The sequence below is a fragment of the Triticum urartu genome, chromosome 5 (assembly GCF_003073215.2).
Source record: "Triticum urartu cultivar G1812 chromosome 5, Tu2.1, whole genome shotgun sequence".
NCBI lineage: Eukaryota > Viridiplantae > Streptophyta > Magnoliopsida > Poales > Poaceae > Triticum > Triticum urartu.
In genome coordinates this window covers 423,765,387-423,837,475 of record NC_053026.1, presented here as the reverse complement: position 1 = coordinate 423,837,475, position 72,089 = coordinate 423,765,387, and the positions used below count along the sequence as shown (strand labels likewise).

At 42.2% G+C, this 72,089-nt stretch overlaps 1 protein-coding gene and 1 long non-coding RNA gene across 2 annotated transcripts; both read left to right on the top strand.

Annotated features, from left to right (window-relative positions):
• The first annotated feature begins 47,773 nt into the window (after positions 1–47,773).
• Positions 47,774–49,460, top strand: LOC125509496 (myb-related protein 306-like). The gene is made up of 3 exons (XM_048674477.1): positions 47,774–48,042; positions 48,159–48,288; positions 48,406–49,460. Exons 1-3 carry the CDS (start codon positions 47,910–47,912, stop codon positions 49,097–49,099), a joined length of 957 nt encoding a protein of 318 aa, XP_048530434.1. The 5' UTR covers positions 47,774–47,909; the 3' UTR covers positions 49,100–49,460.
• A 14,322-nt stretch (positions 49,461–63,782) lies between these two features.
• On the top strand, positions 63,783–69,351 carry LOC125509495. The gene is made up of 3 exons (XR_007284119.1): positions 63,783–68,129; positions 68,192–68,239; positions 68,455–69,351. It is a non-coding gene; the product is annotated as an uncharacterized LOC125509495 (long non-coding RNA).
• The last annotated feature ends 2,738 nt before the right edge of the window (positions 69,352–72,089 follow it).

The following is a 72,089-nucleotide window of genomic DNA, read 5'->3' as shown; positions in this document are numbered from 1 at the left end:
GTGGCAGCTTACGTTGAAGTAGACAATGAAAAAGCACGTTAGGAAGCACTTGACCTGTTGGATGAGGAGCGTGACATCGCAGCGGCTCATTCGGCGATTTACCAGCAAGATCTGCGCCGTTACCACAGGGCTGGGTTAAAACCAGAACTTTCCAAGAAGGCGATCTAGTGCTCCGGCTTATCCAGGATCAAACTGATATGCACAAGTTATCCCCACCTTCGGAAGGACCTTTTGTGGTCAGTAAGAATCTCAACAATGGGTCCTACTACCTTATCGATGTTCAAGAGCACAAAGACTCACGTAAGTCAGAGGAGGAGACCCACCGGCCATGGAATATTGCTCATCTTCGGCCCTACTACACCTGAGCCTCTGGCTCTGATGTACATATTTTGACAATGTATATATTATGATCAATATAATAAACCGGCATCCCTGCTAAAGCAGGGCCTCTGTTGTTTTTTCTTTTAAATACTGAGTTTTTGGTCACTTGGGGGCTTTTGCTTTATAGAGCGAAGTTATGATTACCCTTTGATCCGGCTTATTGGCCACACACAAAAAACTTGGGGGCTTTTACCTAAGTTAAAGGGACCAAAGAGAGTCTGTTGCAAAAGCACAGCTCAAACATACGTGCCCCTTGAGCACAGCTCAAAATATTGCTTGGGGGCTCTTTTGTTCTAAAGAACAAAGAGTTTTTATAACCCTTGTAATAGGCTTAAAAGCCAGGCTTGGAAGCCAGGTGTATTCACCTAAAACCCCGGGTTATCCTGCCTTTTTAAGTAAGCCACTCCGCCCAGGTAATCCTGGAATGACCCGCCGAACGTTTGACAAGTCATTCTTATACAGACACTGAACTTGTCAAAGTTAAAATGACGATTGGTTAATGTGAGGTCCATCTTATAAGGTTTGTATATAGGATTAACTCAGTGGTTGTGCGGCCCGTTAAAGCACTCGATTTTTGGCCTGGCAGCCCATGAAAAGCCTCGTTTTTCGTATGTTTTTATTCGAACAATTTTTTGAGGTTTCTTTGATGAGGCTTATAAAGCTTTATGATTATAATTCATCGGTGTTTATTAACCCGGCCTGGCTTTTGACTATAAGTCGCCAGTATGAGATAAGATACTATCCGGTGTTTATTAACCCGGTCTGGCTTTTGACTATAAGTCGCTAGTTTGAGATATGATAATATCCGGTGTTTATTAACCCGGCTCGGATTTGTTTATAAACCGGCAATCTCTGATAAATACCAGTGCTCAACTTTTGGGCTATCACCCTTACTGCATTGGCTTGGTAAACCAACAGTGTGATCAAATATCACGGGTATGACATATTTTCAATCATATATAGTTATCATTCAGTCCAGCCTTGGTTAAAAACTGTGATAGTTTCCTATGGTGTATATTGGGCATTATTACCCGTACAGCGGTAAACCGCCAGGACACTTTTCACCTGTTGTATGCAGGAACAGATTCAAAATTGCTAATATCATAAAGCATACATGGTATATCTTAACATGGCGGATGAACAGTATCATGCACAGCAAATATGCACGATGGCATAGCAGAATAAGAGTTTAAAGTTAGCCTATTACAAGGCGCTTGGTGCCCAAAAGAATAATTGTTTTTCAGGAAAGCAGATGATAAACCGGCCCCGGTTCATGAATCTTGGCCTGGCTGGCTTCAAGGTTGTGATTCATCCCTTGCAGGTTCGTTCCTCCTCCATCGTCTGGAAGTTGGGTTTGGACCAGTCAAAGCCACGTAAGGCGACAAATTCAGCTTCATCGTCAATCAGATCAGACGGGTCAATATCAGGGGCGAAAGTGTGCTTACGAATCGGCAGAATTAAATCCATCACTTCATACGAAGGAGTCTGCATCTTCTGATTATCTGCATTGTAAGTCGGCTGGTACTTGGTCAGATTGGTCTCTTCAGCGATGATTGTTGCATGCAGACGAATCTCCTTGACACAGGCGACAAAGTCTTGCTGGTCAAAAGAGGTTCCATCTTCCTTCAGACTAGGATACCCACTAGCTACATCTGTCGGGTCTAGTTCGGGTACCCATGCTTTGGCACGGCTCAAGGCTGTTACAGCTCCGGCTCTACCACAAGATCGTTTGATTCCTTGAAACTTGGTGGGCAAATGGACAGTTTCTTCAAAACATCACTTAACAAGTTTGGCCCTTGATTCCTTGGGGAGATAGTGGCGAGAGTCCGCTGAGCTCCAGTGTATAATTGCTCAACAAGCGTATAAACCGCCTTGAGCTTCACCAGTGTGTCTTGACTCAGATTGCTGCTCCTAGGACCTGAAAAGGTTCAAACAATTGGTTAAGTGGCGGCTTACATTATGATAACAAATACTTACTTTGGATAAACAACAAGGGGATTTACCAAAGATAGCAGAAACCATCTGAGAGATAGGGTGTTTTAAACCGGTGAGTTCAATGGTAGCTTCCTTAAGAGCCGCCTCTGCCTTCTCAGCACGCTGTATCAAGGCAGTTTTTTCTTCATCCCAAGCCTTTTTATCCTCAGCAAAACTGGTCTTTAATTTTTCCAACTCAGACACACTGAACTGGAATTTTAATTCATCTTTTCGGGTCTCATTTTCTTGAGTCGCCAGTTGAGTCTTGGCATTGTTCAGTTGAGCCTCTAGTTCAGCAGTAGGAGCCTGCATACATCACAAGTTTATCAAGTTTCATGGCGGATTACAACAATATAAGTCCCAAATGCTTTCCAAGCAACAACAGTTGGCACTTGGGGGCTAATGTCTGTCAACACAATTTTTCAACGGAAATGAATTTTCTAAAGTCCCAAGTGTTTTGCAAGCAACAACACTTGGCACTTAGGGGCTAATGCATATTGCTTGACTCTTCCTAAAGAAGAGCCGAGTGAGCTGTCAAAAGTCTCAGCCGACTCATGGGGGCTATACAGTTCAGTTTTGTTCTTTTACAGTGATTAATAGGACCGGCTCATTCCTACTGATTAAACCGGCCCTTGGGGACTATACATGCAAAATTGTGATACTATTGGCATCCGGTTTAGTTGTAAACCGGACTTGGAGGGAGTCTAAGACAGAGGCTTGTAAGTTTTTTAAATCTACAGATTATTCAATCTTATCATACTCAGAAGACTTGGGGGCTGGCAGGATATATAACTTATATAAGCCGAGAACGTACCTCATACTTCGGGTGCATCTGTTTGACCATCTCAATTTCTAAGTCACGACTGGAGTGAACTTGACTAAGATAACCAGATAATACTTCACTATTACTCAATTGAGCATAGTGGGAGACATCGAACCTCACTTTCCATCTTTCCATGACTTCTTGTTTGGTAGAATGTCTCGCTAGTACAGTTGGATTCCCCGGTTCAGTAAATCCGGTGCTAGTGATTAAAACATCATCACCATGAGTCTCTGGTGGGTTAACTGAGCTTGACGGTTCAGTAGTTGACGGATCAATAGTGGTTTCATCAACATATGGCTCAGGTATCTCAGGTTGAGCATTGGGAGCAGGATCTTCTGATTGTTCAGGGTGTTCTGGTACAAAGGTTGGCTGGTCCGGTTCAGCGGCTTTCGGATCCTCGGCCGGCTTTGTCACCTTCGCTTTCTTGTTGGGCTTTGCTTGACCGCTAAAAAGAATTTGGACAAGTCAGCACAATGATAAAAAGATATAAAGGTACAGAAGAAAGATATTTATTCTTACCCAGGGGCAGTCTTGAAAGCCGGCAGTTGAGTCTGCGATGAGTCGCTAGATGAAGAACGGGAAATCTCCTGCAAGAATGGAATCAAAGGAATTGAGTGGTTAACGAAATAAACCCGCCGGTAAATAAGAGAGTTAAGGTTAAAAAGAACCTCATTTTGGCGCTTCTGAGGAGTATTTGGTAAACTGGAGGCTAAATCTTCACCTCCACTGGCCCGGTTCTGGCGGCGGCTCTCATGTTTCGGTCATTTTAAGAGAAAATGAGGATCTAAATAAGCCAAGGGGTGTGAAAACCTTACTTTCTGGGTTACCCGCCGAAGTTTCTGCCTAGGTAAAGGTTCTGGGTCGGAGGAAATAATAATTACCTCTTCTTCGACTGCTTGGCTGGCTCCCGTGTCATCTTGGCAATAGTCAGTGTCAATAAGGTAGTTAAAAAACAAGCCAAGAGAGTCAAGGGCTACCTCCGACTCAAAGGTTTCATCCAGCTTAAGCAGATCAGAGGCGCTTGGCTTCTTCTTAGACCTCCTGATGGTATTTTTGGCGGCTTTCGCGGCAGCCCTAGCCTTTTTGGCAGCCTCATGGTCATATTTGGCTTTCCATAAGTAAGATTTAGCCTGCAGAAGAATAACATAGTTGAGTTCACGCAATGTTTGGGTGATGAAGTAAAGTAAAAGAAATCAAGAGACTTACCTCTGGCAGCGGGTTAAGCTTGCAGAAAGGATTCAAGCCTACTTTGCTGCAGTCTTCAAATTTTCTATTTACAAGTGCCGTTGCCATTTCAATGATGCCCTCTTCAGTCAAACGCAGAGAGCTATGGCGTAAGAGATCATCCGTTCCTCCAGTATAAGTACACATTAAGCCGGGTCGGCGGCTTAAGGGTATGATCCGCCATGAGACCCAGCAGCGGATTAAATCGACTCCGGTTAAACCATTTCCCAGCAAGGCTTGGACTTTTCTGATTGTAGGAACAAGTTTCTTGCGTTCAGCGGTGGTAAGTTTATCAGGGAGTTGATAACTTGAGTCGAGACGTTCAGCACGATAACCCGACAATGGATTTTCATCAGACGGCGAGATATCTTGGCAGTAGAACCATGTTTGATTCCAGTCCTTGGGGTGACTCGGCAGAGCTGCTTGAGGGAAGATGGCATCTCTTCTGCGCTGAATTGAAATCCCACCAAGTTCCAAGCTGGGCCCGTTGGTGAACTCATTTTGCCGATTCAAATAGAAGTATTCCCTGAAAAGATCAACGCTAGGCGCTTCTTGAAGATATACCTCACAGAAAACTTGAAAGTTACACATGTTTGATATGGAGTTGGGTCCAATGTCTTATGGATGGAGTTTGAATAAGTGCAGGACATCCCTAAAGAATTTATAGCCGAGCGGCGAGAAGCCCCAGTTCATATGATCAGTAAAGGCAATAACTTCACCGTCCTTTGGCTGAGGTCTCTCTTTGCCTGGGACAGGAGAACGGTAATTCATGACACTTTTCTCTCACAAATATCCAACGGTGACAAAATCCTTCAAAGTGCTCTCAGTGACGATGGATGAAACCCAGTTACAGGTCGTAATTGTCTTTGGCGGCATGGTGAAAGGACAACCTAAAGAAAGGAAATAATGTGCCGGCTCAAGTTAGTTGGTGGGATTAGAAGTTAACAATTGCAGTGCATGTTCAGAATGGCGGCTTAAGTGAGGGCTAATGATATATGAAGTAGCGATAAGCCGGCAGAATAAGCCGCCGTGACTAAGATATTCAAGAGCTACCAAGAGTAAAATTTGCTAAGTGTTGGACAAACAGTTTCCACAGGTTGGAGCTATAAATTTGGATCTACCGCTATTCAGAAAAGGGAATAAATTCGAAACCTACAGAGGTGACAGTGGAAAAGCAGAGATGCCCTAGAGGAGATATATCGCGATGAGGATATATTCTAGTATCAAAAACAGGTGCTAAAACTACTACCGCGCAAGATTTATGTGGTTTTTGGATCTAATCCATCGATCTAAGCAAGGAGAAAGAAGGGGCACAACGAACACCGAGAACACCGATGAAACCTAATGACAGATCTATGACGAAAGAAAGAGGGCTTACTGATGCTGATAGGACAGCGGAGTGGCGCCGCGGTTTTCTGGTCTGTTCAGGGTGATGCAGCGGCCGGAGTTGAGGTCGAAGACGAAGGTCGGCGGCGGCGGGGTTCGTGCAGGTCGGTGCATCGCGAGGAGGAAGAAAGCAAGAAGGAAAAGGAGAAGAATGAAAGGTGACTCTGTGGCCCTATTTATAGGCTTGGAAGTACAAACGGCAGGCGCGGGGAATCGAGGAACAGTAAAATGGATATGTGTCATCACGGGCGCCTCGATTTCCAGAGGGTCAGTAAAGAAAGAGATTTATTAAAATTTGGATTTTGTGTAAGCATTAATCGTTGGTGATGTCATGGTGGGTTATCACATTTTTTGGAGACGACGTCATGGCGGGTGACAATATTTCACAGTAAGAGGAGGAAGGATTTTTATAAGTATTGAAGATTGACATGAACAAGTTCAAATCAACCTGGGGCCTAATGTTGGGGATATGATTATCAGGTATGACCCGCCCAGGAGGGGCCGGGTCATCCCTATGGAGGTTCCTCTCAATGAAGCCCAAGAGCATGGTAACAATGGCGGTTCATAGATAGGCTCAGTAGAGGGCCCAAACCTGAAGGTGGCTTAAGGCCCACGGATATAAACCGCCATGTATATAGACTTGTATTGTGAGCCATGTAAGAAAAGTCACCGAGCCGGATACGTTGTATAAGCCGGCCGGGACTCTGTAGGCCGCAGGGCGTCAACCCGTGTATATAAGGGGACGACCCAGTGGCGGCTTAGGACAAGAAAGAACAGATCGAGAGTCAGGTTAAGCGTATTCTCTCCCTACTCATCGAAACCCTAGCAATACCACCTCCAACTGGATTAGGCTTTTACCTTCACCGCAAGGGGCCGAACCAGTATAAACTCCTCGTGTCCTTTATCTTGATTAACCCCTTTAAGCTAATCTCATTGCGATGGCTCCACGACTAAGTCCTCACACTAGGACATCTGCTGTGACAATTCCACGACATGGAGTCCAAATGGAACGAAACTTTTTGATCATTTTTCTTGGGCCACAAGACACCATGAAAGCTTCGGGAGGAGGCCAGAAGAGCCACGAGGTGGCCACAAGCTCAGGGGGCGCCCTAGGGGGTGCCCTCCGGGCTTATGGGTCCCCCATGGCACTTCCAACTCTAATTCTTCTTCTATAAATACCCAAATATTCCTCGTAGACCAGAGGGCGCACCCAAAATACTTTTCCATCGCCGCAAGTTCCTATCTTTGTGAGATCCCATCTGGGGACCTTTTCCAGTACTCTGCTGGAGGGGGATTCGATAATGGAGGGCTTCTACATCAACCTTGTTGCCATTTCGATTATGTGTGAGTATTTTACCACAGACCTACGGGTCCATAGCTAGTAGCTAGATGGCTTCTTGTCTCTCTTTGATATTCAATACAATGTTCTCCTCGATGTTCTTGGAGATCTATTCGATGTAATTGATACATCTCCAACATATCTATAATTTATGAAGTATTCATGCTGTTATTTTATCATTCTTGGATGTTTTCCAATCATTTTATAGCAACTTTATATCATTTTTGGGACTAAGCTATTGAACCAGTGCCCAGTGCCACTTGCTGTTTTTTATAGTGTTTTTTACATCGCAAGAAATCAATATCAAACGGAATCCAAACATCGCGAAACTTTTTGGAGATTTTTTATGGACCAGAACACCCAGGATGGGCCAGAGCAGCACCTGGGGGGTGCCCCGACGGGGGGCAGAACCCACCAGGGCGCCCAGGTGGGTTGTGCCCACCTCGGTGGCCTCTGGCACCCCTATTTACCCTATAAATTCCAAAAGCCCTCGAGGTTAACCTAGATCAGAAGTTCCACCGCCGCAAGGCTCTGTAGCCACCGAAAACCAATCTAGACCCTTTCCGGCACCCTGCCGGAGGGGGAAATCATCACCGGTGGCCATCTTCATCATCCCGGCGGCCACCACGATGAGGAGGGAGTAGTCCACCCTCGGGGCTGAGGGTTTGTACCAGTAGCTATGTGTTTAATCTCTCTCTCTCTCGTGTTCTTGAGATGTCACGATCTTATGTATCACGAGCTTTGTTAATATAGCCGAATCATATGGTGTTTTCCCCTCTCTATCTTGTTGTGATGAATTGAGTTTTTCCCTTTGAGATTTCATTGTTATCGGATTGAATACTTTTATGGATTTGAGAACACTTGATATATGTCTTGCAATTGAATACTCATGGTGACAATGGGGTATCGCATTGATTCACTTGATATATGTTTTTCCACTCAACTCGTGGATTCCTGAGGTGACATTGGCATAATCTATGCATAGGGGTTGATGCACGTTCTTGTCTTTGTTTCTCTGGTAGAAATATTGGGGCACTCTTTGAAGTTCTTTGTGTTGGATTGAATATTATGAATCTGAATTTGCTTTGTTGTTATTTTAGTATGAACTCTTGGTTAGATCGATCGGAAAGAATAGCTTCGTGTTATTTTAGTATGAACTCTAGGATAGATTGATCAGGAAGAATAGCTTTGAGGTGGTTTTGTACCCTACAAATAATTCTATATTATGTTCTCCGCTAGATAGGAACTTTGGAGTGATTCTTCATTGCACGTTGAGGGACGGTTATATGATCCAATTATATTAGCATTGTTGAGAGATTGCATTAGTGAAAGTACGAACCCTAGGCCTTGTTTTTAAGCATTGCAATACTGATTTTGTGCCCGTTTACTATTTGCTACCTTACTGTTTTTATTTATTCAGATTATAAAAATATATTTCTACCATCAATATTACACTTTTATCACCATCTCTTTGCCAAACTAGTGCATCTATACAATTTTCCATTGTATTGGGTGTGTTGGGGACACAAGAGATTTCTTGTATTTGGTTGCAGGGTCGCTTGAGAGAGACCATCTTCATCCTACGCCTCCCACAAATTGATAAACCTTAGGTCATCCACTTGAGGGAAAATTGCTACTATCCAACAAAACTCTGCGCTTGGAGGCCCAACACGTGTCTACAAGAATAAAGTTGCGTAGTAGACATCAGTAATCTTCTTTTGCAATGTGTTTGTTGAGATTCGGCGAATTGTGAAGGAAATATGCCCTAGAGGCAATAATAAAGTTGTTATTTATATTTCCTTATATCATGATAAATGTTTATTATTCATGCTAGAATTGTATTAACCGGAAACTTAGTACATGTGTGAATACATAGACAAAACAAAGTGTCCCTAGTATGCCTCTACTTGACTAGCTCGTTAATCAGAGATGGTTAAGTTTTCTGACCATAGACGTGTGTTGTCATTTGATGAATGGGAACAAGACCCATCCGTTAGCTTAGCATAAATGATCGCTTAGTTTTATTGCTATTGCTTTCATCATGACTTATACATGTTCCTCTGACTATGAGATTATGCAACTCCTGCATACCGGAGGAACACCTTGTGTGCTATCAAATGTCACAACGTAACTGGGAGATTACAAAGATGCTCTACAGGTGTCTCCGATGGTGTTTGTTGAGTTGGCATAGATCGAGATTAGGATTTGTCACTCCGATTGTCGGAGAGGTATCTCTGGGCTCTCTCGATAATGCACATTACTATAAGCCTTGCAAGCAATGTGACTAATGAGTTAGTTGCGGGATGTTGCATTACGGAACGAGTAAAGGGACTTACCGGTAACAAGATTGAACTAGGTATTGAGATACCGACGATCGAATCTCAGGCAAGTAACATACCGATGACAAAGGGAACAACGTGTGTTGTTGTGCGGTTTGACCGATGAAGATCTTCATAGAATATGTAGGAACCAATATGAGCATCCAGGTTCCGCTATTGGTTATTGACTGGAGATGAGTCTCGGTCATGTCTACATAGTTCTCGAACCCGTAGGGTCTGCATGCTTAACGTTCGGTGACGATCGGTATTATGAGTTTATGTGTTTTGATGTACCGAAGGTAGTTCAGAGTCCCGGATATGATCACGGACATAATGAGGAGTCTCGAAATGGTCGAGACATAAAGATTGATATATTGGACGGCTATATTCGGACATCGGAAGTGTTCCGGGTGATTTCGGAGAAAACCGGAGTGCCGGAGGGTTACCGGAACCCCCCCTCCCCGGGGGGGGGGAACTAATGGGCCACATGGGCCTTAGTGGAGAGAGAGAAGGGCCGGCAAGGGCAGGCCGCACGCCCCTCCCCCTCTAGTCCGAATTGGACTAGGGAAGGGGGGCGGCGCCCCCTTTCCTTCTCCCTCTCCTCCTTCCTTTCCCCTCCTAGTAGGACTAGGAAAAGGGGAGTCCTACTCCTACTAGGAGGAGGACTCCTCCTCTCCTGGAGCGCCCCAAGGGTCGGCCGGCCTCCCCCTTGATCCTTTATATACGGGGGCAAGGGGGCACCCTAGAACACACAAGTTGATCATTGATCTCTTAGCCGTGTGTGGTGCCCCCCCCACCATAATCCACCTCGGTCATAGCATCGTAGTGCTTAGGCGAAGCCCTACGCCGGTAGCTTCATCATCACCGTCATCACGCCGTCGTGCTGACGAAACTCTCCTTCGACACTCAACTGGATCAAGAGTTTGTGGGACGTCACCGAGCTGAACATGTGCTGATCGTGGAGGTGCCGTACTTTCGGTACTAGGATTGGTCGGATCGTGAAGACGTACGACTACATCAACCGCGTTGTCATAACGCTTCCACTTACGGTCTACGAGGGTACGTGGACAACATCCCTCTCTTTGCTATGCATCACCATGATAGATCTTGTGTGTGCGTAGGATTTTTTTTAAATTACTGCATTCCCCAACAGTGGTATCAGATCCAGGTTTATGCGTAGATATTATATGCACGAGTAGAACACAAAGGAGTTGTGGGCATGGGTATATACATATTGCTTGTCGTCACTAGTTGATTCTTGATTCAGCGGTATTGTTGGATGAAGCGGCTCAGACCGACATTACACGTACGCTTACGCGAGACTGGTTCTACCGACGTACTTCGCACACTAGTGGCTGGTGAGTGTCAGTTTCTCCAACTTTAGTTGAATCGGATTCAAAGAACAGGTTTCTTTCTGAAGATCAAAAAGCAATCACTATACCATGTTGTGGTTTTTGATGCGTAGGTAAGAACGGTTCTTGCTCAACCCATAGCAGCCACGTAAAACTTGCAACAACAAAATAGAGGACGTCTAACTTGTTTTTCCAGGGCATGTTGTGATGTGATATGGTCAAGACGTGATGAGATATAAATTGTTGTATGAGATGATCATGTTTTGTTAAAGTTACCGGCAACTGGCAGGATCCTTATGGTTGTCTCTTTATTGCATAAGATGCAAGCGCCATATAATTGCTTTACTTTATCACTATGCGATAGCAATAGTTGCAAAAGCAATAGATGGCGAGATGACCATGTGACGACATGTTGATAAAGAACAAGATGATGGAGATCATGGTGTCAAGCCGGTGACGATGGAGATCATGACGGTGCTTTGGAGAAGGAGATCAAAGGCACAAGATGATGATGGCCATATCATATCACTTATATTTGAGTGCATGTGTTGTTTATCCTTTATGCATCTTATTTTGCTTAGTTCGGCGGTAACATTATAAGATGATATCTCACTAAATTTCAAGGTACAAGTGTTCTCCCTGAGTATGCACCGTTGCGAAAGTTCTTCGTGTTGAGACACCACATGATGATCGGGTGTAATAAGCTCTACGTTCACATATAACGGGTGCAAGCCAGTTTTGCACATGCAGAATACTCGGGTTAAACTTGACGAGCCTCGCATATGCAGATATGGCCTCGGAACACTAAGACCGAAAGGTTGAGCATGAATCATATAGTAGATATGATCAACATAGTGATGTTCACCATTGAAAACTACTCCATCTCAGGTGATGATCGGACATGGTTTAGTTGATATGGATCACGTGATCACTTAGATGATTAGAGGGATGTCTATATAAGTGGGAGTTCTTAAGTAATATGATTAATTGAACTTAAATTTATCATGAACTTAGTCCTGATAGTATTTGCATATCTATATTGTAGATCAATTTCTCATGTATAGCTTCCCCATTTTTTATGATATGTTCCTAGAGAAAACTATGTTGAAATATGATAGTAGCAATGATGCGGATTGGATCCGAGATCTGAGGATTATCCTCGTTGTCACACAGAAGAATTATGTCCTTGATGCACCGCTAGGTGACACAATTATTGCAGGAGCAAATGCAGACGTTATGAACGTTTGACAAAGCTCGGTATGATGACTACTTAATAGTTTAGTGCACCATGCTTTACGGCTTAGAACCGGGACTTCAAAAATGTTTTTGAACGCCACAAAGCATATAAGATGTTCTAAGAGTTGAAATTGGTATTTCATACTCATGTCCATGTCGAGAGGTAGGAGACCTCTGATAGTACTTTCCCTACAAGATGGAGGAGAATAGCTCAACCAGTAAGCATGTGCTAAGATTGTCTGGGTACTACAATTGCTTGAATCAAGTGGGAGTTAATCTTCCAGATAAGATAGTAATTGACAAAGTTCTCTAGTCAATATCACCAAGTTACTAGAACTTAATGATGAACTATAATATGCAAGGGATGGCGAAAGTAATTCCCAAGCTCTTCGCGATGCTGAAATCGGCGAAGGTAGAAATCAAGAAATAGCATCAAGTGTTGATGGTTAACAAGACCACTAGTTTCAAGAAAATGGCAAAGGGAAATAAATAGGAACTTCAAAGAAGAATAGCAAGAAAATTGCTGCTCCCATGAAGAAGCCCAAAGCTAGACCCAAGTCTGGAACTGAGTGCTTCTACTACAAAGGAAATGGTCACTAGAAGTGGAAATGCCCTAGATACTTGGCGGATAAGAAGGATGGCAAAGTGAACAAAAGTATATTTGATATACATGTTATTGATGTGTAGTTTACTAGTGTTTATAGCAACCCCTCAGTATTTGATACCGGTTCAGTTGCTAAGAGTAGTAACTCGAAACGAGAGTTGCAAAGTAAATAGAGACTAGTTAAGGGCGAGGTGATGATGTGAGTTGGAAGTGATTCCAAGGTTGATAAGATCACCATCGCACACTCCCTTTACTTTCGGGATTAGTGTTGAACCTAAAATAAATGTTATTTGGTGTTTGCGTTTAGCATAATATGATTGGAACATGTTTATTGCAATACGCTTATTCATTTAAGTCAAATAATAATTGTTATTCTGTTTACATGAATAAAACCTTCTGAGGTCATACACCCAAGGTGAATGGTTTATTGAATCTCGATCGTAGTGATACACATATTCATAATATTGAAGCCAAAAGATGAAAAGTTAATAATGACAGTGCAACTTATATGTGGCACTGCCATTTAGGTCATATTGGTGTAAAGCGCATGAAGAAACTCCATGCTGATGGGCTTTTGGAATCACTTAATTATGAATCATTTGATGTTTGCGAACCATACCTCGTGGGCAAGATGACTAAAACTCCGTTCTCCGGAACAACGGAGCAAGCAACTGACTTATTGGAAATAATACATATTGATGTATGCAATCCAATGAGTGTTGAGGCTCGCGATGGGTATCGTTATTTTCTGACCTTCACGGATGATTTGAGCAGATATGGGTATATCTACTTAATGAAACATAAGTCTGAAACATTTGAAAAGTTTGAAGAATTTCAGAGTGAAGTGGAAAATCATCGTAACAAGAAAATAAAATTTCTGTGATATGATCGTGGAGGAGAATATTTGAGTTACGAGTTTGGTCTTCATTTGAAACAATGCGGAATAGTTTCGCAACTCACGCCACCTGGAACACCACAACGTAATGGTGTGTCTGAACGTCATAACCGTACTTTATTAGATATGGTGCAATCTATGATGTCTCTTACCGATTTATCACTATCGTTTTGGGGTTATGCATTAGAGACAGCTGGATTCACGTTAAAAAGGGCACCATCTAAATCCGTTGAGACGACACCGTATGAACTATGGTTTGGCAAGAAACCCAAGTTGCCGTTTCTTAAAGTTTGGGGTTGTGATGCTTACGTGAAAAAGTTTCAGCCTGATAAAGCTCAAACCCAAATCGGAGAAGTGCGTCTTCATAGGATACCCAAAAGAAACTGATGGGTACACCTTCTATCACAGATCCGAGAGGCAAGATCTTTGTTGCTAAGAAGTGGATCCTTTCTAGAGAAGGAGTTTCTCTCGAAAGAAGTGAGTCGGAGGAATGTAGAACTTGATGAGGTAATTGTACCTTCTCCCGAATTGGAAAGTAGTTCATCACATAAATCAGTTCTAGTGATTCCTATGCCAATTAGTGAGCAAGCTAATGATGATGATCATGAAACTTCAGATCAAGTTACTACCGAACCTCCTAGGTCAAGCAGAGTATAGTCCGCACCAGAGTGGTATGGTAATCCTTTCTGGAACTCATGTTACTAGACCATGACGAACCTACAAACTCTGAGGAAGCGATGATGAGCCCAGATTCCGCAAAATGGCTTGAGGCCATGAAATCTGAGATGGGATCCATGTATGAGAACAAAGTGTGGACTTTGGTTGACTTGCCCAATGATCAGCAAGCCATTGAGAATAAATGGATCTTCAAGAGGAAGATAGACGCTGATAGTAGTATTACTATCTACAAAGCTCGAATTGTCGCAAAAGGTTCTCGACAAGTTCAAGGTGTTGACTACGATGAGATTTTCTCACTCGTATCGATGCTTAAAAGTCTATCTGAATCATGTTAGCAGTTGTCGCATTTTATGAAATCTGGCAAATGGATATCAAAACTACATTCCTTAATGGATTTATTAAAGAAGAGTTGTATATGATGCAACCAGAAGGTTTTGTCAATCCTAAAGGTGCTAGCAAAGTGTGCAAACTCCAGCGATCCATCTATGGACTGGTGCAAGCATCTCTAAGTTGGAATATACGCTTTGATGAGTTGATCAAATAATATAGTTTTATACAGACTTTTGGAGAAGCCTGTATTTACAAGAAAGTGAGTGGGAGCTTTGTAGCATTTCTGATATTATATGTGGATGACATATTGTTGATCAGAAATGATACTGAATTTCTGGATAGCATAAAAGGATACTTGAATAAGAATTTTTCAAAGAAAGACCTCAGTAACGCTGCTTACATATTGGGCATCAAGATCTATAGAGATAGATCAAGACGCTTGACAAATTTTTCAATGAGTACATACCTTGACAAGTTTTTGAAGTAGTTCAAAATGGAACAGTCAAAGAAGGAGTTCTTGACTGTGTTGCAAGGTGTGAAGTTGAGTAAAGACTCAAAACTCGACCACGGAGGAAAATAGAAAGAGAATGAAAAAGTCATTCCCTATGTCTCAGTCATAGCCTCATAGGTTCCATAAAGTATGCTATGCTGTGTATCAGACCTATTGTATACCTTAGCATGATTTTGGCAAGGGAATATAATAGTGATCTAGGAGTAGATCACAGGACAGCGGTCAAAATTATCCTTAGAGGACTAAGGAAATATTTCTCGGTTATGGAGGTGATAAAAGAGTTCGTCGTAAAGAGTTATGTCGATGCAAGCTTTTGACACCGATCTAGATGACTCTAAGTCTCGATCTAGATACATATTGAAAGTGGGAGCAATTAGCTAGAGTAGCTCCGTGTAGAGTATTGTAGACATAGAAATTTACAAAATAAATACGGATCTGAATGTTGCAGACCCATAGACTAAACTTCTCTCACAAGAAAAACATGATCACTCTTTGGGTGTTAATCACATAGCGATCTGAACTAGATTATTGACTCTAGTAAACCCTTTGGGTATTTGTCACATGGAGATGTGAACTAATCACATGAAGATGTGAACTATTGGTGTTAAATCACATGGCGATGTGAACTAGATTATTGACTCTAGTGCAAGTGGGAGAGTGAAGGAAATATGCCCTAGAGGAAATAATAAAGTTGTTATTTATATTTCCTTATATCATGATAAATGTTTATTATTCATGCTAGAATTGTATTAACCGAAAACTTAGTACATGTGTGAATACATAGACAAAACAGAGTGTCCCTAGTATGCCTCTACTTGACTAGCTCATTAATTAAAGATGGTTAAGTTTCCTGACCATAGACATGTGTGGCCATTTGATGAATGGGATCACATCATTAGAGAATGATGAGATGGACAAGACTCGTTCGTTAGCTTAGCATAAATGATCGTTTAGTTTTATTGCTATTGCTTTCATCAAGACTTATACATGTTCCTATGACTATGAGATTATGCAACTCCCGAATATCGGAGGAACAGCTTGTGTGCTATCAAACGTCACAATGTAACTAGGTGATTATAAAGATGATCTACAGGTGTCTCCGATGGTGTTTGTTGAGTTGGCATAGATCGAGATTAGGATTTGTCACTCCGATTGTCGAAGAGGTATCTCTGGGCCCTCTCGGTAATGCACATCACTATAAGCCTTGCAAGCAATGTGACTAATGAGTTAGTTGCGGGATGTTGCATTACGGAACGAGTAAAGAGACTTGCCGGTAACGAGATTGAACTAGGTATTGAGATACCGACGATCGAATCTTGGGCAAGTAACATACCGATGACAAAGGGAACAACGTATGTTGTTGTGCGGTTTGACCGATGAAGATCTTCGTAGAATATGTAGGAACCAATATGAGCATCCAGGTTCCGCTATTGGTTATTGAACGGAGATGAGTCTCGGTCATGTCTACATAGTTCTCGAACCCATAGGGTCCGCACGCTTAACGTTCGGTGATGATCGGTATTATGAGTTTATGTGTTTTGATGTATCGAAGGTAGTTCAGAATCCCGGATATGATCACGGACATAACGAGGAGTCTCGAATGGTTGAGACATAAATATTTATATATTGGACGGCTATATTCGGACATCGGAAGTGTTTCGGGCGATTTCGAAGAAAATCGGAGTGCCGGAGGGTTACCGGAACCCCCCGGGGAACTAATGGGCCACATGGGCCCTAGTGGAGAGAGAGAAGGGCCGGCCAGGGCAGGCCACACGCCCCTCCCCCTCTAGTCCGAATTGGACTAGGGAAGGGGGGCGGCGCCCCCTTTCCTTCTCCCTCTCCTCCTTCCTTTCCCCCTCCTAGTAGGACTAGGAAAAGGGGAGTCCTACTCCTACTAGGAGGAGGACTCCTCCTCTCCTGGCGCGCCCCAAGGGCCGGCCGGCCTCCCCCCTTGCTCCTTTATATATGGGGGCAGGGGCACCCTAGAACACACAAGTTGATCATTGATCTCTTAGCCATGCGGTGCCCCACTCCACCATAATCCACCTCGGTCATATCGCCGTAGTGCTTAAGCGAAGCCCTGCGCCGGTAGCTTCATCGTCACCGTCATCACGCCGTCGTGCTGACGAAACTCTCCTTCGACACTCAACTGGATCAAGAGTTCGTGGGACGTCACCGAGCTGAACGTGTGCTGATCGCGGAGGTGTCGTACTTTCAGTACTAGGATCGGTCGGATCGTGAAGATGTACGACTACATCAACCGCGTTGTCATAACACTTCCACTTACGGTCTACGAGGGTACGTGGACAACACTCTTCCCTCTCGTTGCTATGCATCACCATGATAAATCTTGCGTGTGCGTAGGAATTTTTTTGAAATTACTATATTGCCCAACAAATTGTGGGTTTATGATCAGATTATCTATGAATATTATTTGAGTCTTCTCTAAACTCTTTTGTGCGTGATTTATATAGCTTTGTTTTTCTCTCCTATCTATTGATTTGCTTTGGCCAACTAGATTGATTTTTCTTGCAATGGAAGAGGTGCTTTGTAGTGGGATCAATCTTGCGGTGCTCAATCCTAGTGACAGAAGGGGACATGACACGTATTTGTAAAGTTGCCATTAAGGATAAAAAGATGGAGTTTGTTCATATTGATTGGATCTATCCCTCTACATCAAGTCATCTTGCTTAAGGCGTTACTCCATTCTTGGTAGATAATACAGTAGATGCATATTGGATAGCGGTCGATGTGTAGACTAAATAGTAGTAGATGCTGGCAGGAGTCGGTCTACCTGTCTCAGACGTGATGCCTATATACATGATCATTTCCTTGGTATCTTCATAACTATGCGCTTTTCTATCGATTGCTCAACAGTAATTTGTTTATCCACCGTATGCTTTCTTTCAAGAGAGAAGCCTCTAGTGAAAACTATGACCCCCGGGTCTATCTTTTATCATATTATTTTTAGATCTACAAAATCAAAAACACAAAAATACCTTGCTGCAATTTATTTACCTTTATTTTTATTTTCACTTTTATTTATCTTCTATATCTATCTCTATCAGATCTCATCCTTGCAAGTAACCGTGAAGGGATTGGCAACCCCTTTATCGCTTTGGGTGCTAGTATTTGTTTGTTTGTGTAGGTGCAATTATTGGAGACTTATGTGTTCCTCCTACTGGATTGATACCTTGGTTCTTAACTGAGGGAAATACTTATCTCTACTTTGCTAAATCACCCTTTCCTCTTCAAGGGAAAAAACCAGTGCAAGCTCAAGAAGTAGCAAAAGACAATAATGACGATGATTCAATTAAGTGATCATGGTGAAGAAAAGCTGGTACGAACTCCACTTGTTTTTGTTTATGTTTATCTTCATGATATTGTTTCAGCATATTATGGATAAACATGTGTACGATGATGATTAGAGTTCATAATTTATTATGCCGTGCTTAGGAGTGGATAATATGATATCTTGAGTGTCAACATGCATTAAATTCATTATGATGTGGCATGTTAGGATGACATCCTCCTCTGAATTTAAGTGGTTTGACTTGGCACATGTTCATGTATCTAATTGATTCCAAACTAATGTTGCCTCTATGATGTCTATGTTCAGAGTGTTTATATCCTCCTCATGCTAATTTTTAGTTATTCAAAATGCATAATTATGATCGTTGTCACTCTCTAGTTTGTCACTTCCCTGTCTATTGCTAGCCATTGCCTATACTAAGTGGAAATACCGCTTGTGCATCCAAATCCTTGACCCAAAGTTATGGCATAAGTAGTCCACTATATCTACCTATATGCGGTATTACTCTACCGTTCCAAGTAAATTTGCATGTACCATGTCTAAACCTTCACATGAATTTCTGTTTTGTATGGCCGTATAGCTCATGGAGTGATGAGGGGGAGTGTCATCTTCCATGATAAATGTTGTGTTTCTCTCAACAAGTATAACATCTATTTGTCTTAATATTGCAAAAGAGCTGGTAAATGAGATGTCCAATCCTAAATTAATTAAAAATAAAAGGCTCTCCTCCCTGGGTTATGTTGGCAGACACCCATGAATTCGGCTAGCCATTATTTGTGAAAAGACAAAGGTTGGGGGAGTGTTAAGCATGGGAACCATTCTCACACATGTTTATCATATAAGATGACAAGATTCTCTGTCGTAAACCGCTAGCACATTGCAAATCTATAATTCCCTCTGTGAAGGGCCTCTCTTTTACTTTCGTGATATTTTTATTTTCCCTGTGTCATCACTTTCTCATTCAAGCACCAATATAGAGAGAGTGTTATTTCCATTCTTAGCTTAACATGCATTTAATCTAATTAATGTTGGATGTGAGCATGACTGGATGTTTTATACACTAAATTGCAATGTTTAGTCGCTGCTTCAACTTTAGATGTGCTCTGCATTTATGTTTTTCATTTCTAGAAAAGGCTAGCGAGATACCATCCTATCATACTGTATCATGGATATTTTGAAAAAAAATTGATGTTTGAGATATAGTATTGTTGCTCACTAGTTGGTTATGTTATTGATATGAGTAGATGTGGATGCTAATTGTTACCATATATATGGTTACTCTATGATCTTTTTTGAAATCTAATCACTAACTAAGTTTGTGTGCATCTACAAAATCAAATGAGTTCATAAAAGTTTTTATTTGTCACTTTTAGTTTATCAAATGAATCACTTGAGGACAAGCAACAAGTTAAGCTTGGGGTTGTTGATACGTCTCCAACCTTTCTACATTCTCAAACACCTTTTTTCTCTTTTTTGGCCTCTAATATGCATGATTTTAGTGAAACTAACCCAGACTAACGCTATTTTCAACAGAACTATGTGTTGTTATTGTGCAGAAATAAATGTTCTCAAAATGTGACGGGAATTTTTGGAGAATTATTTTAGAATATATAAAAAATACTGGAATGAAGAAATGACATGGAAGAGCCATAGGGGGCACAAGGGTAGGGGTGCAGCTGCCCCCTAACCACGCCACCTGGGCTTGTGGGGCCCTGGCCACCGCCTCGACATAATTCCAGTGCTATAAATTCATATCTTCTGAGAAAAAATCAGAGAGAAAGTTTCATCGCATTTTACGATATGGAGCCAGCACCACCTCCTGTTCTTCATCGGGAGCCCTAATCTGGAGTCCATTTGTGGCTCCAGAGAGAGGGATTTGTTGATGCCATCATCACCAGCCCTTCTCCATCAACAATTTCATGATGCTCACATCCACGTGTGACTAATCTCCTTCCAGGCATACTGGAGGTAGATGAGATTTGGATGAGACTTCATATGTAATCATATCAGATTTGTTAGGGCTTGATCCCTAGTATCCATTATGTTGTGATATTAATGTTGATATGACTTTTTCATGCTTAATGCTTGTCACTAGCAGAGGCCCCGCAACCCGCAACCACTGCCGTTGCCTCCCACCTTGAAGTTTCATACCCCTTATGCCACCCTGCCAGCCATGGTGCCACTCCTCGGGCATGTTGCACCCTAGCAACCTTTCCCCACTTTCCCCTTTGTCGTTAGTGCCGGATTCAGCTGGATTTGTTGTCGGAGTTGTCGTTGCCGCAAAGGCTCGGTCTATCTATGTGAAACCCAGATGTTGCCGAAAATTGAGTCGTGTGAGATTGGGGAAGTGGATGGAGCCCCGTGCATGATACCACGCCAGTTGACGGTGCAAAAATGTTCCTTCTTCGCCGACGGCGTGGCTGAGCTCCCGCCGCTCCCATCAGCTCGACCTTGAGGTCCCCTCCCTAGAGTATGCACTCTGACGAATCATCGTGCTACATTAGTGCATCCATCGAATCCATAGACAAATCATATAGCGCCAGCAACAATGCCTCCCCAATTCTGGTGAACACTCCGGTGCTCCTTTGCGGCTGCAAGTACCGCGTTTTTCAAAAATCCTTGTACACACTAAGCAATCCCAAGTGGAACTTCTTCTCTTCTAGTGGACACGAAAGCAAGGTATAACCCATATCTCTTTATGTTTGCAATTAGGTATACAAATCTCATTGCTTAAAACATTACACACACGGAGAGAGAGGATTCGCTTGCAACACATAGATATGGGTCAATTTAGTGAAGCTTTATGTAAACGGACTACTACTATCAATCACTGAGAGAGAAACTCGATGATGTGCTTGTAGACACACACGAGAAGCAAGTCCAAATCAACGAGAAACAAATCCAATTTTTTTATGTTTGCAATTAAGTATACAAATCTCATTGCTTAAAACATTACACACGTGCAGAGATGATTCACTTGCAACACATGGATATGGGTCGATTTAGTGAAGCCTTATGTAAACAGACTACTACTATCGATCACTTGGAGAGAAACTCGATGATGTGCTGGTAGACACACACGAGAAGCAAGTCCAAATCAACGAGAAGCAAATCCAAATCAACGAGAAGTAAGCCCAAATCAACGAGATCCACGACCGAAGAAAGGAATTTAAGAAGCTTGGCCTTGCACGCCTAGTTGTTGTGGTGATTTAGTTCATACTCCTCGGGTCAACAGTAGTTATTTTTCTTGTGGGAGCCATTGCATTGATGTTCTTAGTTTAGGCGACAACGAGTAGAGCTATCTAGTATGTACTTTTTACATGTTTAATTTTGATGCTTAACCTATAGTTCAATGTCAATGTGCTGTTAATGTAGTAGGCAGTAGACTGTTTAATTATGCAATGTATGCATGATGTTATTTTGTTACTTTAAATCGAATTATGCAATGAACTAGTTTAAATGTGTCTTTTAAATGAGTTTATGTAAAAAAAGAATGTCTTCAAAAAAACATAGTTGTAGGAAGTCCGCTAGGTGAAGAAACACTTATAATCCCTTGAAGATTACAAATAAATAGAGTCAATTACACCGCATGTGCTAAAACTTGCGTGAAAAATCATTTTAATGCCAAAACTTATGGCATACATTGAACTGGTGCTACAACTTGGCTTTGGCGAGCATATACGGTGCAAATTGCATTTGTAGACAGATACGGAGCTGACTAGGCACGCCACGTGGCATCAGGCCTGCTGCCAGTCACTAAAAGGTAGATATAGGGTGTGTGTCTTGTCATTTTGTGGAAAACCCCTCGGAATTATATTTTTCAAAAATAAATTGTCGTGTGTCTTGTTATTTTGTGAAAACCCCTTCAGAATTATATTTTTCAAAAATAAATTGTGGCCAACCAGATTTGAACCCCTAAACTTCAGGGTGGAGGCACTCATGCCTAACCAATGCACCCAGAACAATTTTCTATTATATTTGCAAATGTATTGTATATATCGAGGCGGACTTAAGCTACCTGGAGACCCTAAACCATTTTGCAGTGTTATTTTTTTAACAAAAACTAAAGTATATGTAAATTATAATTTTTTTAACAATATGTAAATCATAATCGTGTTTCATGCCTTAAGATTTTTTTAAAAAATTTCCTATATATTTTAATAAATACTTACATAAGTTAAAAATGTTCACAGTTTTTTTAGAAACAAATCTTAACAGTTTTACCAAAATATTAATGTAGTACATAAAAGTGTTCATGCCTTAATAATTTTTCTATATATTTTAATAAATGCTTATATAAGTTTTTAAATCTTCACAGTTTTAATGAAATACCCATGTAGTCTATAAAAGTGCTCATGTTTTAAGAAACATATATTCATATAATGTAAAAATCGTTGGCTAGGATTCAAACCAGTGACATGTAGTCATCAGGTGCGCGTAGCCACCACCCCACCCAACAGCATTATTTTTTCTTCAGAAATTTATAAAATATATGTAAATTACAATCTTATTTATATATATATAATTACATTATAAAATTATTCACGTATTATTTAAAAAAATTATCCATATGGTTAAATTGCAAATTAGAAAATTATGAACGTAATAATTTTCATATTCAATAAAAATATCAAAGTAATTTTTTTTCTATATATTTAAATAAATGATAATATATATTTAAATTTTTCATGCCTTTAATAAAATAGTTATGTATTATAAAAGTGTTCATTTTTATTCTGCAGTTTACTTTGTTTATAATTCACAATTATAATTTGCATATAATTTATAATTTCCGAAAAAACTTGTCCCAAGCTTGTGTCTTAAATGAATGTATCTGGCACTAACTTAATGCTAGATTCATCTATTTGAGGGACAAACTTTTTCAGACGAAGAGAATAACAAATAACAGTACAAAATAGTTAGTAGGGTGTCGAGCCCGCTTAAGGTCTACCCAATATATAGAGTGCATATCTGTTTAGCACGAAAAACGGTTCTCAGTCCATTGGTTAGGCAGATGCGCATTCATGTTCTAGATCACGGGTTCAAAATCCATCAGCCACCATTTTGGCATATAATTTGCTCGCTGACAGATCGACTGACATGTGGCAGTGGCCTTTTTGTGAGAGAAAATAATTTCGATGGGATTTCACAAAATAACAGGCCACAAGCTTGGTGCTCTCGGGTTTTGGCGCACCCTATATGCGCCAAAAAATATAGTAATTCAAAAAAAGTTCAAAAAATTATAAATCTTTTTTGTAATCAAACATGATTAGGTATTCTACTTGTATAAAAAGTTTGGATAAGAAATGATTCATTTTGACTTCAGGGCAAAAAAGAGAAGTTTATGACGATAATATAGCGTGTATAGTACTTGTATATAGCGTTTTTTGCTGAATCTTTAACCCAGGATACAACAAAAGTCTTTCTCTGACGAATTTTTTTATACGACTACAATATTTAATCATGTTTGATACCAAAGAAGTTTCGGGATTTTTTGAACTTTTTTTGTTTTTTTTGCATATAGGGTGCGCTGGTACCAGGTTCTCCTTTGTATTTTCCGCCACAAGCCCTGTCTCTATCATTCAATGGCTGACAGTGGGTCTCACACCACGTGGCACGCCTAGTCAGCATTGTGTCTGTATACAAATGCAATTTGCACTGTATATGCACGTCAAAGTCAAGTTATAGCATCAGTTCAATGTATGCCGCAAGTTTTGATACTAAAGTGATTTTTCACGCCAAGTTTTGACACCAATGGTGTGTAATTGACTCAAATAAATAAGGATGCTGCTAACTGCCACACGTGTGGTATATTCGACATGCGCCAAAAAATATAGTAATTCAAAAAAAGTTCAAAAAATTATAAATCTTTTTTGTAATCAAACATGATTAGGTATTCTTCTTGTATAAAAAGTTTGGATAAGAAATGATTCATTTTGACTTCAGGGCAAAAAAGAGAAGTTTATGACGATAATATAGCGTGTATAGTACTTGTATATAGCGTTTTTTGCTGAATCTTCAACCCAGCATACAACAAAAGTCTTTCTCTGACGAATTTTTTTATACGACTACAATATTTAATCATGTTTGATACCAAAGAAGTTTCGGGATTTTTTGAACTTTTTTTGTTTTTTTTTTGCATATAGGGTGCGCTGGTACCAGGTTCTCCTTTGTATTTTCCGCCACAAGCCCTGTCTCTATCATTCAATGGCTGACAGTGGGTCTCACACCACGTGGCACGCCTAGTCAGCATTGTGTCTGTATACAAATGCAATTTGCACTGTATATGCACGTCAAAGTCAAGTTATAGCATCAGTTCAATGTATGCCGCAAGTTTTGATACTAAAGTGATTTTTCACGCCAAGTTTTGACACCAATGGTGTAATTGACTCAAATAAATAAGGACGCTGCTAACTGCCACACGTGTGGTATATTCGACATGCGCCCACACACCGTGTGTGATATGAGTAGGAGGCAGTCCACACGGGCTGTGTGTGGGCAGACATTAGAATTGCCCACACATGTGGGCGCGGCTACTTCGTGCCACACACCCAACAAGTACTACTCATCACCACCTCGCGTGTGTGGCACGAAGCAAAAATGCCCACACGGCCTGGCGTAGCTACGTTAGGTATCCCGTGGGATGACAATTTAGTTGCCATCCTAACTGACAGATGTAGTTATCCGGGATGGCAATTGTAGTTGTAAAAGCATGGCAACTCTATCGGTTTTGGTTAACTATAGTTGTCATGTCTAATTTCTGATAGTTGCCGCGTATAATCAAACCGTAGTTGCTGTGTGTGATTAACTACTTGCCACATATAGTCAAACAGTAGTTGCCATGTGTGTTTACCTAGTTGCCACGTGTGGTCTAATCATAGTTGTCATGTACTGTTAATCACAGTTGTCATGTGTGTTTATCTGGTTGCCACATACGCGCAACTGCAGTTGCCGTCTAGCAAAGAATCACAGTTGCCATGTGTGTTTACCTAGTTGTCACGTTCGCGTAAGTGCAGTTATCATCCACAACGTAAAAGTATCGTGTGGGCGAAAAGTTGTTCGCCCACACGCGCATGAACTAGGTGATGGTTGTGTGGGCAGAAAGTAGTTCACCAACACAGCGCAGCTGGCAAACAGCGTGGTGCGAGTGTGTGAGCAAACTCTTCAACGCCCACACACCAGCCCCGTCCTATATGGCACATCAAATCCACCTTTTCGTGTTAAGATTCGTGTAAAAGGCAGTGAACGATGATCCAAACGTGTGGGCGAGTTAGGGAACACCCACACATGTGGGCGTTAGTGTTTTCGATAAATAATATAAGATAAATATTTTAAACTTTTGGAATAGAGACTGCTATGCTCAAAATATATGCTATCAGTACACCATCGTCGGTTGCAATGCCTCCACGGGTACAGGGGGTACCGGCCGGTGATGCTGGAGATCCTCTTGAATGTTTTCGGAAAATCACATCTAGATTTCTTAGGCTATAAATCGAGTGTACACTGCTAGTAATAGTTATTAAGTATATCTACGTACCACGGTATTGATTCTGAACCTTGCATTCTGCATTTGCTCAGCTGCTACAGGTTTGTGTGCACCTGCACGATGTACATCTCGCCGAATACAATAATATATACCGAGCATATTGGACGTACGTTACCTACGCGATCATGATTTCACATCGTATAAAATAACTATCAATTACTCGCTTTCAGATCGAGAGCAATGTAAGTAGCCACGTAGGAGCTAGATGTACTCTCCCAAACGTACGTTGCCATGCATAGATGCATATCCGCCGACCGTCGTCGTATTTACTTATGCACGTTATGCACCGTGCGTATGCAGTGAAGAGCATATATATATTGTCAATTATTGTGGGTTTGCAAGTAAGTGTGTGTACGGCTCTGCACGAATGGGCACTGAACGAGTATCGAGTAAAGAGCAGATTATGAAGTCGACTACAGTATGGAATCCACTTTTTTTCCATCTGTTCCATTGAAAGACCAAAGGTCTTGCACAGTAGATTATGCAGAAAAAGCTAAAAGAGAACAAAGTCTTGTTAATCGCTTGAAGCTCGTTCTAAGTTCGAATAAAACTTTCAATAACATATACTCCTAGAAATTTCCTTCACCCCCATCTCTCCCGTGTCGCTAACCTGCAGCGGCCTGGAAGCAACCCTAAACCATCGTCGCCGCCGCCACCCGCAACCCATCGTACCCCTACTCATACCACTGGAGGGCAAAGCCCATGCGGTGGAGGCAATGCCCTCTTTCCATCTCACGAGGAGCACGAGCGACATGGGGGAAAGTTTGCTTAATGGAGGTGCGGGGCTCGGCATGACACGGTTGGGCCCGTGGTAGCAAGGGGTTGGAGGTGTGTCGCCCGTGAGCATGCAGAGGCGTGCCGACAAAGGTGGTTTGCGGGCATGATGCGAGTGCGCGTGGTCACCCTAGCAATGTAGATCTAGCACTCTCGCCCGTGAACCGGCAAGGGGTGGTGTAGTTGTGTTTAGTGAAGCTGGGCGCGAGGGTGGTGCAGTTAGTGCTGCGGTCGGGCTGCCTCAACGAGGTTTGGAGCTGCAGGCGTGCTTTGGCCGTTGTCGTGGTGTGGCGATGTGCCGAGGCTGGAATGTCCCTTGGATCCGAGGAGTATGGTCGAAGAGGAGATGGTTGCCGACAAGGGGTGCATCGCGCTGGCTAGCATGGTTCTCGCTGGATCCGGCATAGCGCACGGCGACAAGGGGCACTTACCCCAGGCATGCTTCTCTGATTAGTGGGATCTATTATGGGATCCTGGAGGTTGCGCGTGCAATGGACTGGAAAGGAGGTGGTGGTGTGGGCGGGCTAGATACGGTTGGATTTGGGCGGGGGGGGGGGGGGGGGGGGGCTTTGGTGGGCTTGTCGATGCATGGTGTGCGGGGCTCGGGGAGACTGACCAAGAAGAAAGTCTTGTCTTCGATCGTGACCAAAAACGGCGATGAGGATGCTTTGGAGCATCATTTCCTTCTTGTTGGCACCATCGAGGTCAAGCATCACGAGGAGGCACAGAGGATTCTATCAGTGAATTCTTCAGCAATTCCTCAATTCTCGGTCTTAGCCTTTTGAATATATGAGTGTCCATATAGCTTCAAATGTTTGGGCTCAGTACCTTCGGGGGTTGGAGTTTTGGAAATAGTTGAGATACTCGGATATTTTTTGGTGCGTCCACAGGATTGCCTTTGGTCATTTGTTGTAGGAAAGTTAGAGCAACAGCGATGGAGTCCGGGTGGCAACGGTGAGGCGATAGTGGTATGTTTGGTGACCTCTGATGTGTCAATCTTGCATAGTTCTACTTCATAGCTCTTCATTAAAATCAAAAAGTTGTGTTTTCCTCGTCGTGGATGGCTGGGTGATTGGCAAGGATCTTTATGTGGTTCCACACAACCTCTATGGTGTTGGCTGGATCGGTGACCGTCTATAGCGAAGTCAAAGTTGCTTGCTCAGATATAAGCGATGTCAATGATGCTTGTTCGGGGAGAAGTGATGATGATGAAGCCATTGTACTACCTCGACGAGGCTTTCGCAGATATGTGTGTGGGACATCATGTTCCGTCGCTCAACATCCCTTCCTTTCTTGAATAAATGGCAATTTTCTTCTTCTTAATTAATGGACGAGGCAAATCTTTTGTCTCCAGTTTTAAAAAAATAAAAATCGTTAATGGAACCAACCCTCACATGTACCTTGCTTTGCACTATATATGCTCATAAACGTAGCCATTTAAAGAAAAGAGCGTTTGCTAGTACAACCTAAGAAACTTAACAAAAAGTATAACCTTCACATGGATATTAGCGGGTTTTACTGTATATGAGCTGTCGAACATCCCTACTTCAAATAAGCTATAAATAATTGAAGGATCAATTAAAATGAGAGATTCATATTTTTGTATATCTATTGAAATCCTTATATGACCTTAAAATATATTTTTAAGCCTACACTAAATGTCTCATTTTTGTTGGATCGGAAAAAAATTAATTACAAAATCTTTACCCTCAAAGTTCATTGAAATATGGTTTTATGTAAAATGGGGAATTCATATTTGAGTAAGACTCTTGACAATCTTTGTACACCCTTTAGAATATTATTATGAAGATGCCCTACTTATATCATACTCCATCTATAAACTAATATAAGATCGTTTACATCACTACTCTATTGATCTAAAATATCTTATATTAGTTTATAGATGAATTACAATTTTTGGACGGACACAAATTTAATTATGAATTATTTACCCTTAAAGTTAAGTAAATCAATGATCTATTTAAATGAGGCATTTATATTTCCGCAGAGCACTTGAAAATTTGTAAAAAAGAACAGGTTGAAAAATATTAGGAAGCTACCTGGATTATACCATTTTTGGATCTGCTAACAATACTTATAAATTATTTATCATCAAAAATAAATAAATGAATGGTCTATTTAAATTAAAGATTTGTATTTTTTTACAATTACCTTGAAATCTTGTTTACCCTAAAATAATATTAGGAAGCTATCCTAATTATCTCATATATTTCGGATAAACAAAACAACTACTTATAGATCAAATCCTACATATGTGACCGAAGTATTATATATTGAATAGACAAGTCGCCTAAGCTTTGTGCATGTGTGACTAAAAAATGCCTTATAAATCTTGTTCAAACCAAAAACCAAAACACATAGACCCTTAAACATCACCCAGGCAATCTAGAAACCAAAACATGGAACGGAAGAGCTACACCACTAACAAACTTGTTTTAATAGCCCCTTTAGTGGTAAGTCACCATTGAGGAGTCTAGTTGCGCACCTTTGACGAGCCAGCATCCCTGACGATAGGATGCCTCTCTACCGATGATTCATGGTGATGGATCGCTAGCGATGGGGCAAACTGAAAGTTGAGGTACGAGCACATTATGATCGTAGCCCCGTCCTCCAAATTGTAAGATGCCTCCGCTGTTGGGAAACGTAATAATTTCAAAATTTTCTTACGCACACGCAAGATCATGGTGATGCATAGCAACGAGAGGGGAAAGTGTTGTCCACATACCCTCGTAGACCGAAAGCGAAAGCGTTAGCACAACACGGTTGATGTAGCCGTACGTCTTCACAATCCGACCGATCAAGGACCGAACATACGACACCTCCGAGTACAGCACACGTTTAGCCCGATGACGTCCCTCGAACTCCGATCCAGCCGAGTGTTGAGGGAGAGTTTCGTCAGCATGACGGCGTGGTGACGATGTTGATGTTCTACCGACTCAGGGCTTCGCCTAAGCACCGCTATAGCAATATCGAGGTGGACTATGATGGAGGGGGCACCGCACACGGCTAAAAAACAAACGATCAATTGTTGTGTCTATGGGGTGCCCCCCTGCCCCCGTATATAAAGGAGTGGAGGAGGGAGAGGGCCGGCCCTCTCTATGGCGCGCCCTAGGGGAGTACTACTCCCACCGGGAGTAGGATTCCTCCTTTCCTAGTAGAACTAGGAGCCCTTTCAAGTAGTAGGAGTAGGAGGGAAGAAAAGGGAAGGGAAAAGGAGAAGGAAGGAAGCCCCTCCCCCCTCCCTAGTCCAATTCAGACCAGCCCATGGGGAGGGGTGCGGCCAACCTTTGAGGCCTTTCTCTCCTTTCCCGTATGGCCCATTAAGACCCAATACGAATTCCCGTAACTCCCTGGTACTCTCGAAAATACCCGAATCACTCGAAACCTTTCCGATGTCTGAATATAGTCGTCCAATATATCGATATTTACGTCTCAACCATTTCGAGACTCCTCGTCATGTCCCCGATCTCATCCGAGACTCCGAACTCCTTCGATACATCAAAACATATAAACTCATAATATAACTGTCATCGTAACTTTAAGCATGCGGACCCTACGGGTTCGAGAACTATGTAGACATGACCGAGACACGTCTCCGGTCAATAGCCAATAGTGGAACCTGGATGCTCATATTGGCTCCTACATATTCTACGAAGATCTTTATCGGTCAAACCGCATAACAACATACGTTGTTCCCTTTGTCATTGGTATGTTACTTGCCCGAGATTTGATCGTCGGTATCTCAATACCTAGTTCAATCTCGTTACCGGCAAGTCTCTTTACTCGTTCTGTAATACATCATCCCGCAACTAACTCATTAGTAGCAATGCTTGCAAGGCTTAAGTGATGTGCATTACCGAGAGGGCCCAGAGATACCTCTCTGATATTCGGAGTGACAAATCCTAATCTCGAAATATGCCAACCCAACAAGTACCTTCGGAGACACCTGTAGAGCACCTTTATAATCACCCAGTTACGTTGTGACATTTGGTAGCACACAAAGTGTTCCTCCGATAAACGGGAGTTGCATAATCTCATAGTCATAGGAACATGTATAAGTCATGAAGAAAGCAATAGCAGAATACTAAACGATCGTGTGCTAAGCTAACGGAATGGGTCAAGTCAATCACATCATTCTCCTAATGATGTGATCCCATTAATCAAATGACAACTCATGTCTATGGTTAGGAAACATAACCATCTTTGATCAACGAGCTAGTCAAGTAGAGGCATACTATTGACACTCTGTTTGTCTATGTATTCACACATGTATTATGTTTCCGGTTAATACAATTCTAGCATGAATAATAAACATTTATCATGATATAAGGAAATAAATAATAACTTTATTATTGCCTCTAGGGCATATTTCCTTCAGTCTCCCACTTGCACTAGAGTCAATAATCTAGTTCACATCGCCATGTGATTTAACATCAATAGTTCACATCACCATGTGATTTACACCCATAGTTCACATCGTCATGTGACCAACACCCAAAGGGTTTACTAGAGTCAATAATCTAGTTCACATCGCTATGTGATTAATACCCAAAGAGTACTAAGGTGTGATCATGTTTTTCTTGTGAGGGAAGTTTAGTCAACAGGTCTGCCACATTCAGATCTGTATGTATTTTGCAAATTTCTATGTCAACAATGCTCTGCACGGAGCTACTCTAGCTAATTGCTCCCACTTTCAATATGTATCCAGATTGAGACTTAGAGTCATCTGGATCGGTGTCAAAACTTGCATCGACGTAACCTTTTACGACGAATCTTTTGTCACCTCCATAATCGAGAAACATATCCTTATTCCACCAAGTATAATTTTGACCAATGTCTAGTGATCTACTCCTAGATCACTATTATACTCCCTTGCCAAACTCAGCGCAGGGTATACAATAGGTCTGGTACACAGCATGGCATACTTTATAGAACCTATGGCTGAGGCATAGGGAATGACTTTCATTCTCTCTTTATCTTCTGTCATGGTCAGGTTTTGAGTCTTACTCAACTTCACACCTTATAACACGGGCAAGAACTCCTTTTTGACTATTCCATTTTGAACTACTTCAAAATCTTTTCAAGGTATGTACTCATTGAAAAACTTATCAAGCGTCTTGATCTATCTCTATAGATCTTAAGCAGCTTCACCGAGGACTTTCTTTGAAAAACTCCTTTCAGACATTCCTTTATGCTTTGCAGAATAATTCTACATTATCTCCGATCAATAATATGTCATACATGTACTTATCAGAAATGTTGTAGTGCTCCCACTCACTTTCTTGTAAATACAGGCTTCACTGCAAGTCTGTATAAAACTATATGCTTTGATCAACTTATCAAAGCATATATTCCAACTCCGAGATGCTTGCACCAGTCCATAGATGGATCGCTGGAGCTTGCATATTTTGTTAGTACCTTTAGGATTGACAAAACCTTCTGGTTGCATCATATACAACTCTTCTTTAATAAATCCATTAAGGAATGCAGTTTTGTTTATCCATTTGCCAGATTTCATAAAATGCGGCAATTGCTAACATGATTCCGACAGACTTAAGCATAGATACGAGTGAGAAATTCTCATCGTAGTCAACACCTTGAACTTGTCGAAAACCTTTTTGCGACAATTCTAGCTTTGTAGATAGTAACACTACTATCAGCATCCGTCTTCCTCTTGAAGATCCATTTAATCTTAACGGCTCGCCGATCATTGGGCAAGTCAACAAAAGTCCATACTTTGTTCTCATACATGGATCTCATCTCAGATTTCATGGCCTCAAGCCATTTCGCGGAATCTGGGCTCATCATCGCTTCCTCATAGTTCATAGGCTCATCATGGTCAAGTAACATGACCTCCAGAACAGGATTACCGTACCACTCTGGTGCGGATATCACTCTGGTTTACCTACGAGGTTTCGGTAGTAACTTGATCTGAAGTTACATGATCATCATTATTAGCTTCCTCACTAATTGGTGTAGTAGTCACAGGAACAGATTTCTGTGATGAACTACTTTCCAATAAGGGAGCAGGTACAGTTACCTCATCAAGTTCTACTTTCCTCCCACTCACTTCTCTTGAGAGAAACTCCTTCTCTAGAAAGGATCCATTCTCAGCAATGAATATCTTGCCTTCGGATCTGTGATAGAAGGTGTACCCAATATTTTCTTTTGGGTATCCTATGAAGACGCAGTTCTCCGATTTGGGTTTGAGCTTATCAGGTTGAAACTTTTTCACATAAGCATTGCAACTTCAAACTTTAAGAAACGACAGCTTAGGTTTCTTGCCAAACCATAGTTCATACGGTGTCGTCTCAACGGATTTAGATGGTGCCCTATTTAACGTGAATGTAGCTGTCTCTAATGCATAACCCCAAAACGATAGTGGTAAATCGGTAAGAGACATCATAGATCACACCGTATCTAATAAAGTACGGTTACGACGTTCGGACACACCATTACACTATGGTATTCTAGGTGGCGTGAGTAGTGAAACTATTTCACATTGTTTTAACCAAAGGCCAAACTCGTAACTCAAATATTTTACTTTTGTGATCATATCGTAGAAATTTTTATTTTTGTTACGATGATTCTCCACTTCACTCTAAAATTCTTTGAACTTTTCAAATGTTTCAGACTTGTGTTTCATCAAGTAGATATACTCATATCTGCTCAAATCATCTATGAAGATCAGAAAATAATGATACCTGCCGCGAGCCTCAATATTCATCGGACCACATACATCAGTATGTATGATTTCCAAAAAATCTGTTGCTCGCTCCGTTGTTTCGGAGAACGGAGTCTTAGCCATCTTGCCCATGAGGCATGGTTCGCAAGCATCAACTGATTCATAATCAAGTGATACCAGAAGCCCATCAACATGCATATTCTTCATGCGCTTTACACCAATATGACATAAACGGCAGTGCCACAAATTGTTGGGGAACGTAGTAATTTCAAAATTTTCCTACGCACACGCAAGATCATGGTGATGCATAGCAACGAGAGGGGAGAGTGTTGTCTACGTACCCTCGTAGACCGGAAGCGGAAGCGTTAGCACAACGAGGTTGATGTAGTCGTACGTCTTCACGGCCCGACCGATCAAGCACCGAAACTACGGCACCTCCGAGTTCTAGCACACGTTCAGCTCGATGACGATCCCCGGACTCCGATCCAGCAAAGTGTCGGGGATGAGTTCCGTCAGCACGACGGCGTGGTGATGATCTTGATGTTTTACCATCGCAGGGCTTCGCCTAAGCACCGCTACAATATTATTGAGGACTATGGTGGAGGGGGCACCGCACATGGCTAAGAGATCAATGATCAACTGTTGTGTCTGTGGGGTGCCCCCTGCCCCCGTATATAAAGGAGTGGAGGAGGGGGCCGGCCAAGGAGGGTGGCGCGCCCTAGGGGGGATTCCAACTCCCACCGGGTGTAGGACTCCCCTTTTTCCTATTAAGAGTGGGAGAGGGAAGGAAGAGGAAGGAGGGAGGAAGGAAAGGGGGGCCCAGCACCCCTCCCAATTCGGATTGGGCTAGGGGGGGCACGCCCCCTCCCTTTCTCCTTTCCCTCCTTTCCACTAAGGCCCAATAAGGCCCATATACCTCCCGGGGGGTTCCGATAACCTTCCGATGATCCGGTATTGTCCCAATCTCACCCGGAACCTTTCCGGTGTCCAAATATAGTCGTTCAATATGTCGATCTTTATGTCTCGACCATTTCGAGACTCCTCGTCAAGTCCGTGATCACATCCGGGACTCCGAACAACCTTTGGTACATCGAAATATATAAACTCATAATGAAATTGTCATCGTAACGTTAAGCGTGCGGACCCTACGGGTTCGAGAACAATGTAGACATGACCGAGACACGTCTCCGGTCAATAACCAATAGCGGAACCTGGATGCTCATATTGGCTCCTACATATTCTACGAAGATCTTTATCGGTCAGACCGCGTAACAACATACGTTTGTTCCCTTTGTCATCGGTATGTGACTTGCCCGAGATTCGATCGTCGGTATCTCAATACCTAGTTCAATCTCGTTACCGGCAAGTCTCTTTACTCGTTCTGTAATACATCATCTTGCAACTAACTTATTAGTTGCATTGCTTGCAAGGCTTAAGTGATGTGCATTACCGAGAAGGCCCAGAGATACCTCTCCGACAATCGGAGTGACAAATCCTAATCTCGAAATACGCCAACCCAACATGTACCTTTGGAGACACCTGTAGAGCACCCTTATAATCACCCAGTTACGTTGTGACGTTTGGTAGCACACAAAGTGTTCCTCCGATAAACGGGAGTTGCATAATCTCATAGTCATAGGAACATGTATAAGTCATGAAGAAAGCAATAGCAACATACTAAACGATCGGGTGCTAAGCTAATGGAATGGGTCATGTCAATCACATCATTCTCCTAATGATGTGATCCCGTTAATCAAATGACAACTCATGTCTATGGTTAGGAAACATAACCATCTTCGATTAACGAGCTAGTCAAGTAGAGGCATACTAGTGACACTTTGTTTGTCTATGTATTCACACAAGTATTATGTTTCCGGTTAATACAATTCTTGCATGAATAATAAACATTTATCATGATATAAGGTAATAAATAATAACTTTATTATTGCCTCTAGGGAATATTTCCTTCAGTCTCCCACTTGCACTAGAGTCAATAATCTAGATTACATAGTAATGATTCTAACACCCATGGAGCCTTGGTGGTGATCATGTTTTGCTCGTGGAAGAGGCTTAGTCAATGGGTCTGCTACATTCAGATCCGTATGTATCTTGCAAATCTCTATGTCTCCCACCTGGACTAGATCCCGGATGGAATTGAAGCGTCTCTTGATGTGCTTGGTTCTCTTGTGAAATCTGGATTCCTTTGCCAAGGCAATTGCACCAGTATTGTCACAAAAGATTTTCATTGGACCCGATGCACTAGGTATGACACCTAGATCGGATATGAACTCCTTCATCCAGACTCCTTCGTTTGCTGCTTCCGAAGCAGCTATGTACTCTGCTTCACATGTAGATCCCACCACGACGCTTTGTTTAGAACTGCACCAACTGACAGCTCCACCGTTTAATGTAAAAATGTATCCGGTTTGTGATTTAGAATCGTCCGGATTAGTGTCAAAGCTTGCATCAACGTAACCATTTACGATGAGCTCTTTGTCACCTCCATATACGAGAAACATATCCTTAGTCCTTTTCAGGTATTTTAGGATGTTCTTGACCGCTGTCCAGTGATCCACTCCTGGATTACTTTGGTACCTCCCTGCTAGACTTATAGCAAGGCACACATCAGGTCTGGTACACAACATTGCATACATGATAGAGCCTATGGCTGAAGCATAGGGAACATCTTTCATTTTCTCTCTATCTTCTGTAGTGGTCGGGCATTGAGTCTTACTCAACTTCACACCTTGTAACACAGGCAAGAATCCTTTGTTTTCTTGATCCATTTTGAACTTCTTCAAAACTTTGTCAAGGTATGTGCTTTGTGAAAGTCCAATTAAGCGTCTTGATCTATCTCTATAGATCTTAATGCCCAATATGTAAGCAGCTTCACCGAGGTCTTTCATTGAAAAACTCTTATTCAAGTATCCCTTTATGCTATCCAGAAATTCTATATCATTTCCGATTAGCAATATGTCATCCACATATAATATCAGAAATGCTACAGAGCTCCCACTCACTTTCTTGTAAATACAGACTTCTCCAAAAGTCTGTATAAAACCAAATGCTTTGATCACACTATCAAAGCGTTTATTCCAACTCCGAGATGCTTGCACCAGTCCATAAATGGATCGCTGGAGCTTGCACACTTTGTTAGCTCCCTTTGGATCGACAAAACCTTCCGGTTGCATCATATACAACTCTTCTTCCAGAAATCCATTCAGGAATGCAGTTTTGACATCCATCTGCCAAATTTCATAATCATAAAATGCGGCAATTGCTAACATGATTCGGACAGACTTAAGCATCGCTACGGGTGAGAAGGTCTCATCGTAGTCAATCCCTTGAACTTGTCGAAAACCTTTTGCGACAAGTCGAGCTTTATAGACAGTAACATTACCGTCAGCATCATTCTTCTTCTTGAAGATCCATTTATTCTCAATTGCTTGCCGATCATTGGGCAAGTCAACCAAAGTCCACACTTTGTTCTCATACATGGATCCCATCTCAGATTTCATGGCTTCAAGCCATTTTGTGGAATCTGGGCTCACCATCGCTTCTTCATAGTTCGTAGGTTCATCATGATCTAGTAGCATGACTTCCAGAACAGGATTACCGTACCACTCTGGTGCGGATCTTACTCTGGTTGATCTACGAGGTTCAGTAGTAACTTGTTCTGAAGTTTCATGATCATCATCATTAGTTTCCTCACTAATTGGTGTAGGTGTCACAGAAACCGGTTTCTGTGATGTACTACTTTCCAATAAGGGAGCAGGTACAGTTACCTCATCAAGTTCTACTTTCCTCCCACTCACTTCTTTCGAGAGAAACTCCTTCTCTAGAAAGGATCCATTCTTAGCAACAAATGTCTTGCCTTCGGATCTGTGATAGAAGGTGTACCCAACAGTCTCCTTCGGGTATCCTATGAAGACACATTTCTCCGATTTGGGTTCGAGCTTATCAGGTTGAAGTTTTTTCACATAAGCATCGCAGCCCCAAACTTTCAGAAACGACAACTTTGGTTTCTTGCCAAACCATAGTTCATAAGGCGTCGTCTCAACGGATTTTGATGGTGCCCTATTTAACGTGAATGCGGCCGTCTCTAAAGCATAACCCCAAAATGATAGCGGTAAATCTGTAAGAGACATCATAGATCGCACCATATCAAGTAAAGTACGATTACGACGTTCGGACACACCATTACGATGTGGTGTTCCGGGTGGCGTGAGTTGCGAAACTATTCCGCATTGTTTCAAATGTAAACCAAACTCGTAACTCAAATATTCTCCTCCACGATCAGATCGTAGAAACTTTATTTTCTTGTTACGATGATTTTCATCTTCACTCTGAAATTCTTTGAACTTTTCAAATGTTTCAGACTTATGTTTCATTAAGTAGATATATCCATATCTGCTTAAATCATCTATGAAGGTGAGAAAATAACGATATCCGCCACGAGCTTGAACATTCATTGGACCACATACATCTGTATGTATGATTTCCAAAAAATCTGTTGCTCTCTCCATAGTACCGGAGAACGGCGTTTTAGTCATCTTGCCCATGAGGCACGGTTCGCAAGTACCAAGTGATTCATAATCAAGTGGTTCCAAAAGTCCATCAGTATGGAGTTTATTCATGCGCTTTACACCGATATGACCTAAACGGCAGTGCCACAAATAAGTTGCACTATCATTATCAACTCTGCATCTTTTGGCTTCAACATTATGAATATGTGTATCACTACTATCGAGATTCATTAAAAATAGACCACTCTTCAAGGGTGCATGACCATAAAAGATATTACTCATATAAATAGAACAACCATTATTCTCTGATTTAAATGAATAACTGTCTCGCATCAAACAAGATCCAGATACAATGTTCATGCTCAACAATGGCACCAAATAACAATTATTTAGGTCTAATACTAATCCCGATGGTAGATGTAGAGGTAGCGTGCTGACCGCGATCACATCGACTTTGGAACCATTTTCCACGCGCATCGTCACCTCGTCCTTTGCCAGTGTTCGCTTAATCTGTGGTCCTTGTTTCGAGTTGCAAATATTAGCAACAGAACCAGTATCAAATACCCAGGTGCTACTGCGAGCTCTAGTAAGGTACACATCAATAACATGTATATCACATATACCTTTGTTCACCTTGCCATCCTTCTTATCCGCCAAATACTTGGGGCAGTTCCGCTTCCAGTGACCAGTCTGCTTGCATTACAAGCACTCAGTTTCAGGCTTAGGTCCAGACTTGGGTTTCTTCTCCTGAGCAGCAACTTGCTTGTTGTTCTTCTTGAACTTCCCCTTCTTCTTCCCTTGCCCTTTTTCTTGAAACTAGTGGTCTTGTTGACCATCAACACTTGATGCTCCTTCTTGATTTCTACCTCCGCAGCTTTTAGCATTGCGAAGAGCTCGGGAATTGTCTTATCCATCCCTTGCATATTATAGTTCATCACGAAGCTCTTGTAGCTAGGTGGAAGTGATTGGAGAATTCTGTCAATGACGCAATCATCCGGAAGATTAACTCCCAGTTGAATTAAGTGATTATTATACCCCAGACATTTTGAGTATATGCTCACTGACAGAACTGTTCTCCTCCATCTTGCAGCTATAGAACTTATTGGAGACTTCATATCTCTCAATCCAGGCATTTGCTTGAAATATTAGCTTCAACTCCTGGAACATCTCATATGCTCCATGACGTTCAAAACGTCGTTGAAGTCCTGATTCTAAGCCGTAAAGCATGGCACACTGAACTATCGAGTAGTCATCAGCTTTGCTCTGCCAGACGTTCATAACATCTGGTGTTGCTCCAGCAGCAGGCCTGGCACCTAGCGGTGCTTCCAGGACGTAATTCTTCTGTGCAGCAATGAGGATAATCCTCAAGTTACGGACCCAGTCCGTATAATTGCTACCATCATATTTCAACTTTGCTTTCTCAAGGAACGCATTAAAATTCAACGGAACAACAGCACGGACCATCTATCTACAATCAAACATAAACAAGCAAGATACTATCAGGTGCTAAGTTCATGATAAATTTAAGTTCAATTAATCATATTACTTAAGAACTCCCACTTAGAAAGACACCCCTCTAATCTTCTAAGTGATCACGTGATCCAAATCAACTAAACCATAACCGATCATCACGTGAAATGGAGTAGTTTTCAATGGTCAACATCACTATGTTGATCATATCTACTATATGATTCACGCTCGACCTTTCGGTCTCAGTGTTCCGAGGCCATATCTGCATATGCTAGGCTCGTCAAGTTTAACCTGAGTATTCTGCGTGTGCAAAAACTGGCTTGCACCCGTTGTAGATGGACGTAGAGCTTATCACACCCGATCATCACGTGGTGTCTGGGCACGACGAACTTTGGCAACGGTGCATACTCAGGGAGAACACTTTTATCTTGAAATTTAGTGAGAGATCATCTTATAATGCTACCGTCAATCAAAGCAAGATAAGATGCATAAAAGATAAACATCACATGCAATCAATATAAGTGATATGATATGGCCATCATCATCTTGTACTTGTGATCTCCATCTCTGAAGCATCGTCATGATCACCATCGTCACCGGCGCGACACCTTGATCTCCATCGTAGCATCGTTGTCGTCTCGCCAATCTTATGCTTCTATGACTATCGCTACCGCTTAGTGATAAAGTAAAGCATTACAGGGCGATTGCATTGCATACAATAAAGCGACAACCATATGGCTCCTGCCAGTTGCCGGATAACTTGGTTACAAAAACATGATCATCTCATACAATAAAATTTAGCATCATGTCTTGACCATATCACATCACAACATGCCCTGCAAAAACAAGTTAGACGTCCTCTACTTTGTTGTTGCAAGTTTTACGTGGCTGCTACGGGCTTAGCAAAAACCGTTCTTACCTACGCATCAAAACCACAACGATAGTTTGTCAAGTTGGTGCTGTGTTAACCTTCGCAAGGACCGGGCGTAGCCACACTCGGTTCAACTAAAGTTCGAGAAACTAACACCCGCCAGCCACCTGTGTGCAAAGCACGTCGGTAGAACCAGTCTCGCGTAAGCGTACGCGTAATGTTGGTCCGGGCCGCTTCATCCAACAATACCGCCGAACCAAAGTATGACATGCTGGTAAGCAGTATGACTTATATCGCCCACAACTCACTTGTGTTCTACTCGTGCATATAACATCAACGCATAAAACCTAGGCTCTGATACCACTGTTGGGGAACGTAGTAATTTCAAAATTTTCCTACGCACACGCAAGATCATGGTGATGCATAGCAATGAGAGGGGAGAGTGTTGACTACGTACCCTCGTAGACCAGAAGCGGAAGCGTTAGCACAACGCGGTTGATGTAGTCGTACATCTTCACGGCCCGATCGATCAAGCACCGAAACTACGCACCTCCGAGTTCTAGCACACGTTCAGCTCGATGACGATCCCCGGACTCCGATCCAGCAAAGTGTCGGGGATGAGTGCTGTCAGCGCGACAGCGTGGTGATGATCTTGATGTTTTACCGTCGCAGGGCTTCGCCTAAGCACCGCTACAATATTATCAAGGACTATGGTGGAGGGGGGCACCGCACACGGCTAAGAGATCAATGATCAACTATTGTGTCTCTGGGGTGCCCCCCTGCCCCCGTATATAAAGGAGTGGAGGAGGGGGCCGGCCAAGGAGGGTGGCGCGCCCCTAGGGGGGAGTCCAACTCCCATCGGGAGTAGGACTCCCCTTTTTCCTATTAAGAGTAGGAGAGGGAAGGAAGAGGAAGGAGGGAGGAAGGAAAGGGGGGCCGGCCCCCCTCCCAATTCGGATTGGGCTTGGGGGGCGCGCCCCCTCCCTTGCTCCTTTCCCCTCCTTTCCACTAAGGCCCAATAAGGCCCATATACCTCCCGGGGGGTTCTAATAACCTTCCGGTGATCCGATATTGTCCCAATCTCACCCGGAACCTTTCCGGTGTCCAAATATAGTCGTCCAATATATCGATCTTTATGTCTCGACCATTTTGAGACTCCTCGTCAAGTCCGTGATCACATCTGGGACTCCGAACAACCTTCGGTACATCAAAATATATAAACTCATAATAAAACTGTCATCGTAACGTTAAGCGTGCGGACCCTACGGGTTCGAGAACAATGTAGACATGATCGAGACACGTCTCCGGTCAATAACCAATAGCGGAACCTGGATGCTCATATTGGCTCCTACATATTCTACGAAGATCTTTATCGGTTAGTCCGCATAACAACATATGTTTGTTCCCTTTGTCATCGGTATGTGACTTGCCCGAGATTCGATCGTCGGTATCTCAATACCTAGTTCAATATCGTTACCGGCAAGTCTCTTTACTCGTTCTGTAATACATCATCTTGCAACTAACTTATTAGTTGCATTGCTTGCAAGTCTTAAGTGATGTGCATTACCGAGAGGGCCCAGAGATACCTCTCCGACAATCGGAGTGACAAATGCTAATCTCGAAATACGCCAACCCAACATGTACCTTTGGAGACACCTGTAGAGAACCTTTATAATCACCCAGTTACGTTGTGACGTTTGGTAGCACACAAAGTGTTCCTCCGGTAAATGGGAGTTGCATAATCTCATAGTCATAGGAACATGTATAAGTCATGAAGAAAGCAATAGCAACATACTAAACGATCAGGTGCTAAGCTAATGGAATGGGTCATGTCAATCACATCATTCTCCTAATGATGTGATCCCGTTAATCAAATGACAACTCATGTCTATGGTTAGGAAACATAACCATCTTCGATTAACGAGCTAGTCAAGTAGAGGCATACTAGTGACACTTTGTTTGTCTATGTATTCACACAAGTATTATGTTTCCGGTTAATACAATTCTAGTATGAATAATAAACATTTATCATGATATAAGGAAATAAATAATAACTTTATTATTGCCTCTAGGGCATATTTCCTTCACAAATAAGTTGCACTATTATTATTATTAACTTTGCATCTTTTGGATTCAATATTATGGAAATGTGTATCACCACGATCGAGATCCAACAAACCATTTTCATTGGGTGTATGACCATTGAAGATTTTATTCATGTAAATAGAACAATAATTATTCTCTAACTTACATAAATAACCGTATTGCAATAAACATGATCCAATCATATTTATGCTCAACGCAAACACTAAATAACATTTATTTTAGGTTTAACGCTAATCCCGAAAGTATAGGGAGTGTGCGATGATGATCATATCAATCTTGGAACCATTTCCAATACACATCGTCACTTCATCCTTAACTAGTCTCTGTTCATTCTGCAACTCCCATTTCGAGTTACTATTCTTAGCAACTGAACTAGTATCAAATACTGAGGGGTTGCTATAAACACTAGTAAAGTACACATCAATAACATGTACATCAAATATACCTATGTTTACTTTGTCATCCTTCTTATCCGCCAATTACTTGGGGTAGTTCCGCTTCCAGTGACCAGTCCCTTTGTAGTAGAAGCACTTAGTCTTAGGCTTAGGACCAGACTTGGGCTTCTTCACTTGAGCAGCAACTTACTTGCCGTTCTTCTTGAAGTTCCCCTTCTTCCCTTTGCCCTTTTCTTGAAACTAGCGGTCTTGTCCACCATCAACGCTTGATATTTTTCTTGATTTCTACCTTCGTCGATTTCGGCATCACGAAGAGCTTGGGAATCGTTTCCGTTATCCCTTGCATATTATAGTTCATCACGAAGTTCTACTAACTTGGTGATGGTGACTAGAGAATTATGTCAATCACTATCTTATCTGGAAGATTAACTCTCACTTGATTCAAGCGATTGTAGTACCCAGACAATCTGAGCACATACTCACTGCTTGAGCTATTCTCCTCCATCTTTTAGCTATAGAACTTGTTGAAGACTTCATATCTCTCAACTCTGGTATTTGCTTGAAATATTAACTTCAACTCCTGAAACATCTCATATGGTCCATGACGTTCAAAACGTCTTTGAAGTCCCGATTCTAAGCCGTTAAGCATGGCGCACTAAACTATCAAGTAGTCATCATATTGAGCTAGCCAAACGTTCATAACATCTGCATCTGCTCCTGCAATAGGTTTGTCACCAAGCGGTGCATCAAGGACATAATTCTTCTGTGCAGCAATGAGGATAAACCTCAGATCACTGATCCAATCCGCATCATTGCTACTAACATCTTTCAACTTAGTTTTCTCTAAGAACATATCAAAAATAAAACAGGGGAGCTAAACGCGAGCTATTGATCTACAACATAGATATGCTAATACTACCAGGACTAAGTTCATGATAAATTTAAGTTTAATTAACCATATTACTTAAGAACTCCCACTTAGATAGACATCCCTCTAATCCTCTAAGTGATCACGTGATCCATATCAACTAAACCATGTCCGATCATCACGTGAGATGGAGTAGTTTCAATGGTGAACATCACTATGTTGATCATATCTACTATATGATTCACGCTCGACCTTTCGGCCTCAGTGTTCCGAGGCCATATCTGCATATGCTAGGCTCGTCAAGTTTAACTTGAGTATTCTGCGTGTGCAAAAACTGGCTTGCACCCGTTGTAGATGGACGTAGAGCTTATCACACCCGATCATCACGTGGTGTCTGGGCACGACAAACTTTGGCAACGGTGCATACTCAGGGAGAACACTTTTATCTTCAAATTTAGTGAGAGATCATCTTATAAAGCTACCGTGGAACTAAGCAAAATAAGATGTATAAAAGATAAACATCACATGCAATCAAAATATATGTGACATGATATGGCCATCATCATCTTGTGCCTTTGATCTCCATCTCCAAAGCATCGTCATGATTTCCATAATCACCGGCATGACACCATGATCTCCATCATCTTGATCTATATCAATGTGTCGTCACATGGTCGTCTCGCCAACTATTGCTCTTGCAACTATTGCTATCGTATAGCGATAAAGTAAAGCAATTATTTGGCTCTTGCATCTTATGCAATAAAGAGACAGCCATAAGGTTTCTTCCAGTTGCCGATAACTTGAACAAAACATGATAATCTTATACAACAACTTATATCTCATCACGTGGCATTTCATGATTTCTCATATTTTTACAATTATCTATTAACTTATTTTCCATTTTTCCTGGTTTTTCACCATGTCTTGTTTCTTTTGATTTTTTCTATCTATTTTGATTTTTATTTTGTGGTAAAATAATCTTGTAAAGTTTGACTAAACACGAGTGCTAAAAAAAACCAACTACAAGCGGGTGGTTACTGGATTTTTTTTTGCAAGGGGGTGGTTACTGGTTAATATAGGTGTTAATGGATCCAACCCACTCGAGATCAAAATTTTCAAGTTTGGCACATGTGTGTCTCACCAAGATTTCATCCTTTTTGTGGTAGGCATGCGGTGAATTTGTGGGTCTTCAACACATGCGATTCTAGTCTTCGGTACAAGCCAAGTGTGTACATGTGTCTTGGCATGCACACACGTGTCTATATGACAATACTCGGTGTTTCTCAAAGAGCCGAAAAGAATACATGCTTGAAGAGTTTATGGTCAAAAATATATATTTTCTGGAGTAAACTATTTTTTTACTATTAGCCCAACCAAAGGGGAAAACATGTCGAGGCGAAGATGGCTTCAGAAAATAAATGCTTGCGGCCTGGTTCACTCCAATCAAGCTAACTTTAGCCAGCCCCATCCTATTTAATGCACCTTGATGTCCTCTTTTGAGAACTCATTGCACAATGTCAGACATTTTTGCCACGTGTGTGTGCCTTAGATCCAAATATTGTAAAATTAATATTTTTATGCGGAACGTTTTTATGTAGGAGTAAGTACGTTTTGATGTAGGAGTAAGTACAATATATTGAGACTAAAAATCTACCCTACTCCTACATAAAAACATTGAGACTAGAAATCTACTCCTACATAAAAATGTTCCGTACAAAAATATTGAAAACGAACACGGATGGTGGAACGAGGCATGTGACAGACACAAAACTAATAGACTTGATATTTCTTGTAGATCTCCATAACTCATAAAATAAGTTCATTTGTAAGTTTTAAAATAAGTTCATCGGTTGTACACATAATATACAAAATTATGACATCTGTGGTAAACAGCATTTTGGTAGTCGCCATCGTTTTAATTAAGAAAGTAAGCATGGTTGTTATGAGTTAACTTACTAATTAATTAGCACTCCATTGTTAATGCACATCTTAATCATGTAATATTGAGCTGCTGGCCACGTAAATATTGGAGTGCAACCTAGAAATTGTGCAATGAATGGGGCATATTCAAATAAGATTAATAGTACCAAGGTGTTGAGGATATTTACGGTAGCCATAAACATTTTAAAAACTCGCCATGGAGTAGAAGTAATAGTATTGGTTAATTGGCACGCTTTGTTTTATAAGTCGACATGTTTTATTTGCCCTTCTATGTATTGCAGGTTTTTTTGTGCTAGCATGCTACTCTGACCAGTAAATGTCTGTGACTCACTCTTCAGAGCTTTCCTGTGTATTACAGAGATCAAAGAAAAGTCGAATCAACGTAAACACATTGTAGGACAACCAGATGCCAGCAAAAAAGAGCAGGTTATTATTTTCGGATACACGACACTGAATATACTCCCTCTGTCAGCGAATAAGTGTACATCTAGCTCTTTTCCTAAGTCAAAGTTTTAAAATTTTGACCAATTTTAGAGAAAAGAGTAGTAGCATATATAACATCAAATCGCTACATTAGGAAACTACATTTCAAAACAAATATAGTGATACTAATTTAATGTCATAAATGCTTCTACTTTTTCCTATAAAGTTGGTCAAAGTTTTAAAACTTTGACTTACGACAAAAGCTAGATGTATACTTATTCACAGACGGAGGGAGTATGCATTATTATTACTATAGTACTGAAGATTTTCGAATACACGAGAATGAATATATGCATGATTATTATAGTGCTGAAGATTTCGAAATAGGCGAATACACGAGAATGAATATATGCATGATTATTATAGTGCTGAAGATTTCCAAATAGGCGAATAAACGAGAATGAATATAAGCATGATTATTTTCTAATACACAACAGTTAATATATGATGATGAATATATGCATTATTATTTTCGAATATACGACAATGAATATTTTCAAATGCACAACAATGAGTACTACAGGGCTAATATAATTAACCAGATATTGCCAGCGAAAAACAATTAATCAGATAAGCACATGGTGTGCATTTCTCATGGAAAAATATTCAAAAGTAAAGGTATATTTTTTCCATTTATTGTTTTTTATAGTACATTGACAAGGTGGATACTATGTATGCACAATTAACAATTTCTAATTACACCATATGGATATACACACATTTATCATTAGTAACAATTGTGTATGTGCAATGCAAGTTTGCACATCATACATCACATGCTGATCTAACTTATTATTGACCATACTCATCTTTTTACTAAGAAGAAAATGTTTAAGTTATCAAATCATAAAAAACACTATGAATTAATTTGATAGCCAAATAATAAATTTATTAGGTAGAATCATGAAAGTCACAAAACACATATAATGTGTTTAGAAATATCACACAAGAATCAATCTAAATCGTCTATCATGAATTAACAAGTCAAAAAAAAAACTACTCAGACTAGTGCTAATTTTCAATGATCTAACTATCATGAGCCCATTAGATTAAAATTGGATTCTACTAACTCGTATATTTTTGTAGGTATATATTTCACATTCCTTAACCAGATGCTGCACCACAATTTTCTGCTCATCTATGTAACTTTTTACTCCTCGATCGTGTACACAGAAAAATGATGTTTTGACGAATTTGACTGCCTATAACATTTTAAATACCTATCGTTTGTGAACCGGAGATAGTAACCTAGATGCAGCGATCAATTACCCAACAAAAGAAAAATCTTCCCATTTAATTCCTCACAATAAAAGGACACACCACACAACCAATACGAATCACTCAAAATCCATCCATAGCAAGATATAAAGCACAATTCACTCCACATTTTCAAGTGTGCTCATTTATGAGGGAAACAAAAATGGCAGATATCCTGAAGCAGCGAGGCACTATACCAAACCCATCACCAGATTCACTCGGCGGGTTACAATAATTCTGCTGACGGCCTGCAGCTGCTGTGTGGCTGCCCTGCGCCCCCTCCTCATTTTCGTGTGCATGCCTAGTATACATGTTGCTGTAACATGTGTCAAAGTCACGTCGCAGTGGGTTAGCTCAGCATTCTACTCCGGGTCAAACCTCAGTAGACAGTGTGGTAGCTAGCATTTCTCCTTCCCCCCAAGCCAGCCCGAGGCCACGCCACGGCTTATATATAGCGCTAGCCCCCACCCCCTCTTTTACCTCATCCGCTTAATTGCACCGGCCCGGTCCCTGCCTCCATCTGTGCCTAGCCAGCCAAGAAGATACTTTTCGTCACCAACCCGGCCGGCCACCGTGCGAGCTGAGAACGCGGCGGCGGCGCCATGGGGAGGCCTCCGTGCTGCGACAAGGTGGGCGTCAAGAAGGGGCCCTGGACGCCGGAGGAGGACCTCATGCTCGTCTCCTACATCCAGGAGCACGGCCCCGGGAACTGGCGCGCCGTGCCGACCAACACCGGTACGCACGGGATAGCGTAGGGGATCATGGATCGTCCGTGGATCGGGGCTCGATCTTGTGTGCAGTTGAATCGGAATTGGAACTAACAAAGCTTTGTTGATTTGGGGGCGTTGCAGGGCTGATGCGGTGTAGCAAGAGCTGCCGGCTTCGGTGGACCAACTACCTCCGGCCGGGGATCAAGCGCGGCAACTTCAACGACCAGGAGGAGAAGCTCATCGTCCACCTCCAGGCGCTCCTCGGCAACCGGTGATGATAGCTTCCATCTCATCTTCTCATGATTTCCGTCTTGTTGTTTGTTTGTTTCTTCCGTGGACGTAAAGTACAGAATTGCTGATATGAGCTTGCGGTTGACGCCATGCGCAGTTGGGCGGCGATAGCGTCCTACTTGCCCGAGAGGACGGATAACGACATCAAGAACTACTGGAACACCCACCTCAAGAAGAAGCTCAAGAAGATGCAGGACGCCGGAGGGAACGACGGCGGCTCGGAGGGCGCCGGCGCCGGGGGTGTCGGTGGTGGCGTCCCGAAGGCGGCCGCTCCCAAAGGGCAGTGGGAGCGCCGGCTGCAGACGGACATCCACACTGCGCGGCAGGCCCTGCGCGACGCGCTCTCTCTAGAGCCCTCACAGCCCGCCGCGCTGGCGGCGCCGGCGCTGCCGACGCCTAGTCCGGGGTCGGTGACGACGTACGCGTCGAGCGCGGACAACATCGCGCGCCTACTGGAGGGCTGGATGCGCCCCGGGAGCAGCAGCAAGGGGCCGGAGGCGTCGGGGTCGACGTCGTCCACTACGGCGACGACCCGCCAGCAGCCGCAGTGCTCCTGGGACGGCGCGGCGTCCGCGTCGGCGAGTCACAGCGGCGGCGCGGCCGGGGCGGCAGCAGCGCACACCCCCGAGGGCTCAACCGAGACGAGCAAGATGGCCGGCGCCGGGGCCGGCGGCGCCCCGCCGGCGTTCTCCATGCTTGAGAACTGGCTTCTTGACGACGGCATGGGCCACGGCGAGGCGGGACTCATGGACGACGTGGTGCCACTAGGGGACCCCAGTGAGTTCTTCTAAGTACGGCGCGCGCGTACCAACCGGGAATTGATCGACTAGAGCAAGAACAAAAATTTAAGAAAGGCGCGGCGATCGCCGATCGAGTAGCTGAGCAGAAACAACAAAAGGCCGTGGGGCTTCGAATCCTCGGTGATTTAGATCGAGCTGGGTGTCGATCCAGTTTGCTTAATCGTTTTAGATTTCAATTAGTTGCTCTTTGCGATGTTAATTAGGGTTTGAAACTGATCATGTCCTAAATGGATCGTGCAGGAGGGATAAAGAAAGAAATGTACATCTTATAAAAGAAAGATCTATATAGATGCTTAATTTATAATTACTTACTTATAGTATACTCTTTATATTAATTTTACCTCATTAGTCATTTCTCCCATCGAGCTGAAATAAATCATTTCGTATCTTGTTTTCATGTATTTGTTTCAAGTTTGATTGACACTGATCATATGCAGTTAAGTGGAGTTTAATTGATTTCCAACAATAATTTGTTTTCAAGATCAGATGCATCAAATGGACATGTTATCGGAAATTTTAGTTTTGGATAATTTGGTAAAGATAAGTTTAATATTATATAAAAAAATTGGTTCTTCCATGAGGTTCCCAAATGTAAAGCCAAGTCCCACAAAAAAAGTTCGGGTTAAACTGGGATCTCATTTGTGAATCATGCATGTTTGTAATTTCTGTAATATTTAACATATCAAAATGAGTGGAAGGCTTGAAGTTCCCAAATTTACATCTGGAAGAACCGCCACATTAAAATGGTACGCTAGTATATATGCTCAAATCTTTTCATATTTGACTCAACTAGACATAGAGCTGTCATGCATTTATTTGATGCCATTTAATGCTTGAAAATCACATGTTGTACTGGATCCTTTCTTTACTTCAGCTGATATATTGAATTCTTTTAGGGACATCGATAGTTAACATATACTATTGGATTTGATAATGTAGAAAATCACAGTTAAACTCACACACACACACACACACACACACACACACACAGACACAGATATATATATATATATATATATATATATATATATATATATATATATATATATATATATATATATATATATATATATATATATATATATTCGGTGCTAACTTGACAATCTAAATATATGGAACTTGTCATCTTATGGTTTTAGGTAAATATTTGCTCAATTTGTCGCCGAGGATGATTTAGTATCCTATTTATTGAATAAAAAAGTCAACACGGTCACATGTGTGCCCATTTGAGAACAAGCATTTCTGATTTAAAAACAGAAAGGACCACATTACTCGTAAATTCCATATGATGTGTCACTACATACATATGGAACATGTGTCTTACATATCGTTTTACATTTATGTGCATGTATATAAATTATTGCTGAGGGACCTCCTTGATTCAAATGAATTTCAGAGATATTTGGGGTTTTGATCCTTTGGAACATTCAGTACAAACATTGTTTGGTTTGTAGGATTATAAACCTTAGGATTGTTTTCTTGTGGGCCACCACTGTCCATTTAATTACAAGATAATTTTCACCGAGTCCAAACACTCAGATATTTTTATTTCTATGATTCCTAATTTACCATGGCATGCACGCCTGATCCCTACAGAAAAATCATGCATTTGTCATGTGTTGCAACCAAACAACATAGATATATTGTTTATTTCTCGTGTTTTCAAATATTTGCTGGATACATGATCATGGCAACCGATTTTTTTCCCTGTTCCCATACTAGTGAATCCTTTGAAGTGCTCCCAAGAGGTCCTTTTGTAACTCTTGCTCTGTTTGCGCAGAGTACACAATATGATTTATTTACCTGACATATTTTTTAGAAAAGGGTTTACCTGACATATAACTACACAAAGAAGGGACTTGGAAGGGGAAAGAAATGTCATTTAGGCTTGCAAATTAAGTCTACGATCCCACATGTATGTGATTTGTTTTAATTGAGTGGTTCCTTTGGTTAATTTGATAGCATCGTATATGTATATTCCAACCAGCTCTTATAAAAAGTAATTACGATAGCAGCAACGCATCCGAGAATAATGCCCGGGCTCCAGTCCCGTCTCGACGGCGTCCATGGCGGCGTCGAGGAACCGGTGGGCTCGGTCTCCCGTCTATCATTCTGGTCGATGGTTTTAGGTGTTCGCCTGATGGCTGGCGTTATGCGCGATGTCACCGATGGGCGAGTGAAAATGATGGTTCCAGATTTGGGCTTGTGGATTGAAGGCGGTGGATCTGGTGCTTGGCCTGGACAACGTCGACGGCTGGCGATGGCTCCGGGATTCAAGGAGAATGGGGACAATCCCTGGTCGACACGCCACAACGACAAAGGCTTTGCCGATGGCAAGCTTCTTCATTGACTCACAGCGCCCTCATGGGCTATGGTTCTCCTTCGAATCCAGCAACATTCAGCGGTGACGACGGCTATTGCAGAATTAACTAATGATTCCTGTGTATTTTTCTTCCCTTTGTTTTTTCTGCAAATTTATGTGGAAATGTGTTTGCTCTCGACCCTTCTGATCGGTACCGCGTGCGTGCGTTATATTCATCATATTTGTGATCAATGAAACACGTGGTTACCCTAAAATAAAAACTAATTAAGAAGACACCTGACCTAATTTTTCTTCCCTTTATGACAGCGATCTGTGACAGGCTCGGCCATGGAATCTCGCACTAGAGTTAAGCTCCAATGCGCCCCCTTGCTGCCTCTGATGGTAGCTCATCATGAAAAGATCGCACTGCTACACTAGCTAGTTCGGCTATGAATACGGTCAAAGTAATTGCTCTGTTGTTCCTCTTGTGTTGAAGCATGCACGACGATATCCTTTGGGGGTAGCGTACCTTACTAGTGATAATTAATGTCTTTTTATTTAGGTCACAATGAAGCATTGCGCTCTCTGCACGGTCGTTCACCAGAGACACGCACATGCTCGTCGCGTGCCCCGTTATCACGGACGAGTCAATACAGAGAATTGTCTCAGACATATCGTTGTCGGTTAAAGTCCAAAAGCGTCTAAGAAACTGAGCTTATCTCAAATGGTTTCACAGGAAGCGTCTAACAAACTGAGCTTATCTCAAATGGTTTCACATGAGTAATCGTCGGAGATACATCTCCAACAGGTTTAGTCACAAGTCGTCAGGAGATCATGTACCATCTCATAGTATAGGATCGGCTAGTTCGTCAATTTCGTTTTCCCCGCCTAGCCCCCGTTTCGGTGATGTGTCTAGCGTCGTCGGTGTGGACGTGTGGAGTTGTGTCTCCGACAGATCTATCCTTGATGGATTTGTTTGGATCTCGTTGTAGTTCGTCTATATTTGTGTTTCTTCAGGTTGGATCCTTATGATCTATGCTACTTTTTATCGGCGGCGGTTGCTATTCTGCTGTGCTGGTCCTATGGGGTCTTAGCATGACGACTTTTCGACTGACGAGGGAGGGGTGATGACAGCGGCGAGCCTTTGGCTCATTTCAGTGCTTGTAGTCGTCGCTAGGTGGTCTACGGATCTGAATGTAATTTTTATTATTTCTGATGTTCATTGTATTGTCATAATTGAAGATCAATAGAATTGAAAGTTTTCTCAGAAAAAGAACACAAACTTTAAGAGAGGTTCCTTTAGTGAAGGTATATTTGGAACAGATCGAGATAGTCCGTTTGATATACAATTGTTGCGCAATTGTGAAGAGTATATTGTCATTTCCTTGTACATGCTTGTTTGAACAAAAAGCAACTAGGTTTGGGTCACCATATACTGATAGATAGGGAACTTAAATTAAAACATGTATGAATATAGTTGCATTATCTCAAACTTGACTTAGAGTCGATCTGCCCATTATCTTGGACTGAGTCAAAATAGAAAGTTGTCACCCCCGAAAAGAAGGACTTTCCAGACATATCGTTGTCGGTTAGAGCAACTCTAGCAGACCCGCAAAAAGTCCCGACTCGTAAAATAACCGCCAAAATGCGAGTCAACGCGGAAAATCCCGCCCGAACAGACCCCGCAAACGCGGCCGGCCCGCAAAATTTTTTGAGGGGCGCGACAAAATCTCGATCTCAACCCGCGAATACGCGGGTTTCCGCCTCGCCCCTACGGTGCCCCGTATCGCAATCAAGCGGTTGGCGGGAGGGACATTTTAGCCCGCGCCCTTTCCCCATCTCTTTCCGCCACCACCCGCTCTTGGTTCCGCCCGTTTGTCGCCGACGATTCCGACCAAATCTGCAGGCGGAATCGTGCCGCGGGGGCGTCCCCCACCCTCCAGCACCGATACGCTGCACCCCCCGGATCAGGCGAGAAGAGCCGCCCCTAGTCGCTGTCACTGTCGCCGTCGGAGATCGATCGCCCTCGAGCCCGCCCCTCGTCGCCGCCGGGGATCGACCGCCCTCGAGCCCGCCCCTTGCCTCCGACCGGGATCACCCGCCCCACGAGCCGCCGGTTAGTGTTTATTTGTGATTTGTGCCGAGCGATATGCATAGTTGATTGACGCGGCGTGCGATTCTTGTTCATGTAGATGGAATTGAGACCATGCGAGAAGTTCTTGCTCTCCGATTCGTCCGATTCGGACGACTCGGATGTTGAGACGATGCTTGCAACCTTTCGGTAGCAGACATTAGTGATGGCACTTGTCGTGAAGGAGCACGAAGACGAGAACCGGAAGAGGCGGCAAGGATCGACCGTTGGGCGTCTTTGCATTCCTCGGAATCGACATCTCGGGAACGAGATGTTGATGCAAGACTACTTTGCGGAGAATCCAACATATCCACCGCACCTCTTACGGAGAAGATACGGAATGCGTCGATCCCTCTTTGTGAAAATTGTTCAAACTTGCGAGGCAAATTGTCGGTATTTCACTCAAAGAAGAAATGTTGCGGGCTTAAAGGGATTTAGTGCATATCAAAAAATCTCCGCAGCTATGCGGGTGATTGCATATGGCGTTCTGGCTGACTATGCCGATGAGTACCTTCGCATTGGTGAAGATACCATAATTGAGTCAGTGCGTAGATTTGCCAAAGTGATCATCCGTGTCTTTGGTCCTGAATATCTTCGGGCACCCAACGAGGATGACACAAAGAAATTGATGGGATCTAATGAGAGGAGAGGTTGTCCTAGCATGCAAGGTAGCATTGATTATATGCATTGGACTTGGAAAAATTGCCCGAAGGCATGGCAGGGAATATATTGTGGCAAGTCTCGTGATGCAACATTTGTGCTAGAGGCCGTAGCATCCGAGGATTTATGGATTTGGCATTGCTTCTTTGGTATGTCGGGCACTCTCAATGATATCAATGTGTTGCAACGGTCTTATTTGTTTGCTAGGCTTGCTAGTGGTGATGCTCCTACTTGCAACTACACTATCAATGGGCATGAATACACAAAAGGGTACTATCTTGCAGATGGTATATACCCTCCTTGCACATTTTTCAAGAGCATCAATGATCCCAAAACTAGAAAACATTGTGAATTCGCAAGGGTGCAAGAGGCAGCCCGAAAAGACATTGAAAAAGCATTCGGGGTTTTGCAATCTAGGTTTGCCATTGTTCGTGGTCCTGCTCATTTTTGGGACAAGAGGACCTTGAAAAATATCATGACATGTTGTGTTATCCTTCACAATATGATTCTCGAAGATGAGAGAGGAATGAACTTGGAGTTCTTGTACGACAATGTGGGTAGTCGTGTCAAACCAGCTAGAGACCCTAACCGTATTAGAGCTTTTCTTCAGACCTACAAAGAGATTGAAAATTCAAACACCCACTTTCAGCTTCAGGAGGATCTCATTGAGCACCATTGGCAAAGGGCTGGACAGTAACAAACTTATGTTTCTATTCATTTTTATTTAATTCATGTGTTATTTGTACTCGGGACAAGTTTTGTATTGCATTATTTAGTTTGCTTCGTTGATTTGGATAATTATTTGTAATGTGAATGATTGTTGTATTGTGTTGGTATTTGTAATTTGTGGTGTGGTATTGATATTTGCGGACCAGCGGCAGGGGCGCAAGAGCAGACCCCGCAAAGCCGACCCGTAAAAGAGCATATTCCACGAATATCCTTTTATACGGGTCCTATTTGCGGGGTCTGCCTCTGTGGCCGTCCGCGCCGGACCGCAATGTCGTTTTTCCGCGAACTGCAAACGCATTTTGCGGGTCGACGGGATGCGGGCTCTGCTAGAGATGCTCTTACAATCCTGAAAGCATCTACCAAATTGAGCATCTCAAACGGTTTCATGGGAATAACCGTCCGGATACATCTCAAACATGTTTTATGTTAAATTGAAGGAGATAATGTACCATCTTCGGTTCTAACTAGGATAGCCTAGTTGGCAAATTCCACCTAAAAACCACCCAAGAGGTTTCGTTACTGACGATATTTGTAACAAATCGACATAATCCATTTGATATGGGTTGTTCTGCACTAGTGTTAGAATTCAATTAATCCATGAATAGTTGTGTATCTTCCATACCTAAATAGCTAGCCCCCACTAATCTGTTTATCTCAATATGGAAGTATGACATCTCAGCATGCAACATGCATGGAAAAAGGCTCACCACAACAATGCAACCATTCCTAGAAAAAACCACCTTAACATGTAACATGAATCTGAAATTCAATTCTATTATGGTATTTATATTTAATATTTTTTTACAACTATACAATGATCAAAAACAATAAATCATATGTAATTTTAGTTTTTTCATATTATTACTTCAAATATTCATGTTGCATACAATCAAATCTCATTGAAACATATTGCAAAACGTTCACCCAACAATGTGGGGGGTACCATCTTGTATATTGTAATTTCTTTGTACATGCATGTTCGAACACAACTTGCCCCCCACTAATCTATTTATCTCAACATGCAAGTATGCCCCTCAGCAATGCAACATGTAGGGAAAGGGCCCACCACAACAATGCAACCATGCATACAAAAAACCACCTTAACATGCAATATGCATGTGAAATTCAATTCAATTATGTTATTTATATTTAATAAATTTTTTACAACTATACAATGATAAAAATAAAAAATTATATGTATTTTTTTCTTTCATATTATTACTTCAAAATATTCATGTTGCATACAATCAGATTTCATTGAAATATATAGCAAAACATTCCTGCAATGATGTGCGGGGTACCATCTAGTATATTGTAATTTCCTTCTACATGCGTGTTCGAACACAACTAGCCCCCACTAATATATTTATCTGAATATGTAAGTATGTCACCTCAGCATGCATGGGAAAAGGCCCACCACAACAACACAACCATGCATAGAAAAAACCACCTTAACATGCAACATGCATGTGAAATCCAATTATATTGTGCTGTTTATATTTAATAAATATTTTACAACTATACAATGATCAAAAACAAAAAATCATATATTTTTTTAGTTTTTTCATATTATTACTTCAAATATTCATGTTGCATACAATAAAATCTCATTGTGAATATATTGCAAAATGTTCCTGCAACAATGTGCGGGATACCATCTATTATGTTGTAATTTCCTTGTACATGCATGTTCAAACACAAAAACAAATAGAGTCACTCTCCCAGGGCGGACAGGAAACTTGAATTAAAACATGTTTAGTGATCCCCCTATGTCCAAATATTTCAGGAGTGGGTTATCAAGTGATACTTCATTTTTTTGTTATGCCAAGAGATGATTGGTGCGGATATGGTTGTTGTTTTAGCTTGTTGATCAATGTTTTGATCAGTTCGATTTTCTTTTCTTTTTTGCTAGACCATGGCATAGCTTCGGGGGTGTTTGACTTTGCTAATTGCCAGTGTGTGTGTACGCGCGCACACGCGTGCGTGTGCATGTGCGTGTTGGCTTTGTATATCCTAACTATGCAGAGGCCGGTTGTGTGCTCATTCTGTTGGCTTTATTGAATATGCCACCTCAACATGCAACATGCATAGAAAAAGATACACCACAACAGTGTAACCATGCATAGAGAAAACCACCTTAACATGCAACAAGCATTAGAAATTCAATTCTATTATGATATTTATGTTTAACAAATATTTTACAACAGTACAATGATCAAACGCAATAAATATTATGTATTTCCACAGTTTTCGCTTATTATTACATCAAATATTCATGTTGCATACAATTAAATCTCATTCTTATTGCAAAACGTTCCATCGCAAATGTGCAGGGTACCATAGTATATTATAATTTCTTTATACATGCATGTTAGAAGACAAAGGGATAAGAGTCACTCTCCCCGAGTAGACAAGAAACTTGAATAAAAACATGTTCAGTGATCCCCCTATGTCCAAATATTTCAGGAGTGAGTTATCAAGTGATACTTCATTTTTTGTGATGTTAAGAGATGGTTGGTGCGGATATGGTTGTTGTTGTACCTTGCTGATCATTGTTTTGACCGCTTCAAAGTTTTTTTCCTTTTTGCCACACCATGGCATAGCTTCAGTGTTGTTTGACTTTGCTAGTTGTCTGTGTGTGTGTGTGCGCGCGCGCGCGCGCGTGTGTGTTGGCTTTGTGCATCATATCTATGCAGAGGCCAAATGGGTGCTCACTGTATTTGTATCCCCTCAATGCTTCATTTTGAGTGAATAAAATCCATCCTTTATTGAAAGAATTAAGTGATGCCGTGATGATCTGGAAAGAACATATATGTATAGGGTGTAGAACCATGGTTTTGCTGTTGATATGACTAATTTGGTTGACAAACATTAGATAGAGTAGGTAATGTTGCTAATGACAAGATTTTGTTCACCCAGTAGTGACTTTGGTTACCAATCGCGTAACCTTGTTATCAGTATCCCTAAAAAAAGCTTATTGAGAGAGAAAAATCGAGGTCGTTCTAGATGGTGGAACTAAGAAAAGTTTTGAGGAGCTTGATGAAGGTCAAATCATCCCTTTTTATCGAGGTTTCTTTAAGACTGGTGCCAGCCAATCAACGAGTTTTTAAGAAGATACCTGGTGACACTACATTAGCTCTACAATATCCAACCCTGTATAATATTGTGTTCAGAAAAGAGGATTCAGTGGCCTCTGTTATTGGGGATAGCCCTTTGAACATCCAATTTTGCAGTGCAACTGGGTGATAAATGGACTAAGTGGATCCATTTGGTTTCTAGATTGATCGATATAAATTAATCTAACTCAGATGTCAGATTCATTTTAGTGGAGGTTAACCACTAACCATGTCTTCACTGTGAAGTCTATATATGCAGATGGATCCTGGACCTATTTTTCGTAAAAACATATATTTGGAAAACAAAGGCTCCTTTCATGATCAAAGTTTTCATGTGGTTTCTGTAGAGGGTGGTAATTCTTATCAAAGATAACCTTGCTAAGATTAAGTAGCATGGCAACAAAAAATATTGTATTTGTGATCAGGAGGAGACAATTCATCATTTATTTCTGTCGTGCCCATTTACTACATTGATCTGATATGATTCATGTTACATACAATTTAGCACCACCAACAGGTATTTCAAATTTGTTTGGAAACTAGTTAGGTGGTATTCATCAAAAGTTGAAGGGCCAAATTCATGTGGGAGTTTGTGTTATTCTCTAAGCAATGTGGAACTACATCTTCAATTCATATGTTATCTACAGAGCTACAACTTCAATTCGTATGTGGTCATCACTGCAGCATGTGGACGCGCGGACGCTTATGGCCTCTGGGTGCAGCTGGTTGAAAACAGTTGCGCTGGGTTTGTTCAACCAGTTTGACTGGTGAGCCACTCCTAAATTATGTGGATGGGCTATTTAATCACAGGTTCGACTGCTTATGATCGTGTTTTCCATTTATTTGTTTTTACTGTCGAGCACTCGTCACTTAAACTTATTTCATGTTGAATAATATAGATGTGTGCATCATGTGTGATGCAGAGGTCAAGTACATGAAGAATTTCATAGGGTCATCACACTCATCTCTCTCATCTTAATTATCTTGCCACATCAGATTTTTTGTCTACATGGCAGCCTTAGTATCCGTACAAGATGTAGTATTGGGAGGAGCCTAAGAAAAAAGTATGCCCGTCGAAGTGGAAAAGAAACTCTAGTGCAAATGGCATCCTGCGCGCTGCCACGCCTTGGAAACGCACGGTCGGTGAGGGAGCGGCGTTAAATGCCAGTGCGTCCTGGAGCAGTAAAGCCAATCTCGTCGCTGCATTGACCTTTTCCTTTTCTTCCCCTCCTGGCTGCGATGCATGCAAGGGCACTGCTGCATCTCTGCATGCACCACGCCACCCTAATAAAAATACTTTCCCTCTTACTACTTTACTGGTATAAATTAATTAAAACTGGCCCTCTCATCTCACTCATATGCAAGCCATGACCTCACAGCAAAAGGTTAATCGAGGAGTTCTTTAGTCTGTGGACTTGGCAGGGCATGCATGTGAACGCCATTGCCTTGCCTTGCCTGGGCAGTAAACTGATCAATGCTCCTCCATTATGCTACACTTATACAATACCGAGAGGAAGAGACTTCGAGTACACTCTAGAAATTCAGTGTACGTACGTAGTATATTTTTTTCGAAACGGGTACGTACGTAGTATAGTTTGCATGGAGAAGGAGCACATGGTCGACAGTGGCAATATTTTACGGAGGAAAATTTGACTCTCACACTATTATTTGTTTAGAGGTAGACAAAATTTGACCCGTGATGCGTCATGGTCAGAGCTCAGAGGAGAAGGGTCGGCCGATGAGCTAGGTGCATGCATGCATGAGGAGATCAAGATAGAGGGCCGGGCAGGGCAGCTGCCTCGGCAGGGAGATGATAAACAAAAAGTGGCAGCGGAACTCAGAGTGCGCGATCGAATTGAATGCCCGAGCCAAAAGGAAAACAAGGGCGTAAATGCGTGCCCTCCGCCACTGCACATGTGAGGGGACTTATTGGTAAGCTAGGCTAGTAGTAGTAGTAGCCTCGATAGAGATCATCAGCTCCGCCTCCACCTCCATGCCCCTCTCCTCCTGTGTGGAAATGGACAAATGCTCTTTTCTACTCTCTCCGTTTCTAAATATAAACTTTCTAGAGATTTTAATATGAATTACATACGGATCAAAACAAACACTACAGTATGTCTATCGTATGTAGTTTGTATTGAAATCTCTGAAAAGCTTTATATTTAGAAACGTTGGGAGTAAAACTTTAGCATAAAATGGACCTGACCCAAAAAAATCCACCAAATGGTCCATTTGCATGACGCTCCAGGCCCAGCCTCGGGCGTCATGCAAAAATGAGTCATTTTGTGAAAAGAAAATGGATCGGGTTCATTTTGTGTCAAAGTTTAAGAAAAGGCTAGATTTGTCAATTTTCAGTTCTACTCTAGCTCCTTGCCCTCTCTCTTTGTACTCTCCGCCCAGCTGTAAAGTAAAGATGGAGCTAGCTAGGGGGAGAGAGAGAGAGAGGAGAGCACGAGGATGGACACGTGTGACATCTGTCCTTGAGACGAAGAGCATGCTTTGCTTTGTAAACAAACAAGGATGCAACGCCTAATTCTAGCCGTACCACAGTGCCATAGAACTTCAGTATGCTACTACTGCACTTGCTTAATCGACATAACTAACCAACTTGCAGGACATGCATTAAGGCTGCAATGGCAAGGTTGCAGGTCGAAGCCAGACCATCCATGGGGAAGAGGGCATCGCACGTACGTACACGCTGGCCTTGCACGTACGTACAGTGTGTCGTGGCATCCGAATATATATCGGGGCACACACACAGCTATTTCTCGCTGCAAGACATATGAATGCGTACGTAACGTATTATTATCATTATTCATTGCTGTGTTTTGTTATCCCTTGGCCTGCACCGTCCGGACAAGGGCATGTGCAGAGATTAACTCATTGGTGATGGGGAGTAATGGGGAGCATGTGGGGAATTAGACCCCTCGCTGGACAAGATTGATCGGCTTGCCTGCCCTAACTCGCCCAGAATTCAAGTTCACTCAGGGCCCAGGCGAAAATGTACTCAACAGGAGTTTGCTAGCCCTGTTTATTTTCTCCCGTTGATCCTTCAGTTCTACGTACGTCTGCATGCAGATGCGGTATGATTTTACAGTTAGCTGATTAATCTCACCTCCGAAATGCATGCAACGAACGTGCGGTGTATGTACGTACGTGGTACTACTCCTACGTTGTACGTAGAGATTAGTAGAGTGACAGGGAGAGATGTCGGAAGGGCTACGTTTTTCCCGCCTCTCTCGCGAAACCGATGGATCGAGTTAATGCAATATATATGTGCCCTGCTTGATGGATCGATCCCGACCCCGACCTGAAAGCGCCGCCGTTGTGGTCACTGCTCAGCTCACTAGCTACGCCTAGTGTATTAAGCTTGCCGACGCAAATGCCAGCGTGCTATCGTCTATAGGAGGTGTGAAAATTGGAAATGCTCTCCAGCAACTTCGTTCCGATCCGGGCGACCCAGCTGCTGCTTATCCTTCCTTCACACAGTGCAGGTCGTTGGCGGTGAAGACAGCTGAGCGGCCTCGGAATCGGAATGAGTCGACGTCGATTGCAGGAGCGTACGGGCATGGCATGATGATCAAGAGATTAAGGATCGATATCATATCATCAAGATGTATTAATCAAGTACTCCATCTCAGCAGGTCTAGGGGCCGTACTCCTGCTTACTACTCTAGGAGTAGTAAGCTACACTCTGCACATATGGGACGGGACGGGACGCGTGCACGGTTTTGAATCGTAGTACCATGCAATATTATTCGATCTATCTCCCGATTAAATGGAGCATGGAATTATCGATCATATTCACGCGCGTACGACGCGTACGTGTGGTACGTTGCATTGCATGATCAGCACGTAAGGCGTCGCATATAAGGAGGGATATCGATCGATCGAATCGACCCTAAGTGCATGGTACTTGTACAGTGACAACGTGACATGTGCATACACGTATACATCAGTATATGTTTCTTGCGTGGACATACAAAAGTATATATATAGTGCAGTATATTTCATGAGCCGCATAGCTAGCATGCAAAACATAGCAGAGCCTTGTTTCTTTTCACGCGGATATGTTTCAAGTTGATCAGGGCGCTCGTTTTGCCTCTCCCGCGTGTGCTTAATCATGTGCGCTAGAGCTGTAGCACATGTCGGCTTCAAGGGATAGGTGCACGTATGGGTGCCCATGAAACCATACGCACACAATAACACAGTAGATTGCAACTCACGATCGATCGAGTTAATGTGGTTTCGTCTTTTCTTTTGTCGCAAGAGCTGCTTGCTGATGCGCCTAGTGTTTTTTCCGTTGCTTCACATATGGAGCGTCATGCATGGCAGGCGGCAATTGATTCCGCATGGTCGGCAGCGCATGTCATCTTGCGAAAAGTTGCCTGTGCTTTGGTGTTCATCGTTGTCCCGATTAATTCTTCGGTTCTACACGTTGACGTCGCCAAACAAAAACGTGCACTCCCAGCCCGTTTCCATCGTCATTTATATGGACACACATTTTCTTCTCTGCTATTTGCACGTAAAAACATGCAAAATTAGTGCTCCATCTGTTCTAAAATACTTTTTTTTGCGAGGAAACTTTTGATTTATTCATCAACTGTCAATGTAGTATAAAGAACACCAGAAGTAAGAATTACATCCAGGTCCGTAGACCACCTAACGACGACGACAAGCACTGGAGCGAGCCGAAGGCGCGCCGCTGTCATCGCCCCTCCCTCATTGGAGTCGGGCAAACATTGTTGTAGTAGACAGTCAGAAAATCATCGTGCTAAGACCTCATAGAACCAGCGCACCAGAACAACAACCGTTGTCGATGAAGAGAAGTCTAAATCAGAAGGATCCAACCTGCTGACATATAGACGTAGGCGAACGAAGACTGGATCCAAGCGCGCACATCGAAGACAAACGCTGACCGGATCCCACAAGATCCGCCGGCGACACACCTCCACACACCTCTGACGACACTAGAAACATCGCCGAGATGGGGGCTAGGCGGGGAGGATCTTATTCCATCTTCAAGAAGCCGCCTCCGTCTCGTCTTCCTGAGCATGGCACGAACCGTAAGAAAACTCCAAAAACCACCTAAAAACAGAGCCTTCTCGCAGGCAAGGGTCGGGATTCACCACGCCTCCATGATCCAAGGACCATAGGAGACGAGGTGGACCGATGGCGGCGCTGGCGAGAGACGGGGAAACCCTAGTCGAGAGATCACATGAGGCAGGAGCGACGGGGTATTTTGTGCATGACAAGTATTTCGTATTGAAGGGAGTACAATGAAATGTTTCTACTTTTTTTAGACTTGTTCACTTCTTTTACTTTCAGCATGCTTCCCCTGAATTACCGTGCGATAATATTTTTAATCAACACTAGAACAATTCTTAACAATGACCATGGAGTTCCACAATTCTACATATCATGAAGTTTTATTACAGATAAAAATGTTCAACATCTAATGAGAAGTGGCTCATTCTAGCGGCAACCATGGCCGTTCGGTGGTCCATGGATCTCGATGTAAATTTTTATTATGTTCAGGGTGACTTGCCCTTCTGCTAAATCTTTATTAAAGAAAAGGATGTGAGAAGGAAAATGACAGAGACGCAAAAGGAGAATGGAGAAATGGAATATTGAAGAACAGGAGTTGTGGCCTTTATTAGGCCATGGAAAGTTGGAAGCTACTCCGGGCCACGATGCAACCGACCATAAACTATGGGCTGATATCTCGAAAGTTATTGTGCATCTCCTCCAGCCCAACCAAAAACCTGAGCTGACCCAAAGCCCTAGAAATTCCATCACACACCATGCCGTCTAGCCCAGCCCACCCCCACCAATTCAAACCCATCTTCTTTCGTGTGACCCCTCAAAAACGAAAAATCTTCTTTTCTGTAAAAAAAAATATATCCCATCCTCCTGCCCCCATCTCCGGGCACTGACGGCGCCGGCGGCGCTAGGTGACCAGAGCCAGCTGCCAGCTGCCGACGCTTCTCCCTGTTCGCGCCCTTCGTCCCACGAGGTATGGTCCTAATTCTGGGTGGCTACACCCGTACAGATATGAGAAATCGCCATAGGTTTTCTCCCCTCTGCGTGGTTTGCGCAAACAGTTGGTTGCTGAAGAACTCGTTGCGATTCAGGGTAGATAATGGCCACTTCGCTTGTCTGATTTTTTTGTTCTTCTATCCGGCTGTTGCAAATCTCAGTCCGATTTATTTATGTAAATATATGGTGCCTGAAGATTCAGTCATATCCGAGCCTGACTGAAATGTCTGAACCACTAAGGGCTACAGTATTCGATGCTAGTAGCATACTATAGTATGGATAAGCATTTGCACTCCTATGAAGATGTTAGATGCTGTATTATGCTATGTAACTTGTGATTTACCATATTATCCTTGGGTGAAGCAATCAAGCAATTTTCTTTACGGGCTTCCATATGTTCTGACATGGTAGACTTGGTTTCAGGAGACAAGTACTTACCCCAAGCTATTTATAGTTCGAATTCATCTATTTGGCTATTGAGATTCACACCTAATCAATGTCAAGTAATTTTTCAACATATGGTTTACATCGTAGTGATTTGGTATATGCAATAATTCCATCATGTTAGAAATGAAAGATAGTCTATCGCAATTTCTTTCCTTCAGGTTCAGGATTACGAGCGTAACCTCGGTATCTAGATGCAGACGTTCCTCTGAATTATCCAGCAATGCTCCTTTTTCCTTAGAGTAGACAGAATAGTCACATTGTTATAGAAGGTACTATTGAACATTTGAGCAAGAAGATGTCATCGCTGAATATGGCAGTTTCCAACACTTCTATTTTTCTTCTTCAACAAGGTCGGGCTATAACAAACTGCAATAAGCGATTATTTCAGAAGCTCTGAATACAAAGGATCTTGTTTGTATTGCATAGAATGGGACCAAGTATCTGCTCTGGTGTGGCTAGCTGAGTACGTGTGCTCGCAGCCCTCCTTCCTGTGTTCGAGGCACACCCTTCTCAGGGTGCCTGCTCAGGTTCTTCTTCATCTTCAAGAAATGCCGCTCAGAGATAGTCTGGTTGGTCTAGCATTGCATAAAACCTAACGAGATTCGAAACAAAGCTAATCATTAGTTGGTTGGAGTAAATTCATAGAGATGACATATTATATTCAATGTTCAGGATATCGGTAACTGGTACCATATCGGCCGGGAGCTGATAAGGGATTAATCGGCGAATTGGCCATTTAACTGAATATATCTGTAACCCATTTATCGGTAGTTTAACTAGGGCCATATCTGTATATCCTAGGCTACATAGCAACATGCATGCATTGTACTGAATGTCTAAATATGCAATCCTAGGCTACATAGCAACAAGGAAGAGTGTTACCTTGATGTTCTGATGATGTCTAGATCTACATAGAAGAGCAGCAGCAACAACAACAACACAGCAGCAGTAAGTGTACATCACTACCTAACATCAAAGGAGAGCAGCACAGCAACAGTACTACTTGTACATCGCATAAGAGAGCAGCACAGCAGCAGCAGTAATAGTACATCAGCATTTACAGAACAACACAACATAAGGAGAGTAGTGCTTCTGTTCTTGGCATAGGAGAGCAGTTTTGGGCCAAAAAATGCTTCCCAGTTAATCGGCCCAGCCGATAATTCGGCCTGACAGCCAACTGATTATAGGCTTTTCAGACTGATTAACTGGCTCTCCCAGTTAATGGACTTGAATAACACTTTCTCGTGTCGGGGGGGGGGGGGGTCCGAATAGCAGTTAACTGGCCGATATTTGGAACATTGATTATGTTTACTCTTTGAGAGCCCAAGTCATATTAATTTACCCTATATCAATGCTGAGCATAGAACTTCAACTTTCCCTTATGCTGCTTGATGTTTGCTAATGGGTCGCAGCATGCATATTTTCATCGTTGGTTGCTTCACTTCTGTAATTGTTGATGAATTTGTGCATGACTCTACCCCTACATAACTAATTCACACATGTACAAAGCCTGGCAATGAACTATCCAGCAGAGATCCAAGTGGTCACATTCAATAGCACTTTTGGAGTTTTGGTCTTGCCAATAAAGAATTTCTTTGGTTTCTTTTCTTTTGAAATTGAACAATACACAGCTGCGTTGCATGCAGCATGCTTGCTGAAAATATATTCGTATAACAGTTAAACCTCCTGCTCTTAAAGTTGTTTGCATAGTTGATATACTGAAAATTTTCTAAATGGAAAATGGTCACTTGATCATGGTTTTCATTTTAAGTTTATCTTGGCAATATTATTTGAATGTAGTTCAAAAACTTAAATAGCCCAATGGTTTGGCCTACTGCAAATTGGCAGCTTTTTCCTGGTACGGGGTCAAAGGTGGAACCTTTCTATTCAAGCACTGAGGTACATAACACTGTATCTTCCATCAGGACAGTCAATCAGCGCTATCATGAATGTTATGGTCCTTTGCATAAATGAGGCAAATGCTGAAGCACTTTTTGTTGGCAGGTGGAAAGGATTCATGAACCATGATGCCAGAATTATCTTACGGCTGATTCTTAACCTTTCTTTTCCTGTTACTGTATGTTACAGGTAAATACCTCAGTGTCCAAGTTGCTGCAGTCTGTAACGCTGAATGTTCTACTGCATATGGTTTTTATATTTAGACGAACTTGATTTACCTGAAACTGATTTCTATTTCCTAGACATTTTAAACTTAGCTATGGAATCTGTAGGTCTGTTGTTTGCTTGTCCTATCAAGGTAATTTAATAAGCTAACAAAATAATTGAGCGGCTCTGCTTTTGAGTGCATATGTCACTGTTTTATTTATCACGAACTTATATGCTGTTCCATTTTTCACACAAGACTATACTTGACCATTGGCCCGTTGCATCCTTTCTTCACTTGGTCAAAGGTTGATTTGAAAGAAAAGAAAGGCTATGGCAGCTGAACAGTGATCTATGAGCACACTCCTACTGATGGTCGGTAATTTGATGCTGCTTCCTGTGATTCATTTAATATTCGGGCTAGTTGCTAGCTCTGATTATATGCTTTCCATCTCCCTTGCCCACTTTTCTGCCTAGTTTCCACCATAAAATATCATCCAGTGACTGGGCTGCAAATATATCTTTAAGACATATATAGTTTTTTGTTAAGGTGATATGATGACAGGGAGTTTGTATCTACAACTAAAATTTGAATTAGTCAAGCATATTTACTGAAGCAAAGTTACACCACGTAAAGCATGGTATCGTGTGTTCTTAGTCGCATCAGTGCGAGGGAAAGGATGTCTCTAACACTCATTCTCTTCTGTGGTTGGGTAGTTAAGAGGAAAAGGCAAAAGCTTCCGGTGTCTAATCTCTTTCGACATGTGCTGGCATTCCAACGAAACATAAGCCAGTATCATGGTATTTCCAATAGGTTGCATTGCGTCTGAGACCGAGTTCTCAATGGACGAAGCCTGCCTAGGACAAGAATGCACATGTTTCTTCTTGTTGTTCCATGTGATCTCTGCACTTGTTCTGAAGAAAGGTGATGTGATTGCTTTGTGAACTACCTAAGCCTAATCCCAGATGCAAAGAAGGGAGTTGGCATGGTTCTTCCCTTGAATGATTATCTTTGTCAGCTCAGAATATTCCTGCAGGTTTTCACTACTTCCAAATGTTACTCCACAGCACACACTATTGCAGCTTTGAAATTTGTTTTTCTCCATGATGTTATTTCTCTTGGTGTTATGTTCTCCTGTCTCAAGATCTGAACTTTGGGATGGAAAGCACAAAATAATAGGCTTCACATGTCCCTATCAGATGAATCTTTATACCCTTTGTTTGTCAAGTTGAGATTCCTTCATATGTTTTGCATTACTATAAGATTTCACATATTAAAATAGGCATGCTATCCTTGCAAAACTATTGAATATCATTAAATTGAGGGTTTGTATTTTTTGTCTGACAGATGTTTTAAATCCTTGCTTTTGAAGTAGATGCAGCACGTAAGAAAGGTGAAGGCGTGATGACCTTGGACCCCACTCAAATAGGGACCATCCATAGCCTACATGTAATAGCATGTTTGGGCTGCCCTGCAATGTCTGAATGCTTCTGGTACGTTTGGTATTCAACCAAGAAGACTGTGTCATCACTGTTTAAGCCATCTTTGTTTTCAGGACATCCTATACCGTTATTCTTCCATTCTGAGTCGCTAATCCGTAGGGGTAAGTACATTGTTGCATGCTTGATTAAAAGATATTTTTTCCACCTTTGCGACGATTGCATGATTGTGATCCCTTCATTTGCTGTATATGATTGCACTTTAGCTTTTCCCCTATCACACTCGGTCAATTGTTGTTTAGGAGTCTAAATCAATATAGAAATTCATGTCCACACACTATGCCACATGCTGAAACAGTAAAGGAAATCTATTGCGCAGGGATGGGGTAGAGCAACAGGTGCCTGGTGGCCAGAGAATGAGCAAATGAAACCAACACCCTGCCTTCTTAGATATCTAGGCTGGCATGCAAATGCTGATGATATCCTTTCGACCGAAGGGGCCTACTCCTTTGGGATCCTTAAGATTCAAGTATCCTTAACTGGTCACCCCAATTATATGAAACGAAGAAAAGGAGAGGGAAAGAACACACAACACACACCCGGAGAACGAGGTAGGGCAGAATGGTAGGACTCTCATCTAAGGTTTGCCTTAATGGCCCAAGAATTGCCCACCACTGCTAATGTGAGGTGGAGTTTGCTGGACCATCAATTGAGCCAGCCCAATTAGGTCTCCACATGCATGAGTGGGTGATCATGTGTCAAGTTTATGCAGGTTAGCATGCACTTTGTCCGTCGGAAACGATGTATCATTAGGCGAAGGAGGGGAAGGAGGTTGTCTATAAATATGCAGTGCGATGGATAGGGGTTGGTTTGTGCTGAAAACAAGCTAGCTGGGAGCATAGTGGAAGAAGAGAGAGGCCACCTCGTGATGAAGAGGCTGGTGGTCTGAGGAGGTGCGAGCCGATCGTGCGGTTCAGCTGCTGCGGTGTGCGGTATGGCGAGTGCCGCCGCAACCACGCCGCCAGCACGGGGGGCTATGCCGTGGACGGTTGCCGGGAGTTCATCGCCGAGGGCGAGGAGGGCACCTTCGGCGCGCTCAAGTGCTCGGGCCTGCGGCTGCCACCGCAGCTTCCACCACAGGGTGCAGGTCTACGAGGTTGCATGGGACTGCGAGTCCGATACGTCGTCATCGTCTTCAAGCAGCAGCTAGGCTGCTGCCGCTGCCATTCCTCTCCATCGTCAAGCTGCTGCTTCTGCTGCTGTTGCATCATGTCTACTCTAGGACCCCTATGATTGTTAGCTAATCCTGTATTGAAATACTTATAATAACTCGAAGTGAGCATCTCTAGTCTACTCTCCGGTGTCTTGTTTGTTCCCTCCTGATTGTAATCCCATGCAAGCTCATGTTATGTATCTATCTACCTATTGCTTCTCTGGATCTGTCAATTGCCACTGACCATGTCAACTGCTCTGGCTCCAACCTTTTTCCTATCTGGCTATAAACTGTTTCCATGGGATCTGTGTTCTTAACCCACGCTGGCATTTGGCCGGCCACCACCGGGTGCAAGTAAATCTGTTTTCCTTTTTGTCAGCTCATTGCCCAGGTTTGTGTCATCTGAACTTCGAGAGACATTCCTATTCTCCAAATCCAAGAACTTGCCACCTATCCAGGCAAACTCAAGTTCAACCTTAGTTCAAAACGACGGCACTTATTTTGGATCGGAGGGAGTAGCTAGCTCCATTCCACATGCTTCTTCTTCTCAAGTGCTTCCTCAGTGGCTGAGATGTTCTAGATCATGCTGTTCTAGATCGTGTACTAGTCTACATGCCTCTGTCCTGAAAGGGTTGCTGTGCTATTGCACAGTACATCCTGATTTTGAAGCCAATTGAATGGAGATCATCAAATCACGGGGGAGGAAAGCTAGCCTGGTCGACACGAATGCTTATTTTGGACATTTATGTGGAAGGAAAAGTTAGATGCGTGGGCTGCTTGGACTTGCCTGCCTCGACAGCGGCATAAAAAGGGGCAGCACGACAGCAATTATAGCAGTAATTCGGTGAGATACACACTATGAATAGCTCTAGCCAGCCAGCCCTTTTTCTTTTCATCTTCCTCTCCCTTTCCCTGGAACCGCTTTCATGTCGCGTTCCATCCGGCCTTTTGGTCATTCGTGTTCCTCAGATCGCCATTGTCGTCGTGTTCCTCAGATCCAGCCTCTGCCACGCACTTGCTTCGTCGTAAGTTCGTAGCCTTATGTGTCGAAACCGAATGAATGTTCGGTGCGTAGATTATCTGCGTGTTTGATTGGGCTTGGCTCAGCGCTGACAGTCTTGACAGCGAGGAATGGTAGCAGGCGGCAACGGACTGGACAACGGTAACGAACTTTAAAGGCCACGATAACGGCTAGGCGCGAACCAACAGCACGGCTGCAGAATGCAGACAGTGACGGACGGATAGATACATAGCGGTACTCTCTCTGTGTGCATGCATATTTTCTCGCATCCTGCTAGCACTCGACAAGCAACACCCCGCGCTTAAGGAAACGGTATGCTTGCGAAGGAGCACCGGCTGTGCCATTCTGTGATACCACATGGATACTGGCACGTTTGTACTTAGTATTTTCTTTTTAGAAACACAGAACAACCGGACATCTTGTTTGGGAATTGGGACTAAAAGTTTTGTTGTTGTTGTTGTTGTTGTTGTTGTTGTTGTTGTTGTTGTTGTTGTTGTTGTTGTTGTTGTTGTCTGCACACGACCCGCATGCCATCCTTTTGCTAAAATTGGATATTTGAAAGGCTTTTGATTCCGTCCGTTGGGAGTACCTGCTTGAGCTGTTGCAGCACCGAGGTTTCCCGATTGGTTGTCGGCCTTACTTCACACATCTTCCTTCCGGAGTCATACTTAATGGTGTGCCTGGTATGCCTATCCTTCATGGACATGGCCTCCGTCAAGGGGATACTCTCTTGCCGCGACCTCCTCTTTGGCACATGTAGCGCCGCTTACTTTATGTGGCGCACATGCGCTGGTCATCTGGGCCTGGCCTGACACGGGCTGATGGTCGCTCGCTTGCGTCCGTCGTTCTCTTGCTCGGGCTCACTCGCCTTTTCCATTTTATTCATTGGTTCACCTTTTCCCTCTTTTTTTGCTTTCTTGTTCACTAAAAACTCGTTTGCCATTTTTTGAGTAAAAAAAGTTCATTAGATTAAAACAGTTTGCGAATCTGAGTTTTTTTCCCACTAATTTCATAAAGTGCGCGGATTGAGTTCGTGAATTTTAAAAAAGACTATAAATTCAAAAGATTTCATGGATTTGAAAAAGTTCATGAATCTTAAAAGGTTCAACAATTTTAAAAAGTGAATGAATTTGAAAAGGTTCATGGCATTTGATAACAAGTTCACAAATTTCAGAAAATTTTAAAAGAAATGAAAAAAATCATGATATTTGAAGAAGTTCACAAAAACTGAAAAAACTTCAAAGATTTTAGAAAAAGGTCATCAACTTTGAAAAAAGTTCATGAATTTGAAGAAAGTTTGTGGGGATGCATTTAAGAAAAAAGTTCACAAATACAGATTTGGAAAAAAGTTCGCAAATTTGATTTTTTTTTACGAATTTAATGAAAATTTCACGATTTTTTGAGAAAATGTTCACGGATTTGAAAAAAGTTCATGAATTTAAGAAAAAGTTCATGAATTTGAAAAAAGCTTCATGAATTTAAGAAAGGATCATTATTTTTAAAAAGGTTCGCAAATTTTTTAAAAGGAAATTAACAGGAAAAAAGAAAGAGAAAGAGGAAATGGAAAAGAAAAAGAAAAATCGGCCAAACAAAAACAAAGAAAAACATAGTCTAGATGGTGCAGGACAATAGTAAAAATAAGTATACTAGGCACGGCGGGGGAGCTTTCCCGGTTGGTTGTGTGATAGGAAGCAATCAATAGATCGGTGGCTCCAATTCGTTGTTCAGACGTTGGTCTCGGTGATGTTCTCCTTGGCTTTCTAGCGGTTAGGGACACTTT

Excerpts from the sequence above, each read along its gene's own strand:
- LOC125509496 (XM_048674477.1), top strand. The coding sequence starts at position 47,910 with ATGGGGAGGCCTCCGTGCTGCGACAAGGTGGGCGTCAAGAAGGGGCCC. Across the intron at positions 48,043-48,158 it reads CGCCGTGCCGACCAACACCG|GGCTGATGCGGTGTAGCAAG; the intron begins GTACGCACGGGA and ends GGGGCGTTGCAG. Across the intron at positions 48,289-48,405 it reads CAGGCGCTCCTCGGCAACCG|TTGGGCGGCGATAGCGTCCT; the intron begins GTGATGATAGCT and ends CGCCATGCGCAG.